At 38.0% G+C, this 72,089-nt stretch overlaps 3 protein-coding genes across 4 annotated transcripts; 1 reads left to right on the plus strand and 2 right to left on the minus strand.

The window, feature by feature from the left end:
• Positions 1-7,764: 7,764 nt before the first annotated feature.
• On the plus strand, positions 7,765-15,775 carry FGB (fibrinogen beta chain). The gene is made up of 9 exons (XM_046655711.1): positions 7,765-7,901; positions 8,131-8,151; positions 10,730-10,921; positions 11,395-11,578; positions 12,613-12,840; positions 13,388-13,501; positions 13,864-13,989; positions 14,209-14,494; positions 15,106-15,775. Exons 1-9 carry the CDS (start codon positions 7,797-7,799, stop codon positions 15,335-15,337), a joined length of 1,488 nt encoding a protein of 495 aa, XP_046511667.1. The 5' UTR covers positions 7,765-7,796; the 3' UTR covers positions 15,338-15,775.
• Positions 15,776-26,194: 10,419 nt separating this feature from the next.
• Positions 26,195-34,057, minus strand: FGA (fibrinogen alpha chain). 2 transcript variants are annotated; one of them, XM_046655589.1, is made up of 7 exons: positions 33,907-34,057; positions 31,856-31,978; positions 31,209-31,392; positions 29,984-30,129; positions 29,011-29,377; positions 27,838-28,815; positions 26,195-27,106 (listed from the first exon to the last, which is right to left on the minus strand). In XM_046655589.1, the coding sequence occupies exons 1-7, from the start codon at positions 33,958-33,960 to the stop codon at positions 26,337-26,339; spliced, it is 2,622 nt and encodes an 873-aa protein (XP_046511545.1). In that variant the 5' UTR covers positions 33,961-34,057; the 3' UTR covers positions 26,195-26,336. The 2 variants fall into 2 exon arrangements, with proteins under 2 accessions (XP_046511545.1, XP_046511544.1); XM_046655588.1 differs by having other exon boundaries at positions 27,838-29,377.
• Positions 34,058-43,771: 9,714 nt separating this feature from the next.
• Positions 43,772-51,945, minus strand: FGG (fibrinogen gamma chain). The gene is made up of 10 exons (XM_046655702.1): positions 51,829-51,945; positions 51,683-51,727; positions 51,305-51,488; positions 51,100-51,193; positions 49,443-49,573; positions 49,004-49,137; positions 47,890-48,074; positions 46,069-46,346; positions 44,519-44,688; positions 43,772-43,991 (listed from the first exon to the last, which is right to left on the minus strand). Exons 1-10 carry the CDS (start codon positions 51,904-51,906, stop codon positions 43,977-43,979), a joined length of 1,314 nt encoding a protein of 437 aa, XP_046511658.1. The 5' UTR covers positions 51,907-51,945; the 3' UTR covers positions 43,772-43,976.
• Positions 51,946-72,089: the final 20,144 nt, after the last annotated feature.

Genomic DNA, 72,089 nt, shown 5'->3' on the forward strand with positions numbered 1-72,089 from the left:
TGTTAGCTCAGGGCCAGTCTTCCTCCCAAAAAACATTAAAGAAAAGCTACCATTAAAAAAAAAAAGGATAGTGTTAGACATTTGCAAACTTGAATAAGACAAACATTTAATTGGCTCTGCTTGTTCCTTAACCATAATCAATTCAACTGGTCTTGTCTCCAGAGCATACTGCATATACTTCGAGAGGGGGAAAAATTTTATCAAAAATGTAGCAACATGAATTGATATTATTTAGAGATTTATTACTTTTTAATTCAATAAAAACTTTAAGATCATGTTTCTATTTGAAAATATAGTCATCTGTCAATTTGAGAGTGAGTTTGGCTTAAGAACTGATTTTCTATGTCAGTGGCCACTGATGATAGGCCTTGCAAGGAAATGCCATAATTATAAACTATATACTTGGGAAACTGAATCATATTATAACTTATCAATAGATAGTAATAATTATACAAAAGAACATGATTTTAAATAGCAATAAAATTATAGAAATGTAAGCAAGATTCTAATATATCTAAGGCAATAAAGTAACTATCTAGTTGGGTCTATAACTTGTTAGTTAATCCTGAAAAAACTTTATAAGCCCAAACTCATAAAAACATTGTAATAATTGAGGTAAATTGCACTCGATTATGCTCCTTTTAAAGAGCTCTTTTGAATCTACAGAACTATATTACCCACTTGAAAGTTTAGATAGGTAGATAGAACTCAGTGACCCTATTTAGCTCAGGGATCCATAAATCACCTATATTTACTTATATAAAAACCATATTTTTTTTCTGTTGAAAAGATCTACAGGTTTCTTTGGATTCATAAAAGAATCTGGAATCCAGAACAGGTTAAGAATCCGGGTTCTGGCTGACACCAGAGCTACCTTATTTGAGCAGTAGGGGTCACTGTTGCTCTTCATAACGGTAGTGGTATTGTTCCTAGAGCAGATATGGTGAATAATTTATTAGTGTAAATATTATTGTCTGTGTGAAAATCATAGTACAAATTTGACGGAAGCCCTCACTTCATTAGTTAAACTACTTTTTTTATTCATCACTACAGAAGATGTCTTTATTCTCTTCCAAATACTTGTGTCATTTGCCATTGAGTAGTGATAGGTCCCATGAATGAAGATTTCAGTGTCATTTTCATCGGCTTTTTATCAGCTTTTTTATAGGAAAAGTTTTCTGCTCATAAAAATGATGAATATTATTATGTCTTAAAGTTTCTCTCAGTTTAGAGGGCTAAATATATAATATTTTTTAGACACTACTCTCTTTATATACAATATTCTTTAGAGTTGTTTGGCTCAATATGTCCTTTTTCCCATGAATTTCAGATTTGTAACTCCTCACTAATTTAAGAGAGATGAATGGTGGAAGTTATTTCTTTTTGCATTCCTGAGGTCAGAACATGTGAAAAAGCATACTTGAACATTTCTTCCAGAAGTTTGGTCTCTAATTGTTTATCACAATGCTAAGAATGGGCCCCAATGCTGAGGTAGTGTTAGCAAGTGACTTTTGGTAACACAGTTGGGAGGAAAGCTTCTGGAACCACAGGAAACAGTGAGGGAGCTTTTATTTTATTTTTTTTCTTTTTTCTCCCCAAGGCTCCCCGGTACATAATTGTGTATTTTTAGTTGTGAGGCCTTCTAGTTGTGGCATGTGGGACACTGACTCAGCGTGGCCTGATGTGCGGTGCCGTGTTCACACCCAGGATTTGAACCAGCGAAACCCTGGGCTGCCCAAGCGAAGTGCGCGAACTTAACCACTCAGCCATGGGCCAGCCCTGGGAGCTATTCTTCCAGTTAATGCCTGGGAAGGCCTGGGACATAATTAGGCTGCACTGTAAGTTATGAACATCTTAGCAAGGTGTGTGTGTGTGACACAGAGAGAGAGGAAGGAAATGTTGCTTATCACGATTTTGCCTTCCTGTACTTTATGAAGTCTCATCCATGTCGCAAAAACAAGTGTCAAAATTGGACATGATCATGACTCATAAATTATCGTTATTTGTGTTTCTAGTTTGCAAAAATATGTCAGTGTTTATGTTGACAGAGAAAAAAATAGCAGGGTGACATTTTCAGTCTTCTTGGCTGAGTTCATAAACTACCATGTTCGATAGTAATATTTGTTTAATTATCTGTATTCCCTAATAGATGTATGAGTGAGTATTCTGTGATACTCAATATCATGCACCCAGCATCTAGTAGACTTGCAACAGGTAGGCTTTCAATATTTGTTGAATGATTGAATAAGTAAGGTGTCAAGTTAAATGTGGGGATGGAAGACATCAAGACCTTAATTTTGATGTGGGGTTACAGGTATTAAATCTGTAGGAAGAATATTGTGTGTCTGTATCTGTATGTTATGTGCTCACCCTTGAAAAGATGCTGCTGTTTCAGTGGCCATTAATTTAATCTTAACCCTTTCCTGTGTGTAAGGCAGAGAATTGCTTGTATGAGGACAGTCTGTCTTTCTGATCATTGTAAATTTTATGAAAATAAATTATTTTCATTATTTTTAGGTGAGTCCGTGCCCAATTTTATTTAGTTTATATAAAACTTTATTCTGACGTTGTTATAAGATACTAATTTAGTTGTAAAAATATATCATTTGTAAAAATGAGTTTAGTTGGCAGAAACACTTCTTGAAGGCAATAATTAAAAAGATTAAGGCATTTTGATTGCGTGAATATTTTACTATTATAATTTAGTCATTTTTAGGCTTTCTTTAAAAATATGCTACCAAAAGCCAGCATCATGTTTATAGATTAACATTAGAAACATTCTCATTAGTCAGCCACAAAACTAGAATTCCTGGTATCATCATTATTATTCACATTTATTTTTTTCTGAAAGTACTAGTCATGCAATTGGATGAGAGAAGATATAAGTGATGTAAAATAGGAAATAATCAAGCAAAGCTATATTTATTTGCAAACGTTATGATTATATGCCTGAAAAAAAAAGCAAGAAATCAACTGGAAAAACTATTAGAAACAATAAGAGAATTCACTAAGATACCTGGTGCAAAAATAATATTCAAAATTCAAGCTTTCATATATGCAGTTAAAAAATCTAATAGGGGAAGATCTTATTTATAACAGCAGTAGGTCAAAAACATGCAATACCTAGATGAAAAGAATTTAAGGGACAAAAAAAATTTGAATCAATGAAAATGCATACATTTTTCTTGGATAAGAAGACTCAAAATTATAAATATGTCTGTTATGCCATTAATCTAATCCTGAGCACATTTTACAGAAAATATTCTTAATTTAATTCAAGAAGTAATTATTAAATAGTGGAAGACTTTTTAAATGAATGTTACTAAAATACTCCAAAATAAAATCAAAGTTTTCATATTCTACAGAGTTTTACTGCTGGTGCTATATACTTAATGTATAAAAGCTTTCCATGATTTATTTCATTGTTTGGAAATACAGCTTCTCTTTGTAATGTGCAATTTATGCTTTAAAAAAAATAGTCAGTCTAATTCCTAAAATTTGATCTTAATTTTCTCTTTGGATTAGTTCAGCAAACCCAAGAAGCCATCTCAGCCTAATTTACCAAAAGATAACAAGGGAATGGGTGCTATTAGAAGAACATCAGGTGTCCCACATGTTTGACAGAAGAATAAAATAATCAAGTTTAGAAGTTTTGGTTATTTCTGCTCCAGGAGTTGGTAGACTTTCTCTCTAGAATGCTGCCATGAATATGACATGAGGCCAATTGACCTGATTCTCTGGTTATTTCCTTTGCAAACATTCAATTGGGGGAAAGAAGCTGATGGGGCTGGTTTGGGTAAGGGGTCTACCTGTAGCACAGTCACCTCTGGCTAGAGGGTCAGGGTATCACAATACTACCAGGACCACTGGAGTCCCACTTCTGTGTTTTAGGAGTCATTCCAGGAGAAAGGAGCAGCACTCCAACAGGTGTTCATTATGCCCTTTGTGGTTTTGAGTCTCAATGTGACAGAAGCAGAGGAGCATCTCTGTCTTTTCTCTAGCTCTTATGATCGTTAGGTTGAAAAAGAAATGTTCTATTTTTCCCTTATCTCTGGGCTCTGTATCAGCTCCTTTGAGAAAAGCTAACTGACATATTTCAAGTCAGTAGAGGGAGACTCTCCACAAGAGACAGAGCTGGGTCCTACTCTTCTTTCCTGCAAAATCTGCCTTCCCATTGCAGATGGCTAACCAATTATAGCATCTCCCCTTGGATAGTGGTTCTCAAACTGTAGCTCAGGATAAGACAAGAAAAATACACACAAAGGCTAATAATGATTTAGTATAGTTTCTCAAAAGCTATGCTTATTTAGGCAAAGAGAATCAGTATTTCATTTTATCCATTGAATCATTGACTCAGTCATACCTTCGTAAACTTGTTCAACAGATATTTATCAAATACCCATCATGTAGCAGGTATATGATATGAACCATACAGTCATTCAAATGACAAGTTTCAAGTCCAAAAGCGTTTTCCTTTCAACTCCCTTTTCCCTCTGTAGGAGATTAGATCTCTAAGTTACTGTTCCCAAAACCTCACCTTTCCCTGTCTTAGGCTTGGCACATCTTATTATAAGTAGTTTTCATTTTCTGTCTTCCTCTCTAGACACAAAGCTTCATGAGTATAGGGCACTTGTTTGTCTTGGTCACTAAAGTATCCTTGACCCCTGGCGCACTACCAGCCACAAAGTAGCTGCTTTAAATATTTGATGAACAAATTGCCTAGTGCTGGATGGACTGGGCCTGAAATGAATTGTAGAAGGATTGACAAGTGCATTGACGATCACTGCCCGCAAATCTGTTCTTCGTGCCAGAGAGCTGCTGGGCAGGACAGATTATCTCTGTTTCTCTGTCACTGATTTACTGCCCTGATTTATGTAACCGTATCGGCTAATACGAAGAGCACTGCACTCTTGACCTGAAAACATAGCTGAGCAAATAGCACTCCCTTCCTCCTCCACCAATAGCATCAACATTTTTAAAAATTTAAGCATTTTAGCAAGCAAAATCTCTGTGAATATATTTCTCCTCTTTGAAAACATGGTCATTTACTTTGTAATATTACACGCTTTAGAGTGTTACTAGCTACACTTTACTAGTGTTACTAGTTACACTTTAGAGTGTATACTAGCTGTATATAACTCTATAGGAAAAAATAACAAGGCCTAGAAATAAAGAAAATCATAGTTATTATCACTGCATCAGCCATGCCTCTCACACAGACTTGAATATCCATACGAACAACATATATGAGAGTCAAGCTAAGTGAAAATAAATGCTAAGAATGAGTGCGTCAGTCTGAGACACTATTGTCCCAAGACAATGGACTGGCCAAAACAACAACAACAACAACAACAAAAACAAACAGGTAAATTCTTTATAATATTTATATTTTGTTGGGTAATATGGTATAATGGGCACAGAGCATGGACTGTAGGGTCAGACAGACGTGTGTCAATCCCTGGTACCAGTACTCACAATCTGTACACCTTGGGTAGTTTACTTAAACTCTCAGAGCCTCAGTTTCATCATCTATGGAACTTAGTGGTTTCAAGAATCAAATCAGGTAGATGATTATCAGAGTTGGCATCTCAGCATGTTTCAATGAAGGCTAGTTCACTCGTTCATTCTGTATTTTTTAAATTGAATTCCTACTATGTCTATCTTGCTCACCAATGTATCCCCAGCACCTAGCACACTACCTGTCACATAGGAGGCTCTCAAGAACTATTTGTGGAATGAATATTAGGTCTCCCCTCTTATGAAATGTACATTCTAGTTGGTTCCTTGCACCTTCCTGCTGGTGGTGGCAAGAATACCAGTCAGAGTAGAAAAAATTGGGAATGTAAAGGAATTTTTGTTTTAATGTTGTACAAGATTCTATAATACGCTAGAAGAAAATAACAAACTTCTGGAAATTAAATAATGGTTCTATTCTTTATTTTTTTTCCTTTTTTTTTTGAGGAAGATTAGCCCTGAGCTAACTACTGCCAATCCTCCTCTTTCTGCTGAGGAAGACTGGCCCTAAGCTAACATACATGCCCATCTTCCTCTACTTTATATGTGGGATGCCTACCACAGCATGGCTTTTGCCAAGAGGTGCCATGTCTGCACCCGGGATCCAAACTGGCGAAACCCGGGCCACAGAAGTGGAACGTGCACGCTTAACTGCTGTGCCACTGGGCCAGCCCCTGGTTCTATTCTTAGTTGATGAAATGTCAGTGTTTGAAAACGAAGAAATATGATAATGTTACCTCAAAAGAAAAAAGTTATTTTAGTCTTTTTAACATAGTCAGTCTTTTTAAACCAGCAAGAATCTGACATCATTAAAATAAAACCCTCACTAGATTATTAAAATAAACTTTTCCTCAGTTACGTTTTGAAGGGAAGTGTTCTCTCATATTATTTTAATTAATACATACATATTTGGTTTTTCAGTCAGATGAGTATTTTTCTACGAAAAATTTAAACTAAACTAATCTTAAAGCACAGTATTTACTCAGTACTCGTAAATGGGACATAAATTTGGAAAAATCTAACAAGTATTTTACTTAATTTAAACTCAATACTTTGCTTCTATAAAGCTGAGTTAAAAGAATTTGGGAATGTAATCTATGCCACCAAGAGAAGAAAGAAATTTAGTGAGTCTCATACCATTATCAAGAGTCTGCTTCAAAGTGGTTTAAAATAAAACTCTCCTGATCCAAGCCTGGATAACCTGCTATCTTCTTAATAAAATCATTTAAAGAACTTAATGAGAATGTTTCATTTTCTGTACCAAAAGCCTCAGAAACTTCCATAAAGCAGCACACTTGCTGGAATTTGTGTTGTTGACTTTGGTTTCCCTATTGATTCTTGTAGGAGTTGTTAATCCTGATTGCAACAAACAAATGAAAAGATGAGAGAGGGGGATTTGGTGCTTATAGGAAATGACGAAAGGAAATAGGCCACATTTAGTGTCTGAGCATCTACTTGAAACAGATGTATGAAGGCTTCATTAATGTTAAAATAAGGTTTTTTTATAAACTATAAAATATACATATTATGTAAAAATAAAATGTTAAATATTCAATCACCATAATAATGATTTTTATAAAGAAATATGTAATCTACTCATCATTTTAATAAAGTTTAGAATTTGTTGAACATTTTAACATATTAATAAAGGACAAAATATGAAAGGGGTCAGAGCGAAAGAGCAAATATTTTCTTTTTGATGCTTGTCTGTCATAGCATACGCATGAATTGTAATTTTGTTATTCTGATTAATATCTAAAAGAGAGGACAAACACACAGTGATATAACATTATTCTTGATTTTAATGGCTTCTTTTAAAACTGAATTATGTGATTGCTTCAAAACATAAGCATTTACGGTATACCCTTAGTGAGCTCCCAATGTTAACAGATGCCTTGTGAGTAGGTCCAATTTTTTGAGCTTGGATTAAACATATTTTTTTCCTCATACATTCTTTGTGAGCCTGTGCAGCATCCACATTAATTTACAGGAAATGTGGTACACATCTCTGTTAGGAATGTCCTAATTTCCCATCATATTGTCCAATTAAATGAATTGAAGAACTTTGGTGTTTCTTAATTCCGCCAACAGAGAATAGCTGTATGACAGGTCAATAAGTCTTGCTGGGAAGATGTTGCTTAAGAGATAAAATGGTTCAGCCAACAAGTGAACCAAAAAATTAAATATTAACTAAGGAAGATAACCATTTCTAAAGTCATACTTAACGGAGGATTCAGGTATATAAGGGTTGGAGTTCTCTCAGTTAAGTCTACGAGCAAAGGATGGTTTCTTGGAACTTCCTAAAATTTAAAACCATGAAACTTCTATTTCTGTTACTACTGTGTGTTTCTGTAGTTAGGTCCCAAGCTCTTGACTATGATCATGAGGTGACTTTTTAAAAATTATTATATTATTACTAATATTATTAATATAAAATAAAACAATTGTAATCATATGTTAATGTTTATTTTAATGAAAGTAACACTGATTTGAGTTATGAAATTGAATTGTTAATTTCAGGGACCCATTTTATTTAAAGAATGTTAAATAGTATTTCTTTTATGAAAACAAAATAATAATTTCTTGTTTTCTGGTTTATCACCTTTATTTTCCCAGGAAGAAGATGGGAGAACTAAGGTAAGATAAATTTTTCTCACTTGTTGTTATACTGAGTACTATGATTTTCATTTAGTTCTAGAAATATGTTATTACAATTATGTGGACAAAAATCTGAAAATTTTGCACACTATAAAGTAATATAAAAGCAATATTTAAAAGAAAAAAGCTGTGCTAGATAGGTGACTCTTTGATGAAAGAGGGTAATGTATAGCTCCTGAAATTACTATTTATTAATGAAAATTATCAATGGAATCTAAGAGCAGAGTAGACCAAGTGCAGTGATAAAAAATGAAAAATTGTTTTTTTCAAATTAGAAAACTTAAATTGTAGGTAGTATTTATTATTAATGGTTATGAAGCAAATAGTTCAGTTTAATTTACTCATTTGTAGAACAGTTTTTCCTCAAGTACTGTGTTTGCTGATTTATTCCTTGGGTTTGAAAATATCAAAAATACAGAAGTGCATTTAGGGAAATGAAGATTTAAAGAACTTTAATTTTATTATGAAATGAATTGTGATCAAATTTCTGGTATATAATATAGTATCATCATACTAGAAATAGAAGTACACAATAATGCTTAGATGAAGTGATTCATTTTGGATCCTTTATTGAATTTGAGGGGAACCTAATTGTTCTAACTATCAAACTACACATATAAAAGGACAGTTGTCTGGTTAATTGCATTAAGTAAGAAAAATTTAAAGAATGTGTAAGAGTAAACTTTTGTAGATACTTGGCTAAGCACTTGTACATTCCTGCTCACCAAGCAATCCTTACAGAGACAGCGTACTGGTTTAGGCTTCAAAAGGGATTCCCTAGTTTTAGTTATTTCGAAAAGTGGTCTTCATAAACCTAAATACACATATAATTTCTTTTAACAGTTTTTATTCCCTTTTTTCTAGTAAAGCTAGACCGTCATGCTACCTCTCTAATGGGACTCTGAAATAAACAGAAAATATTTTTCTTAGGTTGTCCTTTGATTTGTAATAAATAGGTGAATCACATTTCATAAAATAAAATTCCTGTTAGAACAGGTCAGCTTTGACTGGGACCACATCTTCAACATGAAATATGTATATTTCCCCGGAATCTTTACATGTTATTATTTTTATTGCAATCACACATAACAGATACTATAGTTTAAGTTCAACGATTAAGCAGGGGAATCTGGAACTAAACTGCCTGGGGTTGAAGTCTAGCCTCTTCCCACTAAATGTTACATATTATGATAACTTAAGGAATAAATGACAGTAAAATCCAAATAGAGTCACTCCAGGACTTCTAGGCTCACAAAACAGCTAGAGAGCTTAGTCTCTGCTTCAAATTTAGTCATTTTATTTTGTAACTAAGCCCCAAAGGTGTAATTAGTGACAAAGACCATATGATAATGCAATTAATCCAAGCTGATACTTTTATATTGCATTGCATATTTTTCATTTCATTATCTTTTAATGCAATCTTTTTTAAGTTAGCAAATAATGTTCATCTTAATGCACATACCTTGAGAATTATTTTAAATGTGAGAAAATCAGGGTGCTTGATAAAGAAATCATGTGGGAAATTTCATGAAAATGGTTTAACAAATGATTTTGTTGACAAAAGATTAAGATTGGAGTAGTGGTGAAACCTCCTAAACAGCCATCCCTGGTGGTGCGGTGGTGAAATTCAGTGCTCTCACCCCCACGGCCTGTGTTCTCATTCTGGTCAGGAAACTATACCACCCATCTGTTGGTTGACATACTGTAGCAGCTGCGTGTTGCCCTGATGCTGATTCAAATACCAGCAGCGTGGTGGATAGGTTTCAGCAGAGCTTCCCTACTTTCCAAAAAATTGGCTATGAGAACTCTATGAAATGTAGACAGGGTTGCTAGGAGTTGGAATCAATTCAACAGCACTGACAACAAAAGCCTCTTAAATGATAGTATCTGTTATAAGTTTTTGTGACAAAAATAATGAGTATTTATTATGTGCCAGGTAGTCTTCTGAGAGTGTCCGATGCAACGGCATTTAATCCTCACAGTCATCTTCTAGTGCAGAGTACTACTTTACTCCTCTTCAAACATGTTAGGGTCAAAGGTTGTCCTATTACAAATCAATCCTAAGTCAATGTTACTTTTAATAAATCTGTATTGCCTCTTAAATATTATTATATAGTAGTTAGCCAAATTAATCACCAATTTGTAAAAATTGAAAGTTGGGAAATAATTAATAATTACCGGAATTTAGTTATTCAAGTGGTTTGAGAATATTTATTCTTCCTGACAGTATAGATTCCTTAATATATTGGGTGTTCCAATGTGTAAGTTTCAGGAATCTGAGGTCTTTATGATTCATAATCTGATGCAGCTTTATTTTAGAGCCTCTTTTAACAAACTACCTCAGGTACAATAGCTTTTTGTGCAGTTTTTCTTTCTATTGTTGCTGAAGAGACCTAAGCAACCTATTGATTTATGAATAACAACTAGCCGGTTGAAGGACTTTAAGCAAATTCATGAGTCATGTAATAAAAGAAATTATAAAATGAGGGTGTTGGAATACTTACATCTCAAATCTTCTATAACACTCTACATTTTATTTCTGCCTGATTCCTTGAAGGTCGCCTTTGATGCCCGGAGTCATCGACCCCTTGACAAGAAGAGGGAAGAGCCTCTCAGCCTGAAACCTGCCCCACCTCCCATCAGTGGACCTGGCTATCGGCCTCGTCCAGCCAAAGTAGCAGCCAACAAAAAGAAAGTGGAAAGAAAAGCCCCTGATGCTGGAGGCTGTGTTCATGCTGACCCAGACCTGGTAGGCGCACTGGCGTTTCTTGCAGGAGGGGATCTCCCATGCAGAGAAAGCCTGTATTCATGGTGACTTCCTAATGGTATATTGACATTGCCATCATTGTTACTTTGTTTAACTTGGAAACAAAATACAAAACATAAACTTATTGGGTCTTTGGTTAAGGGTTCCTTTCTAGTTTCCTTTGGTTTGGGCCCAAGCTTACAAATGACTACACGTAAGTGTTGCCTTTATCTTTGTATTTTGTTCAGGTGGTAAAATTTTCATAGCCTAATTATGTTTACTGTGTGGTAAGGACTATTTTTAATCTTCAAGGAATATAATGATGACTCTTGAATTTCTGCTCTTACATAAATAAAATCAAATTACAAACTTTTACATTGGCTAATGATACGGTTGGATTTTTGCTTTGTATTCTTTTCACAAATGTCCATAACCCACATCCTTCATCTCATGGCTGCTATTTTCTTTGTTTTCAGGGAGTGTTGTGTCCTACAGGATGTCAGTTGCAAGATACTTTGGTAAAACAGGAAAGATCAGTCAGAAACAGTGTAAATGAGTTAAGTCATAATGTGGAGTCTATTTCCCAGAGCTCTTCTAGCAACTTTCAGTATATAACTGCGCTAAGAGAGATGTGGAAAAAGAGGGAGAAGCAATTAAAAGGTAGATATCTTTGTGTTTTCTATTTAACTCATAAAACTTGGAACTTATAGACTGCATGGGAATGTATGATTATGAGAAGACTGGCATTTCTAGATTAGCCTAAGTAGCATCCATGCTGCTTTCAGGGTGAGCCTGACTATCCTTAGGTCCTCACGCAGGTACCTTCACTTGCAACTTATCAGATAAGTACTATCAACTCTTATTCCCAGTCTGGCATCACCAAGGATGATTTTCTATGAAAAATTTCACTGTGATTTATTTTTAGTCTATAAGAAACTTGTCTTGTAGCTTAGAAGACAATATTCACAGAGTAAAAATTTAGCATTTATAGATTTAACCTTTGAGAATTTGAATATCAGAATAGCCATGATATATTCAATTGTATTTGCAGTGAATGATACCTAACCTTTGAATCTTGAGATCTGAATGTGAAGTGTTATTGGCTTGGTGGTTAGGAATCAGCTAGTGAGTGAGCCTGGCATAGGCATCTCAGTGAGCAGCACACCCAACAATTTTCAAAGGAATTGAAAAATGAACATTTTTCATTGAACATTTCATTCATTGAACAATTAATTAATTCATTCATCCATTTCATTGAACATTTTCCAAAGGAATCATCACATCTTTCTTGTAAATTTCAAAGCTCTGCTGTACTTACGTGGGATGGATAAGTAAAGCAAATGTATCCACTCCACAAGATGTTAAACTTCTAAGATAGAAGGCCTAAATACTGCTTTCTCCTCTTTTCCTCACCAAAGAAATAAACAACCTATTGTATTTATTATTGGGCATAATTTTTAGCTTACAACTAAGGTAAATTACTAGTATATTAGCTAGACTATCTGTTAATTTATATATGCCATGGCCAAATAATTTCACTTAAGTAGAACTGTATATCATGACTGCCTGATGGTAGCTCAGTGTCTATTAGTTTATTCTCAGGAAATCAAAATAATAATTGTATAGTTGAATATATTGAGAATTTTTTATCCAGAGAAAATGCTAACTATTCCTACATAATTTTACTTTCCCAGATAATGAAAATGTAGTAGGTGAATACTCCTCAGAGCTGGAAAAGCACCAACTGTATATAGATGAGACTGTGAATAGTAATGTCCCAACTAACATTCGTGTGCTCCGTTCAATCCTGGAAAACTTGAGAAGCAAAATACAAAAATTAGAATCTGATGTCTCAGCGCAGATGGAATACTGCCGCAACCCATGCACTGTCAGTTGCAATATTCCTGTAGTGTCTGGCAGAGGTAACTAGTTAAACATATTTCTATAGGGTTCCAGAAGAACTCACACTCTCCAAAAATAAAAGAAGTAAATAAAGTCTGGTGGATTTTCCCTAACAGACCGTAATGACGTTACAGCACATCATGAAGTTATTTCTGGCATGCTGTGTTCTGACTTAGCCTAATGCATTTGCCAGTTTTTGATGCATGATGTAGTGTAATGATGGTGGTAGTCCCACCTGTTTAATATACACACACTTGCTTGAATAGATGGTAGAACCATGGATAGATGTAAGAGTTTCTCCATCCTATGTGGTTTGCAGTTTATGGGTATCCCAGGACACAAAAGGTGGTGAAGGACTTTTTTCATCCCTTTGGCAGATAGAAGTCCTCAAAACTAAGTGCGATTTTCAGAAAAACAAGATTCAATTTCTATAGTAGATTCTCAAATGTCTAAAATAAAACATTTCTCAGTAACTTATGCAATCAGTTATCTTATAAAATTAGTAACTAAAGACTGAGTAATTGTCTTGTAGGTCCCTGACTATAATATATTATCTTATGGTTGCAGAATGTGAGGAGGTTATCAGGAATGGAGGTGAAACATCTGAAATGTATCTCATTCAGCCTGACCGTTCTGCCAAACCATATAGAGTATACTGTGATATGACCACAGAGAGTGGAGGTAAGTATTTTAATAGTTGTCGAGCAATTATTCTGTAATTATTTTGATACCATAAAATGCCAGAAGATAAAATCTAGCTTTAGGAAAACTAACAATGAGCCATTTGATTTTGAATGTAATCTGATATTTTGAAAGTTATAAAATTTCTACGATTCACAATTTGCAGTAAGATAAAGCGCTTGCCGTTTCCAAAGATTTTAAGAGTTTTCCTCTCATATTTGTTTCCTTATTAGATCTATTTTGGAGCACTAAATATAGGCATGGATAAAATAATTAAGTGGACAAGGAATTCAGACATTATCCTCAAGTGCCATTATTTGTTGTTGGTTAATATGTGCTGTTTTTGTTTCTTTTAACCAAAGGATGGACGGTAATTCAGAACCGCCAGGATGGTAGTGTTGACTTTGGCAGGAAATGGGATCCATACAAACAAGGATTTGGAAATATTGCAACCAATGCAGATGGGAAAAAATACTGTGGCCTACCAGGTAAAAACTGGGAGTACAAAATAAAATCATTCTATTTAAAATGGGTTTTTTTTTTTCCCATTTAAAGAAGATAGTGGTGGGAGTCTGTTTTTACAACTTTTAGGAGGTTAAGAAGAGTTTACAAAAAGAATCTGAAAGCTAAAGATAAGCAAAGAAGGGCAGTTTTTAGTTTCCAAAGGTTTTATTTTTGGTGAGATTTTATTTTATTTTTTCCGTTAGGTGAGTATTGGCTTGGAAATGATAAAATTAGCCAACTTACAATGATGGGACCCACAGTACTTTTGATTGAAATGGAGGACTGGAGAGGAGATAAGGTGAAGGCACTCTACGAAGGATTCACTGTAAAGGGTGAGGGCGACAAATACCAACTCTCAGTGGGCAAATATAAGGGAACAGCTGGCAATGCCCTCGTGGACGGAGCTTCTCAACTGGTGGGAGAAAACAGAACCATGACCATTCACAACGGCATGTACTTCAGCACATACGACAGAGACAATGACGGCTGGTATGTGTTGTGTTCTTCACTCCTGCTTCAAAAGTCACTACTAATATTGTTCCTTGGAATCAGTAATGATAGCTAATGTTATTAACAACTGTCATTTCTTGGGTACTTACTGTGTGTGAGCCAGAGTACTAAGCTCCTTTTGTATCACTCTAGAGCATTTCAACTATAAAGTTGCCATTATTATTCTCATTTTACGGATGAAGTTTAGAGAGATTAAGTAACTTATCCAAAGTCATACAACTACAAAAGATAGAACTGGGAGTAGAGCACAGTTACTTTCTGAGTAGTGAGTGTTTAGATGAATTTCTCTATCTCTATATTCTAATGTGTATATTGAAACCTTCATTTTTCCTTCTGGGGTTCTCTAATACTAAGGTATCTGAAAGCTATCATTTCAGTATAAAGTCACTAATATAGATGAATTTGCCACTTAGGCCCAGTTCTCTCCCTTTCTTCCTATAAGGCAGAGAAGGCTTTGGTGTATTATAGTGACTTTACTTATAGAACCAGAGGGAAGGAGTACTGGACACAGCACTCCTCTATGGGTACTTTGCAAAGAATTAACTTGACAGCACTGCAGTTCTAATAACCCCAAACACCTTTCCTTTCAGGACAACTACAGATCCCAGAAAGCAGTGTTCTAAAGAGGATGGTGGTGGATGGTGGTATAATAGATGCCATGCAGCCAATCCAAACGGCAGATACTACTGGGGTGGGCAGTACAGCTGGGACATGGCAAAACATGGCACGGATGATGGAGTGGTATGGATGAACTGGAAGGGGTCCTGGTACTCCATGAAGAAAATTTCTATGAAGATCAGGCCCTATTTCCCACAGCAATAGTCCCCAAAACACAGATTTTTATTCTTCTATATGTAACAACATTTTTATATATTATGTCATTGGAATTTTCTTTCTCACATTCTATCCGTCTAACACTATCAAAAGGTTGCGAGTGTGACTTTTTGGAAAAAGTATTTAGGATAAATGACATTAAAAATAGCATGTGATTTTCTTTTGTATTCTTCATTTATGTTGCCCACCAAGAAGTAACTAAAATGATAATTGTGGACAGTCAGTGTTCGTAATTTCAATTGCAGTTGATTGTGAAAAGTTTTAAATTAGGAAGAGGAATTTTCCCTCCTTGTAGGAAAACTGTGAGGCAAACTAAAAACTTATAAAACTTATGTTTAAAAGTCCACTTTTAAAACTCTATTTATGTACAATGTGTAACAGAGAACTTTCAAAAAGATTTATTAATTAAAGCAGTCTCACAATAAATTAATGTTTTCTTATTTTGTAATCCACATGGACAATGGGTTAGACTTTGAAGTTGTAAGAAAAGAGAAGCATTTACAACCCTAAGTAGCTAATAAACTGGCACCGAATATTCGAAGATTCAAACTGTCGCTCTGCACCATAGACAAACCACTACTCTGACACTTCACTAGACTTTGGGATCAGAGATTCCCTGGAGAACAAATCTTTACCATTTGCTTTTTGAAGGAAATAATGAGATAGGAAGCAGCAGTCACCTACTGCCCCTGGGAATTAGGCCTATTGGCCTCAACTGGGTATTTTTTTACGTAGTCAGGCAGAGCTAAAGTAGAAGTGGATTTTCTGTTCTTTCCACTTCTCTCGAAGAAATGAATGTATGATCTCAACATTTCTTTTACTGTATATTCTCTCAGCACTTCACTCCAGCTGCCATGGGCAACCCCATGACCCCAGATCCTCCTTCCCTAATGTAACATCAATGCGACTGATTTTCACGGAAGTTTATTGTCCTGAAGTTTATCCTCTTAACCTTTGCGTCTAAGCAAAGGTTGTTAATTTCTATCTTGGAAATGCTCTCACTCTCTTAATTCCTCATCAAATCCAACTTGGACTTTTACCTGGTTTCTGTGCCATAAGTTCTGTTCCACCCTTACCTGCACTCCATCTATCTATTACTCTGCCATCACGTATATTGTGCTAAAAATGGAAAATTCTGGCTAACTTACTTTCTTGCTTAATGTCAGCTCCTTGTTATCTAAATGTTAAAATCAAAATTCCTTAGTTCTTATCACAATCTTATCATAGTGAATTTTTCACCTTTCCGAGGCAGGTCGAGCCCTTTTACATGGTGCTCCCATTGTTAACAGCATCTTCCCCCCAACACCATCTCTGACAAATTGCTGTTTATTTTCAACTGCAATTTGTCTGTTTTACATACCTTTCTCCTTCAGTAATAATGAACTCTTATTCATCTTTGATTCCAGAATCATCAGCCTGTCAGAAAAGCTTATTTTCATTAATTCATAAATTATGGATGATTAAATCCAATCATTACAAAGATCTTGGATATCCTTTTTTTATACAGAACCCATTTTCCAATAAAGACACACACAAACTCAATATGCAAAATACCTGAAAGTAGAAATTTTGCAGCAGGACTGAGTGTATCAAAAGCCCATTGAATCAAAGAAGGGGAGATGGCAGGAGCCTGATCCATGGGCAGTATCCCTCAGACCTTCACCCAACCCCCTTACACATTCACAGAGGATCTCCTGAATCCCTGGAGCTTAAAGTAAAGCCACAGGTTAAAAACCAGTAAAGTAGATAATCTGATAGTCAATTCTTAGTTAACCTACAAACTGCAGAAACACAGAGACCATGCCTGGGTAATATGTAATACGCAAGTCCATCTAGAAAGAAATAAGCTTTCTTAAGTTGTCATTTGATAAGAAATGCGACATATCTGACTTGCCCATTCAAGCATCACAATTTTGAATACAATAAGAAGGTAGTGTCCCCGAGTTAGAATATATAAAGCAGGATCTAAAAAGATTAACTCATGACTTTACAAAAATAATAAAAAAAATTAGTTGAAAATCATTAATCATACACTATGGCTGAGAACTATAATATAGTTTATTACACAATTATGACTGAAATTATGTAACAAACTATAAAGGATATACGCACTTGGGAAGTAAACTTCCACTTCCTCTGCATTTAGGACCCAAGGAAAACAGCTGACCAATGTAATTAAGGGATTGTCTTTTAAATTGAACACATTTCTCCACTTGGGGCAAAAATGTGGATGACGGGACACACTACCAGCTGAAGTAGCTTAGCTGACATTTCTGTTTAGCCATCACACACTAAATATCATGTACACTGGTCATTTAAACCTGAAGAGCTCATTTAAAATACAGATTTCCTGTTGTCAATCTAAGTTTATTATGACAGAGACTCTACATGGGAAGAGCCTAAGAGTCTGTATTTTTAAATAAATGTCCCCAGAGATTCTGGTCACTGCCTGGATTTTGGATAGACTGATACAGGCTACATTTGCATTTACCTAAGACTCACATCTTTCTTATTTGGCGCTTTTTCACTCAAATGGTGACTATGAGGCAATATTAGAGCAAGCTGTCATCTTGGAAACTACTGTTACTCGTAGGTGACCCTGCCTACGTTTAAGACTCCACCTGAGTTTATCAACATGGTCTCCAAACACCTGAAACCACTATTTCTATTCCCGGGCCTGTCAGTCTCAGGTGATTCTCCAGGTTAGACTTTTAGTTATTTTGAAGTGTAGAAACAAATTAAAGACGCTACCCACCATTTGTACATAGAGCTGAAACTGCAGTTTCTGAATTGCATCCCTCTCCCCACTGTGGCATGTTATTTGATGCTTCCTACTTGAGCTTCCACCGTTGCTCAATCCTGCACCAAGCCACCATGTGTTGGTACATAATTATGGCTAACCCTCACAAAAGGAATAGTTTCTGTGTATTTTAAAAACATAAATTGTGATTTTTAAATAATGAAAGTAGTACATATTATTTGAAAAAAAAGTAGAACCACTTATAATTTCAACGCTAACAGAAAAGCAGCTAATATCTTGGTTTACATTTTTCTTATTATCCTGTACATGCCTTAATACCTGAATTTTTCACATTGTGTCTTGGAAAATTTTCCATGTTACTTAATATTCTTCTGTAATATTATTCTCTATAATACATTTTTTAATGGCCATACAATATTTCATCATGTGAATATGTTCTAAGTCTTTTTAAGCAAGTCCCTGTCATTTAGATTTTTCCAACCTTTTTCTAATGAAGACAATATTGAAACTAGCATTTTTCTACATAAACTTTCTTTTCATATATATAATATATATTATATATAATATACATCATTATCTATATTCTTCTAGAATAAATTCTTAGAAGCAGAATATCTAGAGGTAATAAAAGGTTTTGGTATTCTAAAAGTTTTTAAAATATACGTATTGCCAAATAACTCTCCAGAAAGATTGTATCAGTTTACGTTTGAGGCACAGAATTACAGGTGTTTTTTGAAACTTTTCTTTTCCCTCACTATGCAGAATGCTGTGATTAAAATATTGACAATTACTTTAATTTTCATATCTTCAATTACGAGTGCAAGAAAGAGATTTTAAAACTTTTAATGACCGTTTGTCTATCTTCTTTTGAGAGTTACCTTTCGTGTCTTTCCCCCAATTTTCTATTAGCATAATCACCTTTTATACAAGTTCTTAATCATTCTTTATGTATGTAAGATAGTAAACAGGAACATTATATTACCCTCTATTTACTCAAATATTTTATTTCCTAAGTGATTAGAGTGGGAGAGTCATATGCTTTTGCAAATAGTCTTAAGTGGTACCAATATATTAATCACTGTATGCTTTCTCTCCTTCTCCCAACCAAGATGTGACCAACAGGCAATATGTTTTTGATTTTGTTTCTTGACTGAATTACATGTAATTCTCCAAAACCTTTTTATTTGGAAAAGTTTCAGTCCTACAGAGAAATTGCAAGAATAGTTTAATGACTACCTCTTTACCTTTCCCCTAAATTAACCAGTTTTTTGCTGCATTTGCTTTATCTCTCAAAAGGAGATACTTTTAATGCAGTTTTGCAACAGTTTACATAACCTTAAGGTCATAGACCTATTGTAGACAGAGTCAAAGGTGAATTTGGCAAATATTTTCCAGAGCGCTCTGTTGCAATCAACATCTAGTCACCTTCAGCAGTGAGATGATGAACAGGGAAATTACTGTATTATAGCTGAGCCTTCCTCAGCTCAAACATAGCAGGTCCTCTTAAATTTTCTTGCTTCTGTGGTTTTGAAGTGTAGCTTTTACTATGTGAAAATGGAAGATATAATGTCCAGCTCTTGTATAAGAGTTAATTTGAATCTATTCCCTAGGTGTAAATTCCTCACCATACTACTTCTTTCTGTCATGTTTAAGGCCTTTGCCACCCCCTCCCCCAATTAATTAAGGATTTTTCTCTATAAATGAGATTTATGAAGTACTTGGGATTCATTCAAAAAGAAGATATAAGTGAATTCATAAATGCATGAATAAATAAATAAAACATAATAACTCCAAAATGGTTTCTGTGTAAATTTCATTACAAATAAGGAACTTGTATAATATTCATGGCTACCCAAAATTTAAACATTGCTACTTCTCAAGCTGTTTTAGCAAATAGTAAATGCTGTATTACTTTGTTCAAGTATAACAAACATTTAGTTTATAATTTTTGCAACCTATATGTACTTATATTAATATGCTGTCAGTTTTTCCAGGCTTTTCTGGGCATGATTTGAGATTAATGAACTTGGCTGGATGGATCTTGTTCTGATTCACCAGCTGCACCCCTAGTGTCCACTAGTGAACTTGGAAAATGTATTTTGTTGGTTATAAGGGGAACCCATGACAGAGTATAATTGGATCAGTAATACCATTGGGAAAATAATTAAAATTAAATGCTATATACAATACTCTCACATTTATCTACAAATTACAGTAGAACTCATAATAAATGATGCATGAAACTTAGGTAGTTAGAGCCTCTAAGAACACTGTTGTGAGCTTCATCTCCAGATATGCTCTTTATTATCAGACTACTTAACATCCTTAAGCTACTATTTTCTCAACAAAAAAATCAATTTATAAAATGTTCTCATCTTTGTTAAAGAAACTCCAGTAATTATTGATTAAAAGCATTCCTATAATATTTTCTGGAAATGTAAGATTTTACACTAAAGGATTTCCAGAAATTGAAAGTAAATATGTAAACTGAACATATGAATTAAAATGTAAATAATTTCTTTTAATAAAAATGAAATATGGTATGTAGATGTAGAAGAGATTTAGGCATTTACAGAGAGGTTGAAATGGATGATCTTTAAAGTTTCTTTTAACACTTAGATTCTTTAATTCACAAATATTTTATTGGATCATTGCTATGTGCCAGCCCTTACGTGAAGTAGTGGAAATAAAACACAGTTCCTGCACTAAAGAATAGAGCAATTCCTTAAGAAGCTTTCCTCATGTACCATGGCATGCTGAAGGAGAGCATCAAGGACAACTACAGGCTAAAAGAGGAAACCAACATATCTAGACATAAAATTAAAATATAGCTGGATAGTTTTTACATTCCTCATCCAGGATCAGAATCTCTAATTCGGCATTTTCCTCTCTTGCATAAATGTTTAAAAACCATGTACATTCCTGGCAAAACTTTCAGGTTCATACCTATTTTATTGATTCATCCATTTATTTACTCATTCAACTAAGGGTTATTGTGAAATGGATAATCTAAATAGAACTTGCAGATTAAGAAGGTGGGGGGGTCAGGGGGGAAGAGTATCATGAGTAAGTGAGCAGAAGTTAAGGAAAGAGGAAACAAAAATACTTTAAAAGTAAATGAAAAATAAAAGTGGGTTTTAAAAAATTCATCAGCTGTTTATAAGAAAATCTTCTAAATTAATTGAGAAAGAAAGCTTGAAAATAAAGGAACAACACGTCAAGAGTTAAAAAAGGGAAGAGGCTGGCCCAGTGGTGCAGCAGTTAAGTTTGCATGGTCTGCTTTGTCAGGCTAGGGTTCACCGGTTCAGATCCTGGGTGCGGACATACGCACTGCCTGTAAAGCCATGCTGTAGCAGGCAACCCACATATAAAGTAGAGGAAGGTGGGCACGGATCTTAGCTCAGGGCCCATCTTCCTCAGCAAAAAAGGAAAGGTTGGTGGCAGATGTTAGCTGAGGGCTACTCTTCTCAAAAAAAAAAAAAAGTTAAGAAAAGGGAAAAAATTTAAAAGGAAATCTAAAATAAAATTGTGATATAAAAATCCATCTCCACCTATTATTTTGGGAAAGTCTTCTAAACAAAGTGATAAAAAATGTTAAAAATAAAATGACATGTAAAGATATGTAGGTAAATGCAAGGAAAAAATTGGGAGTGACGGTAATATTAATATTTGACAGGGTAGAATTCAATTACTAAAGGATGAAACAAGAAAAAGAGGGATATTATGTAATGATAAAAAGTACAATCCGTGGAGAAGATATAACAATCATAAACTTTCACATACTACATAAGGAAAGAGCCAATAACACAAAACAAAATTCCCAGAGTGCAGAGGTCACACACATACTCAAAACCACAGTGAGACTTCGTTACATACACACAGACACATACATGTGTGTGTATATAAATGTGTACATGTATAAACGTACAAATTTCAAAAAATGATAAATCAATTACAGAAAATAGGAAAAGATACAGAATATGTAAATAACACCATTAACAAGCGTGGTAATATAAAATTTTGTAACCTATAAATGCAAAAATATGCATTCTTCTTTTTGCCTATAAAACATTTACAAAAGTTAATCATGTACTTGTCCGCAAAGAAAACCTTAAAAATTCTAAAACAGAATAAAATAACTGGTTAAACTAGTTTATGAAATATTTGTAAATTAATAACTAAAAGAGGACTCACTTTAATCTCTAAAAAAGTAACTAATTGGAAATTAAGGAAGACTTTTCTAAGTACCTGATAGAACAAACAAAAGAAGTAAAAAATTGAAAGTATAATTTTTCTAGACTAAAAAGAAAAAGAAAAACATGGAGAGTAAGATGGAGACTATTTCATCCAAAATCTATACTTTAAAGATGAGCAAGGAGGTATGTAAGCACAGGAGAGAGTCTATGTACAGATCCAAAGAAATTTTATTCAACAAAATTGGCAATTCAGTTCCATGGGAAAAGAATGCTTTATTGAATAAATGATCCCAACATAACTGGTTATCCATCCACAAAAAAAACCAAAGTATATCTTCTTTATAACTTATTAAAATAATTTCTAGATTAATTAAATATTTAAATGAGAAAGGAAAAACAACAAAAATATTTAAAGAAACTTTGAAAACTTATTGGTATAGTCTTGGAGTAAGACATTCTTACATAGGGCAGGAAAGAGTACTTAAATGATCTTTGGCCTAAAAGAATTCACAGTCTAGTGCTGTAATCACAGAAACAAATATGTTAGGGATCTACTATGTTACTTTTGAGATATGATCAAGATCTAGGAGGGCCCAGAGAACAATTCAAAATTCTACGGTGGCCATTAGGGAAGGGTTTACAGAAGGAACATCACTGAGCTGTATTTTAAGGGAAGAATGAGAGGCTTCTGGGCAGTGTATGGAAAGGCACAAAATCATTAAAGGACCTGAAATTCCAATACTAGTGAGAAATTCAATGTAATTGAAGCGTAGGGGTGACTGTAGAGGTTGGAAAGAGACCAATTTGTGAAAGAGCTTATATGCAAAGCTAAGAAATTTTAACTCAACCTTAAAGCCTTAAGCAGGAGAAAGGCATGCTTGGATTCACTTTTTAAAAGATAACTTTGGAGAATGAGTGAGCAAAAGAAGGGTGGTAAAGTGAGAGATTAAGAGACTGTTAAACAGCCCAAATGGGAAAAAATTAACAGAAGATAACATGAAAGCATAAAAGTGCTATAAGAATGGCCATTTTTAGAGTGGAAGATAGTTTGGGAATGGATTAGATATGGGAATTAAAGGAAACATAGAAGCTAAGAAGGAGCCCAAGTTTTCTAGATTAGGAAACTGGAGGGCTAATGATGACTTTGACTAGGATAGGAAATATGGAAGATGCAATAGATGTTGATGGGAAGGTTCAATATTAGACAGATTAATGAGAAATATCTAACTGGATGTGTTCAGTATCAGCCGAAGATGAGGATCTGAAGGTCAGGGCTGAAGTTTTAGATTTGGCTATCATCAATCTATTGGTGGTCTTTGAATCTAAGGGGATAGTCAAATCAACCAAGCAGAAAAGAGACTCACTTGCAGAGTGAGAAAATATGCTCTAGCTAAGACTGTCAATTGCCTACCTCAACATCTATTCTCTCTCTCTTCCTTACTAACAGAATCCTAATTTTAATTAGGATAGCCTTATAACTAAGCTAAAAATCAAGGTGTCTCAGCCTCTCCTGCAGCTATGTATGTCTATGTGCCAAAGCTGTGGCTAATGAGATGTAAATAGAAATGCTATATGGAACATCCATTAAAGTTTCTAAAAAGAGAGAAGGTATTCCTTTCCACTTCTGTCTTTTCTCTTTCTCCCAGATTGTCACAGGACATGACGTTTGGACCCTGAGGTAAACTTGAAGATGGAAGCCGTTTATTAGGATGATGGCTTCCTGAAGACTTTTCTGTATTCCTATTGACTTTTCTGTGAACAAGAGGTAAATTTCTGTCTTGTTTAAGCCACATGTGTCAAACCTAATCCCAGCTGATAAAAATGAGTACTAATGTTATTGTAACGAGAAACTCCTACATTTAAGGAGTGGACTAAGAAGGAATTGCCAAGCAAAAAGGCTAAAAAGGTGAGGCAGGTGGGAGTGGTATACCAGAAATCAAGAGAAAAAAATATAGATTGAAGAGGTGGGATGGGACAATAGTATCAAATGTTTAAAAGAAGTCAAGCAGGAAGAAGCTGGAATGTAGGACACTAAATTTAGAACTACAACGTTTTTGTTGACTTTAAGGAAAGCAATTTCAAGAGAGTGGTAACCAAGTTAAAGTGGGTTTCAACGCGAATGAGTGTCAGCAAAACTGAAGTAATATTTAATTTCAGGAATAAGGGAAACAGAGCAATAGGTTAAAGATAAGGTAAAATGGAAAAGATGTGTTTGGTGTCTTTTCTCACAACCAAACTGTATCTCCAATTATCATGATTCTGCTAATATTGGTTATTTGTTTATTAAATTAAAAGAGGTTATCTATTCTTTGCAAATAAAGTCAAAGCCTTCAAAATAAATGTGAAATGAACGGCCCTTTACATTCAGTCACTTTCATCTGGGGACCTGATTCTGTCCCTAATAGTGTGATATTCTGGAAAATAAAATGCTTCCTACTCCCAATTCAAATTCTGTGGAGGCATATGTGTGAGGGTAAATGAGGTGGGCATAGAGATAACAGAACTCGGATATCTGAAATAAATGAAACTTCTTTTAATTCTGAAGAAGTTCTTATCCAATTATCCAAAGATGTGGAGCTGTATCACTTATTTGTATCAAGGATTTTCAATTGCACTTAAGGAAGTGCAAGAATCTTGGGGCTTCGTATGTGTGACTCATTTGCAAGCTCTTATGCTCACCTTCCCTCTGCTCCCCAGACTCTGGCCTCTAGCCCTAGCCTGCTTCCTTCTTTCCTTCCTTCCTTCTTTCCTTCCTTCTGTCTTCCCCTCCTAGGAGAAAGGATGCAGTTACATTGGCATAGAAACTTTGCAAGTGAGAGCACTATACTGGGATCTCAATGTACTTGGGATATTTTAATACATTTTCAGGGGTAAATGGCAAGTAGTTCTCACTAGAGGAAAATATGAGTTAGAAACTGGGGGCAAGAGCCAAGGCCAGTAAAATAAAAGATGAAACTTGGATCAAATAAAATATTGACCAATGTTTATGTTGAATTTATGAATATGGTATAGATCATATTTAGTGAGATGCTTTCAAACAAATGTCTTACTTTGATAACAGCTAATGTATCACAGAAGATACTTTATGATTGGTGGGAAAATGAAGTCAATGAGTACTGTGGGGATTGTTTATTAATACGTAAATTCAATCTGTTTTTGGACTATTTGTAAATATTTAAAAGATTTTAAATGCATTTTTCCATGTATTTTTGAAAGAAATTCGTTAGACTGTGGGGAAAAAACTAAATGTGTGCTATAGTCTTCATGGGAAGACTTAAAGAATAGATTTCTCTTTCTATTAGGAAAGAATGCTTCTGCCTTCCTGGGTTTGCTTGCTAGCAGAAGAGATGAACGTACTTTGTAATTTGTAAATTCCTCTACAAAGGCCAGCCCTTGTTCAACTCAGTGGTTTGTAACTTAAAATATTGGTTTAAAACCATTCAAATAGAGTGGATGAAATAGTTTTTTTTTTTTTGAGGAAGGTTAGCCCTGAGCTAACATCTGCTGCCAATCCTCCTCTTTTTGCTGAGGAAGACTGGTCCTGAGCTAACATCCATGCCCATCTTCTTCTACTTTCTATGTGGGACGCCTACCACCGCATGGCTTGCCAAGCAGTGTCATGCCCACACCCGGGATCAGAACCAGTGAACCCCGAGGCACTGAAGCGGAATGTGGGCACTTAACCGCTGTGCCACTGGGCCAGCCCCTGAAATAACTTTTTTACTTTACATCAGCCCTATGACTTTGGATGGTGTGAAAAGAGGGGAAGTTCTCAAAACAACACCCTTTAGGGTTGCAGAGAGGAGCTTTCATGTGACTCTCTCTTCCTGAGTACTGAAGGTCCCTTGGTGTATCCTTATAGAAATTTTAAAACCCACAGAGCTATTGTAAAGATTAAAAAACTCATAAAACTTTATTTTTTAAAGCACTAATATGTCTCAGTTACATTGAGCTACAGTACAAAGAATAGTAAAATAGCACCTGGGAATTTTTAAGTAGGTTATAAATAATCTTGACTCCTTCATCCTCCTTATTTTTTCTCCACTTCACTAAACAGAGAAAGCGGTGCTCTCACATCGCCTCTTTTAGCCTGTTCGTTCCCCAGGGGCCTGATTTTCATGCGAACAGCTCTGAGGGAATAATCGGCACCCCTGAAGGGGACCCAGACCACTCCATTCTCAATCTCATAAGGACTGTTGTTCCTCGGGTCATAGGAGCCCCCACGGTAGTAGATGCCATTGAGGTTGGCCGCTTGGCAGTTGTTGTACCACCAGCCTCCTCCGTAGACTTCCGCACAGTTCTCTTCCCACTTGTCTGCATCCCTGTCAAAGGTGCTGAACTCCATGCCGGCATGAGAAGTGTACTCTGCGCCTTCCTCTACAGAACCCTCAATCAGAGCATCGCCCGCCGTGCCCTCATATGAGGAGACTTGCAGGGCGTAGCCTTCGGCCTCAGAGCCTACCCGGAAGTGATATTCTGCATAAGTCCGGTTCCCAGCCCAGTCCTCTAATTCAACCCGAAGGACAGAGTCCCTCAGGGTTAGTAAATGGAGGTATTCATTGCCTAGCCAGAATTCTCCTTCCCCCTTGTCATTCAGGCTGCCGAAACCTCTCTTGTAGTCTTGCCAGGTCCGGTTAAAATTCAGTGATCCATCCATTCTTTGCTGGATCAAAAGCCATCCTCCCAAACCGGTCTCTTGATCGCAATAAACAGAAAAAATCTTACTGGATCCCGGTAGCTTGATATTGAAAATGCCACTTTGGGCACCTGAAGGATGTGTTTGGAGGACATCATCACAGTCTAAAAAAAAAATTAAGCTGGTTGGAAGAAATTACTGTCATTTAACTTTACAAAGATAGGCATGGCCCAGATTAAATGAAAGCAGATACCGGCTTTTTTCCCTTCGATCTTTCCTTCCTTGCTTCCTTCCTTCCTTCCTTCCTTCCTTCCATGGAGAAGGATGCACTTACATTGGGATGGAACTTATGCAAGTGAGGAGCATTTACACCAACAAATTGCAAAGGGGATTTTCCTCAATGGATTTGGAATTTTACTTGCACGTACTGATTAATAGCAAGTAACCAGCAAAAGTATCTAGGCATCATTTCATGTTCATATAACTCGTTTTTAGGCTGATCTCCATGTTAACTGAGTCACACATGAAAAATATGATTAGTAAATTGAGGAACAATTTGAACAGTGCACGTTTTGAATGGTGAAAGAATTTGGTTAAACAAACTCAAAATCGAGTTTCAGAGGGATTCATTCATTCATTCATTGAGCATGTGTTTATTGAGTGATGACTCTGCACTCTTAAGCATTTGGGAATACAGAGATCAACATGATAGACAAAGTCCCTGCCCCCATGGAACTTACAGTCTAACAAAAACAAACAAAAAAAGTGTAATTTCAATAAAGCGTGATAGAGGGCTAGGAAAGAAGTGCAAGGTGCTATTGGGAGCATATTGCAAGAATAATGAGCTTAGTCTACGGGATCAGGGAAGGTTTCCCCAAGGGAGAAGTGTGGATACCTCTTGCAGAGCGAACTTTAACATGGCTTCCCTTGGTGGCATATGCTCCTCTGGGGTCTTCAGGATCTGCTTCGCTTCCCGCCTCATCTGCCATTTTAAAGCTCTTACTTGTAGAGCCTCCTCTGTTGAACGTTGTGCTACTGGTCACAAATTGTTTGCTGTGACTTGAACTTTTACCACTTGAAGGATACTCAGGTACACCAAAGTGATGAGAGTCCGTGAAGCCGTCAGATCCTGAACCCATAGACTGGGTCTTACTGCTAAAGGAGTCAAAGAAAGCAGCGTCATCAGGGTGCCCATGAAATAAACCATCTAGGCTACCCTCGCCAGGGAAAGTACGGAACAAGTCTAACTCGACTGCATCACCACAGTCAGAACCATCTTCTGAGTTTACTACTTCTTTGGTAACTTCTTTGCGACCATCAGGACCTATAACAGTCTTAGTAACTGTTTTAGAGCATGAACGGCGAGTGGTGGTTGTACTGCCAGAGGTGACCTTCTCACCACCAATCAGAAGCTCTTTATCTCCTTTAGAAGTGACCAATTTACTTGTGTGGTACTCTTTCTTTGTACCTGGACTTACACTTCCTGACACCTCTTCAAATGTACCCCAGTCTGGGTTGATAGGCCTGGTGTTCCCATGCCCTGAGCTATCTGGCCTAACACGTGTAGGCTGAGAACTTCCAGAGCTCCAAATGCTACCACTTCCAGTTCCAGAGCTCCCAGCGATCCACTTGCTAGCACTTCCAGTTCCAGAGCTTCCAGCCTTCTGAAGGCCATCGCTACCAGGTTCAGAGCTCCCAGGGTGCCGAGTGCTAGCACTACCAGGTCCAGAGCTCCCAGAGATCCAAATGCTGGCACTTAGAGTTCCAGAGCTCCCAGGCTTCCGAGGGCCATCGCTACCAGGTTCAGAGCTCCCAGGGTTCCAAGTGCTAGCACTACCAGGTCCAGAGCTCCCAGAGGTCCAAATGCTGGCACTTAGAGTTCCAGAGCTCCCAGGCTTCCGAGGGCCATCGCTACCAGGTTCAGAGCTCCCGGGGTTCCAAGTGCTAGCACTACCAAGTCCAGAGCTCCCAGAGGTCCAAGGGCCACTGCTACCAGGTTGAGAGCTCCCAGGGTTCCAAGTGCTTGCACTACCAGGTCCATAGCTCCCAGAGGTCCAAGTGCTGGCACTGCCAGATCCAGGGTGCCTGGGGCTTTCAGGCACTGATCCTGTCCCATGAGGTACAGGGTCTACTTGGGGCTTCCCAACTCTACCAGCTGTCTCTAACTCCATTTTCATCTGCTGAATTTCCGTTAGTGCGGTCCATTCTGGAGGGGCCGTCTGTAGCTGACTCTTGAAATCTGCAGGAAACAAGTCTGGAAGCGGGCTCACTTTTAGCCGTGGTAAGTATTGCCTATCTTTAGAGGGAAGTAAGTCTCTGGCAATGACCTGTTCAAGTTGCTTCTGCTGATCTTCATAGTCCTTTAGATCTATCTGACGTGTTAAAGCCCTACTGCATGACCCTCGGCAAGAGCGGATCTTAATATCAATGTCCACCTAGAGAGAGGGAGGGAAACATAAGGAAAAATGGTAGATGTAAATAAATAAACTATGTCTATTGAGTTCTAGTAGTTAATTTATATTTTTGGAAACTGATTTTATTTCTTTGACTTGGAGATCTCCCAAACAGTACTCTATTTTTCATTTATGTAGTATCTTCAGTGGAAGAGATGTCGGGTATTGTCAGGCTAGTCAGGATAAGCAGTAGCAGCTATTTGGATTCATCAAGACTTAGAACAGATCAAGAGTAGGATGCTGTTCCATCTGAAAGGAAACACTAATGAAGTGATCCTCAATGAAACTGAGGCTGAAGACAGAGGCACAGCAGCATCAAGACTTTGGAATAGGACAAGCAGGGACTAAATATTTACTTTTGAAATTTTCTACCTATGTGTCCTTGGAAGATTTACTTAATATCACTGAGCTTTTTCTTCATCTGTAGAGTAGGGGAAATAACACGTACTTTCTAGGTTGCTAGTAGATATAACACTTTTCTCTACATATAGTAGGCATTCAATGAGTGGCTATTGCCCTTTTTTCCCCAGCTATTCCCTGCTATTCAAAAATGAGGAAATCTAGTGTCAGAGCCATATACTTGCTTACCTCCAGTTGTTTCATATCTATCAGCTGAGCCTTGACATTTTTCTGCAGAAGGTTGATATGCTGTACTTGTTCTATGACTTTGCGCTTCAGGATCTCAATTTTGCTTCGCAAATCTTTTGACACTTGGTTAAATGTATTATCTCTGTCTGAAATAGGAAATGTAGATATTGAAGTAGCTGCTGAGTAATTTGCTTATGACCGCCAGCCAAAGAAGGAAATTTGCAGGTAAATATACCCCATTTCATTTTGCTAATGTTCTTCTCTGGACATGTAATTTGTGAATTCCAAATCTATTGGGAATTTGATTTTTGGACAATGTTATGTCTTACAGTCATCCAGAAATGTCAGTTAAGATGCCCTACTGGGAACTAGAAATCCAAAGAAATGCAGAAGAAATCTCTTTGGAATTTTAAAGGTGTGATTAGGAGATAAAATAATCAGTTTAATCACGTCCTAATTATTTCATCATATCCTTAGTCAAGTGACTTGAACATATTCTTGGATTTTTTTTACTGAGAATCTTTTCTTCCTACCTGTAGACATGAAATTGTTCCTAAGCTTTTTTTAGGTCAACAGGATCATTCACTTGCCAGTTATTATTGCACAATTGACTTTAAAGTAGTCAAGTGTTTCTTAATGAATATAAAGAGTCAAATCAAGGTGTCAGGAGCTAGGGCCTCACTGAACTTGCTGCTCATGCCCAGAGAGAATTCAGTGATTTCCAAGTCCTACTGAGACCTAGTCCTAGTCTCGTAAGAAAGATATAATATGGCTCTATATTTTAAATTAAAAAAAATAACTACACATCAGCTTGCTGGAGTCTGTGGATTGAACTCCCAGCTCCATCGTATGATACCTTTGTGTCTGTGGGCAAGTTCCTTGCCCTCTTAGTTTCCTCTTCTGTAAGACAGAAACAAAAATATCTACTCAAAACGTTGGGTCCATCCTATTTTCAGTTTATACTCTTGAAAAGAACACACTTAAAGTCTTCAGTACAAAATTCTGACTTTCTTTGTGACTTCAAACAATTCTAAGCTAGTCTTTTTTTATGTAATAAAAATAACAAAAACAAGCCCATCTTTAAAATTAAGGAATATTGTAAAGACACATGTTTTTACACCAAGTACTTTGGAATAAAAATTGCAGTTGCTAAAGGAGACATCATAATTATTTAGGGTTTTTGTTGTGTGCTATAAAGTCAAGGCACTAAATGTGTGATACTTACTGCCAGCATCAGCAAAATCCCCTCTCAAAACTTCCATTATATTCCTGATCAATGAATTGGAGTCCTTATGGTGCTTCTGATAATCAAATAGTGAATTTTTGAGCTTATTTATTCTGTTTGTAAAATCTTGATTGACTTCATCAATCAACCCTTTCATCCTGCAGCCAGAAGGGCATTTATAGTTCTGAAAGTGCAGAGGAAAAATTACGTTAAGTGTCTATCTCTTGGATCCAGTACAATTTTGAAGGTTTCCATGCAGCCCCCATTGCTCCTCTCCCCCATCTCTTCAGAGCATCCATTTACTTAAAAGTACTTGAAGAGGACTAGTCAGAGATCATAGAGAAGTTCTGGAATGAGGGTTCACTTAACCCTAAATTAGGTCCCGTGAAATCTTGAGGCCATAGTACTCAGGTTCTTAGTATTTGCCGGAGCCTGCGACTAAAATCCAACCTGTTAATTCCACTAATGACCCAGAGTTTGGAAGGTAATTTAAATAGTGCTCTCAGGACGAGCTTCCTCTCATTTCTCTTCTTTAAGTTGATATTTGAGGAGCGACTAGATTATTCTCCGTGACCTAACTGGTCTGCCTGTGCGCACTTCCAACACCACAGGGAAGGATCCTCCCGCTCCAGATGCCCACTGCTCACCCAGTCTTCATCAGAGCAGAAGGGCCAGTCCGTCTCTTTGCAGGCAGATTGCTGTCTTTCCACAACTCGTGGGCCACGCACACCTGCTCCTTCACTTATAAATTCACCTTCCTCGGTCTTTGTCTTTTGTGATTGAATTTAAGAATTCATTCACACATACAGAAGACAGAAATGTTAGACAGATAAGGAGGAGACATTGGCATACCTGAAATCCCAAGGAAGAGACTGGCTCACAGAGATTAAGGGCACCAGCTCTGGGGCCTCTGCAAAGCTCAGGTCACTTCTGTTTCCAATGAAAGTCCTAATACCCGTTTTATGGAGTTGTTGTGAGAAGTCAAGGAGAAGAGGTGTACAAATTCCTTAACTGTGCTTGACACTAAACAAGCATTTAACAAATGCATCTATTATAAAAGGAAAATTATTTGAATCAACAAAATTAGTTAAAATTTACCTTTCCATTTTCATTAATGTCTGGAGATAGAAAGATAATTGAAAAATTCAAAGAGTTCTTTCTCCTTTCATTCCTATTTCAGTAGAAGAAACCCCACACTGTCTTAGCTTAACGTCTGTCTCTCCTTCATGTTTCTACTATGACCTTACGGGTCCATAATTTGAGCAAATATATACCAAGGACACATATGTAGCCAATACAGACTTGGAAATGCTTTTTAGATTACTCACTCATGTAATAATTTTTTTTTATTTGAAATGAAAAAAAGTAGACTGAAAGCAAAAATAATGGTCCATGACTGACAATATTTTTTGAATAATTTGTTATTAGAAATATAGATTTTTTAAAATTTCTACTGTGATCCTTGAGGTAAAATAGGATGTAAAAACCATCCTTCCCACATGACTTTATATCGTAATAAATCAATGTGGGTTTTAAGTTTTAGCCATTTTTATTTGGTACCGCCAACTTACAAGGATTTTTGGTTAACGTTTGCCATCTCAGTTTTATAAAGATACCCGAATAATGATAATACTAATTCAAGCAACCAAGAACAATTTATTTGAAGGAACAAGTACAATCTTTTTGTCTAAGAAATAAAATTATAAATTCAAACATACTTCAGAATAAAATGGCACAACAATGAAAACAGGCAAAAATTAAATATTTATGCCAATAAGGGAGAAATAACTGAAACTTATGCATTATCCAAAACACCACTTTAGCAAATGATGTTAGTTTTATTTCCCAGAAAAAAGTTTTACTTGTTATTTTACTATGAGGGAGAAAGTTAAGTTAGAAACGCTCTTTAGTTTTTTCTGCTCTGGCATTATGGTTCATGAGTGGTGAAAGGAAAGAAATAAATTGAAATAATTCACAACTGGGAAGTAAGTGAGTTTCTTGAGCATATTCATCATGTTTTTACAAGATTGAAGTGTCTTGAAGGCCTTGCTTTAAATGAAATTTCTCTTCTTTTCTATAGGTCTCTGGAGTCAAACTTTAGAAGCTATTGCAATATTTAGTAATTATCTTAAAAGAATACAATTGCTTCCAAAAAACCATATTGCCTTATCAATTAATCTCTTCTGACTTTGCTATGTAATATGTTTTCAAAGACAACTAATTTGCTTTTTATTTGTCTTAAAAGAAACGGAAAAGCAACCTTTCAGAAAACCTATATAAAATCACCCTTCTGCTTATTTATGGACAAACAGCAAGAAATTAATAATTAGATTTAAAAAACTCTTATCATAAGAATGTTCTGTTCTGTTAACCAGTGTTAACTATCCCGAGGCTTTATAGCAATAAAAATGGCAGAAATTTCTTGCCTTAAAAAAAAAAACTAATGTGAGGCTGAGTTAAAGATGCTAAATCTTCCCCTTTGAATTTACACACTTTGGTCCAGCTGAGTCTCCCTCATAGGGTCATATTAGCCTGTACCATTGAGGTGTCAGTTCCATCTAGGACCTTGCCTCCATGGCCTAGCTCTTATCAAGCTAACAGTGTGTGAGGATGTATATCAGGCTGACTCAGACCTGCACGCTCTTTGTAGAATAAACACCAGAGAGAAAGCAAGAAGAGAAAATAAAGAGGAACATACCCCAATTGTGCCCACCACACTCAGGACCAGGCAGAAGATTCTCATGGAAAACATCTTTTCTGAGGGTGAGACTGGCTCGTAGGAGCACTCCAGCTGAAAGAAAGGAGGATTGCCTCCACTCCTAGTTCCCTTCCCATTTAAATCTGCGAGAGGTTTGATTAATCATTATCTTTGTCCTATTTAGACAGTCAGCGTACACCCTACATCCTTGGTCCTTCTGTGAGGTTGGTGTCCCAGAAGTTCTTGCTCAATTCCCCCAAGCTTGTTTGCTTCCGATAAGCTGTTGCAAAGGCAGCAGCAGTTCGGGGAAGATCCCACATTCCGGGAACAGAGTGATTTTGGAAGGGCAAAGGGGAACACAGGAAGACATGCCTACACTTGCATACTTGAAGGAATATGGAGAGTGCTGAGGCCAGCTAGTTGTAGCCCACTGTGAAGCCGCGATTTGACAAATGGTCTTTCACTTTATGTAGGAATTACGGTTGCATGGTCTGACTTTTAAACAAATGACTGTGGTGGTAGGCTGACCCAGAAGGCCTTCTGGAAGCTTACCTTAAAGAGATTCTTTGCCGTTCTCCAAAATGGTTAAGACAGCAGCCCCTGGAGCCAAACATCCTAGCTTTGTAATCCCAGCCACACCATTTCCCAGCTCTGTGCTTTTGGAGAAATTACTTCACCTCTTTACACCTCAGATGGATAGTGACAACCTGTCACACGTGTTTTTATGAAGAATAAATGAGTTAATCCTTGTAATGCCCTCAGAGAAGTGATCACCACATAGTAAGTAATCAGTAAGCGTTAACTATTGGAGAACATAAAGTGCCATGAAAAATACCATTTCTTTCTGTTTCTATGTCTTGGGACATGCCAATTTACTTTCTCTGCTCTTCATCTCCATATTAAAATTTTCCTTGGCTGACAGTTACCAGATTTAGCAAATAAAAAACCAGGATGCCCAGTTAAATTTGAATTTCAGATGAACGACAAATACATTTTAGTATAAGTATGTCCGTTGCAACGTTTGGGACATACTTATACTAAAAATATTTTTGTGGTGCATGTGAAATGCATATTTAAGTGGACATCCTGTAATTTGCCTGGCAATCCTACCTTGCCTCAAATTCTGCTTCCCATGTGAAGCCAATCCTGATCATAGTAATAGCTAATATTTATTGAGTATTTACTAAGTGCCAGACATATTTCTAGACACTTTACATTACACCTGATTTCATCTCTCTAATTAAAAGCAATCTCTTGTTCTTCCATACTTTTTTAGACTATGTACCACCCATGGCATTTAGGATTATAAGAGTACTGTCCATGTCCTCCACTAGATCATAAACTTGAGAATTGATGTGTTTTATTGGCTTTTATATTCTCCACAAAAGGTGCGGGCCCTCATTGAGCAGGAAAGCATGAGTGGGTTCCACTGTTATGAAGTTGACCTATGGTCTCCTCAGGCTCTGTAGGCATGTGAAGCTGGCTATAACTGCATGAAAGCCCTGGCACAAGGCAGCACCCTCCTTCACTGCTTGCTCTGGAAGGTTCTTTGTCTGATTAAGTTCACTCCTGATGTGGCTTTCCTGCACTTCTAGAGGCAGCTGCAGAGCTCAGAGGGAGCACTAGAGCCCCATTCAGGTTTTGGAGGGCAATTATTTCATGGAAAGCTGGGTTACACTCGTCGACAGTGGCTGAACTGGCAAAATGGCAGGCACAGATAGGAAATTGAGGTTTGACGTTCTCAGTTGTTTTCCTCTGCCCAGAGGAAGTGTCCTTCTTGGGTGGCGAACATGGTGTATGGAGGCAGTTCCCAGAGAGTGGTCTGGTGGGCTTCTCGTGATTTAGTTGGACATAATCTGATTGCAAGTAGTTAACAGAAAATAGTTTGTTTGAATGCCACCGCTCTGGTTCCATGTCAGGGCATTTACAAAGTACCACATGAGGGCATTATCCTAGGTGTTCCGTGGTTCCCTCAAGTGTCTGTGCATCTCACTCTCTGACCTCATCCAGGGCTCTGCTCAGATGGCGCCTCCCCAGAGAGGCCGTCTTTGACCACCCTCCCTAAAGAGCAGCGGCCCTGACGTGCTGTTCCATTAACTTGGTTTTGTTTCTCTTCCTAGCACTTTATGCCTCCCAGGCAATATATATTTGGGAAGTTGTTTGTTTATTTTATGTCTCCCCTACACTAAGCCACATGAAGCCAAAGCACACTGCCTAGTACAATGCCAGGCACAGAGTAAATGCTAATAAGTATTTGCTGGAGGAATGGAAGGCTGTCACAGTGGTGGCACAGTATGGTCGAAGGATAACAGACTTTGCAGAGAGAGAGAGAGTCTGCGTTGTAGCTAAGTGACGTGGACAAACTAAATTCTCTGAGCCACTTTACTTATCTGTAACATGGGGATGACAATATTTATCTTGCGAGGTTGTGAGGATTATATAAAATGGTTTATGTAACATGTTGGATGTACGCATTACGAGGCCCAGAAGTGGTCACTTTTATCATGCCTAGAATGTCCCAATGTCCCCAAATAGAAAGTTTCTGTGTTCTCTCTCCAGTGCCAGAATTCCCTAACAGGCCCTTTGCAGGGCACTGTTTTGGCCTGGCTCTGCAGGGTTGAGCGCAAGGCCAGGCTCTCCACCCCGTGGACAAGCCGTCTTAGCAGCTATGGAGAAGTAGATTTTGTTTAGAAAGTCGTGCAGATGACTAGACAACAAAGAATACAAGGAGTATCATTTTTTACAAGCGTGTGACAAAAAGGATATCTTTACAAGTGTAAAAATGGAAAAAACATTGAGAAATTTCCAGTTTGTTAAACCATAATTGCCATATTGCGTTTTCCCAGAGATGACATCTTATATTCCTTAGTCCTAATGCAAGGGGTATTTCATTTATTGATCCCTTTGAAATTAATATAATATTCCACAAATTTTAAATATTTAAATGCAGGACTCACACATTTGTTATGTGGTCACATCTGGCAGGACTGGAAAAGTTTTTATTTGTATGGTGTATAACGTATAAAAAGAATAGAAATTATCTATAATTATATTTCAGTTTTAAACTACATCTATGCATCAGAACTTACCGCTGAAGAGTAGAATATATAGCCAGTCAACTAAATATTTGCCATTGTGTAGACATCACTTAAAAATACAAAAAGAAGAAACAAAACAAAAACTCAGCTTTCTTTTGAGTGGGTTGTTTGCCCTTCCCTGCGCTACATCCCAGGGAAGAAGGGGAGCATGCATTTCTTTACCAATTTATTTTAAATGTATTGAATTCTGAGAGCAGTTCACTTACTTATTCATTTGTTTCAATGTAACAACCATTTACTGTATGTTTTGTTTGTCAGTCCTGCATGCTGTGTGCTTGAGATAAAAAGGCAAAAATGTATAGTCCTCTACCTTCAAGTTGCTTACAGCTGGTGATCAAGTCAAATACATATGCAGCTAAGAATTAAGTTAGACCATATAAAACTGCCGTTTTTGTAGATCAAAATGATGAATGTCTGCAATTTCATATGGCTAAAACTAATACAAAACTTTGGAAAAAAATCTGTGAGGTATATTCAAAGTCCTGTTAGCACACAGTGCAGAGAGAGGGATAAATTATTTCTGAACTGCTTTCTGTTACATTTTGAGTAAAATATTCCTTAAAAGATCAGATTCAATTCAGGTCTTATGCTTGCATTTAGATGCTTCTGGAAAATGTTCCTTGTGTCTTCTAGCATAAAAATCTCTATGAATCTGTGCTTTTGTCATTGTCCTAAGAACAAGAAGATTACGGTAATTTGACAGGAAATATTTTGTTAAAGCAATGTGAAGTGCACAACTGAAAAGTATGAAAGTTTATTTCTAAATTTTGAAATTCCTGAATTCTAAGAATTTTGGAAATTCTGTCACTTATCCTACTCTTTCAGGGCCTCTGCCTCAGGTTTTCTAAGAGCGCCTGGTTTGCTCTAGAAAGGATTTACTGGAAAACTTTGGCAAGGCTATTTAGCTTTGTGTATCTTAGCACTCTCCTTCTCTCTGCATTTCAAGAGAGTTGCAAAAGTTTGTTTTTAACCAAGCTGCTTACTGTGAAGGTGAGTGAGCTGACACGCTGATCTATGCAGGAGTAAGTGATGGGACCTTTATTTTTAGGACTCATCGATACGCCACCTTCAGGCGGTTTCCCTGCAGTTACAGCTGTAGAGAGAAGATGGGAATTTCTTTAAATATGCAGAAATGATTCTGAACTGCACTTCTGAAAGAGAGGAAAGGAACAAATAGAGCTTTTCTTGATCTTGTTTGATTTTGTCACACCGAATTTCTCTTTAATCTCCTTATTGAGAAAAGAAGTCTACTTTATACCTTATAATTTAACTGTCCCCAAATTAATAGACATTTAACTGAATAATTTTTTAGCATTTTTAGAATTAACTTCTATAATGTTCCAATAATATAATAATCATTCTGTGATTCCTTTTGGAACCTATTTTCAATGGGCCATTCCATACTGAAACCAAGGCAATTTGAAGAAGGCATTTGAGTAAAATTTTGCTTAGAATTCAACAAAAAAACATTGAGAATAACAGCAGAGAACCAAAACTGAAGGACATTTTACAAAATAATTGACTAGTATGCCAGAATATACTTTTCTAAATAGTTGAGGTCATGAAAAACAAGGAAAGACTAAAAAATTGTTACCAAAGCTGACTAAGGAGAGGTAACAACTAAATGTAATGTGGTATCCTTGATGGCATCCTGAAACAGAAAAAGGACATTCGTGCAAAACTGGTGGAATCTGAATAAAGTATTAGGAAACACTTTATAAAGAAATTAGGAAATAGTCACTACTAGAGTTGGCTTCTTAGTTTTAACAAATGAACCACGGTAATGTAAGATGCTAACGTTAGAGGAAACCAGGTGATAGGTATAAAAAAAATCTCTGTTGTATTTTTATAACTTTTCTGTAAATAGAGAAATTATTCCAAAACAAAAAGATTATTAAAAAATAAAAGCAAAAAATATTAAAGTTTTAAAAGTATATTTCTAAACTTCACTGATGTTGGATTCAAATCCCAGGCAGCAATACCAATCTTAACAACAAAAAACAATTCGATTTTGTTTTTGCTTTGTATTTTTCTCTGGAGCAATTCCATATGTAATCTCATTTGACCCTTACCACAGCTTTTTGAAGTAAGGAGAGCAAATTAGGAGGGAAAACATTTCCAATCCAAGGTCTCAAATGTTAGGCCATATTTTTTTCAAGTCACACTTTAACTGTTTTTCCCTGAGGATTTGAAAGAGGTGTCTTTCATCACAGAGTGGAATCTGGCCTACTCTGTTTATTTAAGGAGAGTCAACATTCAGATTTGTTTGGGGAGGCTTCCCATCTATCTCAGGTCACTCTGTGCTTTTTAAGTTACCAGTAGAAGAAAATCGATGTGAAGACCTGGGAAATGGGAGCGAATACTGGATTTTGGATTTGGGAAACACATTTTTGCCCCAGTTGTAGACCCGATTAAATGTAATGATCCTGAATTTAACTGTTTGTACCTTCAAATATTTCCCAAGGAAACTGAGATGAGCAAGAGCCTGAAATTGTGCCAGCCAGCCTTCACCAAAGGCTTTCAAACCTGATACAGAGGGGTGCTCTCTAAGCCAGTGGTCTAATCTACCATCAGTGCTCCTAACAGGTCATGGCTACAGGGCCGTTTGGGCCAAAGCTCATGCTTATGAGGCCAATATCTATTTGTTTATCTTTAGTTTGTTCGTTTTCCTTCTTAAAGGAAAAAGTATTAATGGTCTTCTGGTATTTAGGTCATTATTGGAGGGTGATTATGATTATGTATGCTTTTATGCCTCTGCTAATTCTCTGATAATTCCTCTATCCCAAAATAATTTGTGAAATCTCTCTCTCTCAAGAATCAATATCACCAAGATTACATTCTCCAACCATAATGCAATAAATTTAGATAGTAATTAAAAATAGTTTTAAAAACCACAAGCTTTAGAACCAAATTATATTCACTTTAGAGCCCTTGGGTTCAAAGGAAATCAAGGGAAATTATACAATACTCAGATTGTGGACAGATGGTAAAGACACAGTGCTGAATGAAAAAAGTGATAAGTACAATGAAGACCTTAGCTGTGCTTCTTGGAGTATTTGTGATAAAGGACCAGTTTTATTAAATTTCTAAACAATCACAGACCTATTAGATTGTAAAATGAAGTAAAAACAATTACTAGAAAAATGAAATTTTAAAAAGTGAAGATATACAAAACATAGGCTTGAATTTTTATCATTAGATTCCAAAGACACAAAATTACCTTTTATGTAATTTAAATATAATCAGAGCAAACAAAACATAGGAAAAATGTTTCTACATGCTAATTCTCAATTATTTTTCTTGTCTTAACACAGGCCAGTAACAAAGAATTTGGGGGTCAGTATTCTGAGTAACATTGATTTATATGACAATGCCATTTATAAACTTTAAAAATATACAGAATAAAAGAACAATCCATGAATTATAAGAATACAACAAATAAAGAAACACACATCAAACCTATCGGCATGATTATTTATTAAGGGGACAAAGTTTGAGTAAATGAGAATCAACCAATCCAAAGAGTGACCCAGGGGGCAGCCTGTAGCGTAGTGGCTAAGTTCACATGCTCTGCTTCTGCAGCTGGGGGTTTGGAGGTTTGGATCCTGGGTGTAGACCTACACAACGCTCATCAAGCCATGCTGTAGTGGCATCCCACATACAAAACAGAGGAAGATTGGCACAGATATTAGCTCAGCGACAACCTTCCTCAAGCAAAAAGTGGAAGATTGGCAGTGGATGTTAGCTCAGGGCCAATCTTTCTCACCAAAAAAAAAAAAGTGACCCAGCACAGATGCGTAAGAATGGTGTCCAAGGAGCAGGAGGATGACTAACAACTTCTGCCTCTGGGGGACACATGCACACACACACAAACACCTCCCAAAATGGTATATGAGACAGTCTTTCTCACACTCTTAGTTTCCATCACCAACTTATTATTTTCTATCTACTTTAAGTCATTTTATTGTCATTAACCCTTTTTTCCTACTCTTTTTGAGCTGCATCAAACTGATAAGAAATCATCAGGTGTATATATTTTCGCCAGGATTAAGTGTGTACTTTTTTTTCACCCTTATCATTCAGAAAAACCAAAGATATCTCCTATTAATACCTTGGCTAGTTTATACTGGTTAGAATCAGGGCCAAGGAATTTTAGATCTTGTAAAGATCTCCAATATGTTGTCTGTACTTATGGTTCTTCATTTCCCACTCACTTTCAACCCACCCACAAATCTGAAACATAATCTTTAAAGTATAACTATTAAACATAAGGTGAATTGAAAAAAAGCTTTAGCACTGCAGAGGTATATTTTAAAATCTTAACATTTGTCCAATAAGTGATTACTCCGGTCTGCTAATTCAAGAACTCTGCTCTGTAGTTGCATGAGCTGAAGTCATGGGATCAGTGCATCTGTATCCACACCTTCCTTTTTGGAAGCTCCCCTGTGTAGGCTTTTCAAAGTGTGTGACCGTGCACATCTGGTTTGCAATTAGCCTCCCTATTTTGCAGTGACCTGCGTTTTTCTGTGCCCAGGAAAGTAAAGGGAAGGGTTGAGTAACAGTTATCTGTGATTTGAGCTGTGAAGAAAAATAATCTGTCTCTATGAGGCCCCAAACTCTTTGTTTCACTTAAAAGTAGATTTTTTAAAGTTGACTTATTAAGATTATCCTTTCGGTTTCTATTTTATTTGTGGAGACATGATCCAATTGAGACTGGAAATATATCTCATGCTTTATTTCTTAAACTGTAGCCCTTCAGTGTTCATCACTGAATATTAAAAACTAAACAAGTAAAATTTTGAAGTTCATCTGTTTTTTTCTACTTCATTGGGTTTTTAAATTAACTAAAAAATTAATATGGACTCATTGCAGCAAGTCAAACAGAAAAGATGTATACAGAGAGTTAGAAGCGCTTCCCTACCAAGCAAGGCTGGATTACTCAACATGCAGACCAAATATGTTCTTGGGATCCACAAAAACAGGGGGCTCCAAAATGTTTTTTGAAAGAACGTTCTAGTTGATATTTCAGAAGAAGCATTGGAAAAGTGATCATGGGAAAAATCAGAAACTTTTGGACTTTATATTTGCTTTGCGTTCAGTATTTTAATTAAATTTTAACATTACAGATTGGTTGGGGGAGAACAAATATGTACAAATAATGCATATATGGCAAAATTATATTTTGTCCAAAATGTAGACGCATATATAATTTCTATGTAATTATCATTGTAGAATTGTTTTTCGTCTTAAAATTTCACTGATTTTATAAGTATTTCCATGTTCAAAGAGAGAGATTATGCTTATTATGTAATCATTGTACTAATACCTTGCTTGTCCATTCTTCCACTGTTAAGTATTTTCTAAATTTCCCACTGTCAGTAAATTATGGCTACATTTATATTTTTGTTCATTGGCATTTTCTTTTTCAAAATGAATTTCTTGGGATAAATCACTGGAGTGAGATAAGTGCATCAAAACTTACAAATATTTATATAACTTTTCATATCTATGACCAAAGGCTCACCCAAAGGATTTTATAGATTCACAAAGTTGTAGACTGTATGCATTCTGATTTTAAACCAGTTTGGAGCATGATAAAGGTGGGTGCAGACAAGGCTGGAGGCAAGACAGAGGACAAGAAGGAGGAGAGTGCCATTATCCTGGCAGAAGATGTTGTATGTCCCAACTAGAATGTTAGCAGTGGGTATAGAGAAGGAAAGGAATATAATTCATATTTAGGAGGTGGATTTGACAGGCTTGATGATATGGGGAAGGAAGAATAAGGAAGATTGGGAGGACAAGTCACTGGCTTTTTGAAATTTGAGAACTGTATGGAATAGAATAGTTCTGGGAGAGAGGAGGATAGTACTATGTGCAATATCCACAATATCCAGCATAATAGCTAGACAACAAAGGCATTCAATAAATGTGAGTTGAATGAGTGTTCCAAGAATATATGAATGAATGAGTGCTGCAAAAAATGAATCAACATTCCTGTTCCCAAAGCCTCACAAGCATTTGGTTGTATACCTACAAGTTGATTTACTGTTTTAACTCCTTGACAGTATATTCAAAAATCAGGACTCATGAGAATAAGGAGGTGAGAGAATTAGGAAGGACATTTTGGAAAGGAAGAGAATCGAAAGCCAAAGCTCAGGACTTCAGAACAACCAGATCCTCCCCCCATAAGACTAGTCAATTATTTACATGGTCAACCTTCCACCAATTTATATAGACTTAGCTATTCCTTAGAGAAAGTGGCCTATCCCTATCTCTGGATGCTAAAAACTCAATATTCTTGGATTCAGAATGAAGCAATGGCTTCATTCCCTTCACTTCATTCTTCACCAGTGAGGGACTGAGCAGATTTTTCATAAAGCTCTCTCCTCTGAGTTGCGGTCCTCTCCCAGTGCCCACATCTGGCCATAAGAGTTTGGAGCTGAAAGGTTTTTGTGGGAGAATCTCTAAACAGTCTTCTATCTCCGGCTGTACTTTGGGCACCATGAACCTTAGTTATGTGATTGTGACTTGTGTTTATGTTCTTACATCAAATTTTGTCACTTTGGGTTACCGTATTTTCCTATATTTGTCTTATATGCCCTGGAGGGCAAAAGCCACGATTTCTATTTCCTTCATAGCTCCCCAAGGATCAGATATAATAGTTAGCATCAAGTGAGGACTCAGAAGCTACTGACGATGACCGAAGCGTAATTACTAAATTGAAGAAAAGTGGTGTTTTTTAATGGTCAATAAAGGTACCAGGTATCTAGTCTTAGGAAACAAAATGTTTATTGAAATGGCATGTAGATAAATTATTACCAGCATAAAACTGTTAGTGGAGTTTTCGATAAGGGTTCTTTTTACTCTTAAAATGAAGTGAGGCTTTGCAAGTCCATTGTCCCATAGGAAAATATTATATTTCTCTGCTCAGATAAAGTCCTTTTAAAAAGGTCTACCATTTGAAGTTGTCTTCTAAACGTCTCCAGCCTATGACCAAACAGAAAATATATTAAAAAGATAAAATTCTCCCCATTTAAAAAGAAGCATTAAATATGTATGATTTAGAGGGAATAAATATGGAAAAAATAGGCATTTGAAACACTAGAATTTACTCCTATTTTATTAGTATATACTGAAATATTTAAGAAATAACTTTAAAAATCACCAAGATAAAATGACATGTTAAAATAAAAGATATGGCAATAACTTTATTTTATATCTAGGAGATAAGCTAAAATGTTATCTCATCAAATAAACAAATTTTAAATAACTCTGAGCTTAGTAATTTGCGTCAACAGTCCAAAGTGAGTTTTAATTTCCATTTAAGGCTAAATATCCTTAATAAAAGACTTAAAATTAATAAGTATAGTAAGAGAAACCGAGAAGAAACTTTCAGAAAAGTTTCTGAAACTTTGTGGGTTAATAGAAATGAACATTTAATTCTCAGTGTAAAATCACTCGTCATATTCTGTGTCATATTCATGTTCTATTTTGCCACGGTGTTCTGGTCCAACCTGTTTGGCTGCCCCAAGGTGGAACTGCTGTCCTTCTCCAATGGCGATTCTGTTGAATGGGATTATCTTCATGGTGGTTTTCTTCATGGAATACCACCGGCTTTTCCAAGTGGCCCAAATTATGCCATTATCATAACCATTAAGCGTAGATGATTTTGAGTAAGTGCCACCTAAAACAAGTTGGAGATGTACGTATTATTGCTCTTGAATTTCCTTACCTCAAAAAATCTGTAAAGAAGTCTGTTATGAAGTCCACTGTCACATCAAATCTATAGTGTTATCTACTAACTGAAAATATCCTTAAAGATTCCCAAAATCTTGATTTACAATTGAAATAAGTTTATTATTAAACAATTCCTTACATCTGTGTTGTGCTTCCTGGTCATATTCATACTCTAAATGTACCCACTACTAACAGGGCTAGAATCCCCAATTTCCCCAACTGGTCTCTCTGCCTGAGCTTAGCCATCGTGGACTCAGCTGTTATGGACCATCTTCCTGCAAGCAGGTTAGAAAGGCGGGAGTCATAATTCCTGATCAGATGGTCTCAGGTCATCTGAAACACAATTTTATTGGAAAGTATGAGGGACTTTAGAAAACAGTTCTGGAATGTTATGTTACATCTCCATTATAAAGTGGAGACTAGGTTGATTTGCTTTCTTTTTGTCCCAGGGCACCGGATCTCATGTAATTTTGTAAGGGATTGTCTGAGCCCAATACTGGAGTGTACCGCAGACTATGAACATGGCTATTCTGGGTCACATGGATCAAGCACCTTCCCTGAGAGTTTCTTATAATTGTATGGTTTGTAGATGCAAGGATAAGTTAGGTTTCTAAAACAGAAATGTGAAAACTAAAAGGTAAATTTAAATATTTTTTAAGAAGAAGACAAGTAACCTATTGGCTAGGTCAGCCCTAAGAAGGAAAGATTGCTCATCTTAATGGATCTTTTAGCATCAGGAGGGCTTCCCCAGATGTAACTGTCAGGTAGTAGCAATAGTTTGTCAGTAAGTAAAACCGGTGTTCAGAACTACTCCAGCCTTAGAGAAAACTCTGACTTGCCCTGCCCCCATTCTAAAATAAGGGCCTACTCTCCTCAGATGGACTCCTCTCCTCTCTGGCTTTCATGGACCCCTGCCCTTACCAGTATGTCCCTGCTCTCTACTCTCCTCCCCCAGATACCTGTTCATTGCTCACTGGTTTTATCTGACACATAGGTCATGGGCAGCTGAGCCAGTTGAATGTGTTAACAAGCATAAATACAGTAATTAGTCCATCCAGATCATATGCAGGGTTAGTCTAGAGGAGATACCATAACTCAAAGTGTCAACTCTGATAGTGGTAGTTTCCGGCATAATGGCAAGCCACCGGATATTTTGCAGCAGGTGGATTTCTTGTAGAGGGGCCAATTTGAGGTATAAGCTTAGTATTATCCAATTCAGGTTTAAAATACAGAACTATACAATAAATCCCCCAATATCTTTACTAATTATTTCTCATTTCCTTATATCTATTTATTACCTTTTATTAAAATATAGACTAAAGCATACCTTGGTAATAAACTCCATTGAGGTGGCCAGCATGACACTTGTTCATCCACCAACCCGATCCATCCTGTTCAGCACAGTTGCCTTCAAATCTATCGTTGTCATTGTCCCAGGTACTGAACTGCATGCCATTGTGGGATGTGAAAACCTTGTCACTAGGATCATCACCAAAATCAAAGCCATCAAAGGCATCTCCGGCCTCTCCACCCATGAAGTAGGCATATGTCAAGCGGTATTTGTCATTTTCAGGTCCCACCCTGAACGTGGAATAGTCTGCAGTGCTACAATAAAGGGAATACAGATATCATATCTGAGCCCCGCTAGGGATGTCAGAAGTTCACTCTTTCACAGGACAATTGTTTAGAACTTTTAACTTTGCTTCTTAAGTCTGAAATATGCTCACTGCATAGTTTTCTGCAAGTCTGGCAAGAGGCAATGGATGTCTGAACCAGTTCAGAGCTGATCAGCACCACCCAAAATGAGTCTAGAAATCTTCAGGGCATCCGAGTGAAAACTAAAAACTGCAGCCATTTGAATGGCTATAGGATCCTAACAGGAAACATACATGTGTGGATGAATCTGACTGATTTCATATTTTCCACTTTTGTCTAAGTGTTTAGCATTGTGCACAAAGTTATCATAAACCACAGGAATCATCTGGTAGTGAGTGACCATTAGTTAAAGCACCAAACTTGAAGAAGCTACAGCTTCATTAGCCACTTCTACCATCTAAAAGGTGAGATCCTAAAGGGGTTTTTCTTTACCAAAGCATTGTGATAGTGGCAAGAAGGAGGGCTTCCTAGAGCATCGCATAAAAGAAGTGGTCCCTGTGTGGCCCACAAAACATGAGCTATAGGATAAGAGTGAGATTCCTCCCCAGAAAAAATTGTGAGGTTCAGGGAAGAATGGGCCTTGGTGCACAAAAAGAGATTTCCAGAAAATATTTATCTTCTTCCCCGATCTCCAGTAGTTGGAAAATGGGAGATGTTCTCACAGAAGGTCTACTGACTATGGTGTTTTCTGGGTAAAAATTAAAAAAATAAAAATAGTGTTTGGATACAGAATATATTTCATTATTTCATAGACACAACAAGAGGGTTGAATATTTTTCTCAATTCTAATTAGGGACACAATGCTCAAGGCCTCCAGATATCTCTGAGCACAGAAGGGGCTTTAGGGGCCGGCCCAGTGGTGCAGTGGTTAAATGTGCACGTTCTGCTTCGGCGGCCCGGGGTCCGTCGGTTCAGATCCGGGGTGCGTACATGGCACCGCTTGGCATGCCATGCTGTGGTAGGCATCCATATATAAAGTAGAGGAAGATGGGCATGGATGTTAGCTCAGGGCCAGTCGTCTTCCTCAGTGAAAGGAGGAGGATTGGCAACAGTTAGCTCAGGGCTAATCTTCCTCAAAAAAAAAAAAAAAAGAAGGTGCTTTATCTCACCAAAGGAGCTGGCTGATTTGATTTTAAGATAGCTCTAGATTTTGACTGAATGAATGGTCATTAAAGCACAGGGAAATCTGAAGAGGCTGGATTCACTTTTCAACTAGCATATTTGTTAAGAGGACAGGCTGTAGAGTCAAACTACCTGAGTTCAGATCCAACCTTTACCATGTACCAGCACTGTGAACTTAGGAAAGTTCATCTGTAAAGTGGGATTAATAATAGTAACTGCCTCATGAAATAGTTATTTGTAATAAATTATAATTTCATGCTCAATTTCTGGTACATATTCAACTCTTAGTAAATATTGACTATTATGATGGTTGGAAAGTGCACATTCCAGACGGTCTCTATGACAAAAAGAAGTCCTTTCTAAACAGTACCTGGTTTTGCCATTCCAGTCCTCCAGCTGCACTCTTAGTACATATGGGATGGTAGTCTGTGTGCTTATCAAATGAATCTTCTCATTTCCCAGCCAAAATTCTGTGGTGCCAGTAGGAGATAGATATCCAAACCCTTCTTTATATTGAATCCAGTTTTTCTTGAAATCCACACTGCCATCGAGCCTCTAATTACACAATTACATGGGCAAAAGGAGAGAATAGATTATCAGTGCACATGAAGAACACATTATAAACATCTTGTCTAAAATATGGAGGGTATGATTCCATCATTTACTAACTAAGTGAACTTGGGCAAGCTGCCTCAGTTTCCTCATCTGTCAAATAGGAATAATGATGCTTACTTCTCGGGGTTATTGCAGGGATTACACAACAGAATGTAAGAGAAGTACTTAAAGAGTGCCTGGCACATTATAAATTCTAAATTAGTGATAGTTTTAAAAAAACACCTAAAGGATTTCAGAACTCCACCTTGATATTGCTGATTCTAGTACTGATGGTGGAAAGGTCAACCCATTGCTCAATCTTTGTCTACCTACCAGCACATCTATCAGTCACTCCCTCTGAGCGCCCCCTGCAGGAGTAGTTGTAATAGCGGTCCAAGGTAAACAAAAGGTAAAAGGATCCACAGTGGGCGCCAGGCACTGGCAGAGGCAGCAGAGGGCCATTGTCTTGGAGCAGCCCAACTGTATCCTCTGTGGGACTTCATCTTCTTGTGATGGGCAGTCTTAGGTCTTGATCTACCTGATGAAAGAGGTCTTTTCTAGTTCTTCATCACTATGATACTGTGATTACTTGCTATCATGAATCTACAACAGCAGTGCCAGCATAGTAGTGAGTCAAAGCACAGCCTCTGAAACCAGATCACCTGGGTTCAAGTCCTGACTCTGTTACTTAAGAGTTATGTGACCTTGGGCAAGTTACTTAACCTCTCATGCCTAAGTTTTCTCCTCTGTGAATAGAGGTAATAGTTGCAGCAACCTCATAGAGAAGTTGTGAGGATTGAGTTAATGTTCGTTAATGTTCACGAAGTGTTTAGAAAAGCATATGGCATATGGCAGGGGTTTATTAAATGTACATGGGGAGGAAAACATACCTTCTGAAGCACAGTCCACCCATTTCCAGTTGCATCGATTTCACAGTAGACTAAGAACTGCTGCTTAGCTTTCAGAGGTTTGATAAAGTAAAGCCCACTCTCTTTGGCTCCCTTATTGGCAATGTCTTGACAATCTGAAGAAGAAGACATTTTTACTGTGGTTTGAAATCCAGGTAAGACTGTTCCAGTCTTGAAAATGAGCTTTTAACATGTTGCAAACCACTGTGTTCATTTCCCAAGAAGCATTTTCTTACTTCTCTCATCATCATTCCTTTCAGACTATTTTTAGCTACTCAAGAAAAGTCTAAGCAATCGGACACGTTAGATTTAATGAGTAGACACTTTCCAAATTATTCCTATATATTCTAATTTGTAAAATCTCCTTCACTTTATATATTCACTTTAATGGACATAATCCCAATATAAACCTTTCACTTACCTTTCCCAGTGGTATCTTGTATGTGTACTGTGTCTCTGCAAGGTTCCTGACACTTTGCTTCAAGCTGGGCTACTTTCTGTTTCAGATTAATGATCTTTTGATTATTTGAATTATATATATCCTGCAAAAATCTGCAAGCAGAAGAATAAGATAACAGAATATTCTTTCAGAGGAGTAATTTTGTGTTTTCTTTTAAAAATACTACCTTATTTTCTCAGGAATGGCTTCTTGATAAATTACTCCATTTTGGAAAAATTAAATTATGTTGCTAATTTGAGATGAATTCAAATTCTAAGCTTTTTAGAAAAGAAAATAACAAAGCCCTTGTCAATAAACAAAGTCATTGTAAATGGTCATTCTGATTTTTACCTTCTGCATAAAGGGCAGCAGATAACAAGCTATGTGAGTGATGAGCCTGGTTAATAGGAAAACCATCTGATAATTATTCTTAGGATAGAGTTTTCTTAGGCAAGGAAGAGCTCTGATTAGTAATTCACATATGTTGAAGCATTATTCCTTTTCACTTGTGGAACTTCTGAGGATTTATTTATGGATGTCAATCTTTAACTTACATGGGAAAACTATCTGGGGCATTATCTTGCATAAAATAAAGCAGACACTTTCCCTTTTTCCTTAATGTTCATATTTACATAGCTTTGGAAAAAGGCTAGGGCAAGTAATGACCCCACTTTTGTTGTTTCTCACAGGCTTGCTTCTACATATTCAAAAATGACAGAAAACTATCTACAATGAATAGACTGTTGTGTCTTCCTTTGAAGTAAAGAAGGATAGACAAACTATTCGACTACTTCTTTTTCTCTACTGCGCCTTAGAAAATTATTGCACCATAGTCTCCTTCAGCTTCAATGATGAGCAATAATTATACAAATTTTAATGCTAATAATAATCACAGCAATAAAAACAATGGCCTTCTGATACCAAAAAAGTGGAGAAACCCCTCCTTGGCCACTTTTCCTCAGCCACTGTTTAGCTCAATTTCTTATGCTGCTTTGAGAACAATTTGCAAAAGAAATTGAGATAGAAACTAAAACTGATATCTGAGACCCCATGTTCAGAAAGTTCATGAGTCCCTAAGAAGTTGTTAACAGAGACATTTTACTCTCAAGTGAAAGGAGGAAAACCCATTTTTGCAGGTTCATTTTGCCACGATCAACACATAGCTTCATAATGTGTGTTACACTTAGTCTCTTAAAACACATTTTTTTCTGCTCTAACTTCAATATAATTTACTTTTATAGCTAAGATCCTTCTTATGTCTCTGCTTGCAAATTCCTCATCACTGATTTATTGACAATCTTATAAAATAATCTTATTTTCAACACCCAAATTCTCATCAGTTTGAATTTATATTGTAAGACAAATGGGGGTGCGGGGGTGGGGGAGGGCGGAACATTCTGACCATTGCATTTGAAGACAACTACACACCTTTCTCCCACACGATTACTAAAAAGCTATTATAACCCAATAGAATTCATTGCACTAAAAATTCCTATCTCCACTGTGTTCAAGATGGTCAGGCATAATGCCAATTGGATAAGTGGGAAAAAAAAATAAAAAGATTATTTCCATGGAAGCTTGGAATATTGAATAAACACTAAATCAGTCTTGGAGAGTAAATTAAAACAAAAATGCTTACCGAATAGTTGATTCATGTGTTACAACCAATGCTTCATATTTCACAATTTCTTCCATCATTTTCTTGGACTCTCTAGTAGCAGCATCTATTCTGCCTGTAATATGGGATCAGAGACATAAACTTGCTTAGACAAATACAACAACTAAAACAACAGCAAAAGAAATCCACAAATTATTTTCTCCGTCGGTGGTATTCCGTTTCTCACCTGTCTTTGGTGGTTCATCAGGATTATAGCTGGTTCGGATTGCTTGGATCAGTTGTTCGGCTTCTGAGGTTTGATTTTCAGCTCGATGTAAGATGTCTTCAAAATCCTGTAGATCCTTGTCCACACTGTTTTGGTAATTCGACAGGAAATCTGCAATTCCACAGGTAGTCGGACAATAACTGCCCTGGAAATACAAGAGAGTGATTAGAAATCTTGATGAAAGCTATACTTAAAATCTATCAATAAAAATAGCTAAAATGTAGACTATGTTAAAAAAAAAAAGAGTTTAAAACGCTAAATGATATTTATGAGAGAATTCCTTTCATTCCTCTGCCCCTTTCCAGTTCAAACACAGCGAGAAACATAAAAATTACTTACAAATCTTTCATCTAAGATGCAGCAGTTGTCTCTGGTAGCAACATACTAGAGGAGAAAAATACAGAAATTTCACTGGTTTATCATATATTTTCTTATTTTTTAGCTTTCTGTTTAAAACAAATATGTCTTGTGAACAGCACACTTACTGCCAGGCATGTTGAAGAGAGCAAAAAAAGAGTGTAGAAGTACAGAATTAAATTCCGGGGGTACAAGGACCAACTCATGATGTCAGGGGTCCTCTGTGCTCCCAGCCCTGAAAGTGTTCACACTGTGGTCTCTCAGGTTCCAATTGTCCCTTTATGTAAGCTCCAGGAATGGCCAAGAGTGCCAGTGGCTGGAGCTGATCACGAGGTATTCTGACCTAGAAGGTGGGGACATCTTTCCCGTCTCTTTTTCTTCATCCTGGCCCCCAACCTGTGCCGGGTCGGGTTCCCAGATTTTGCACACAGGTTTAAGCTCCTCCTTTGTGACCCAGCTCAACCTTTCTCCCCTGAAGCAGATCCATCTGCAAAGGCTAGTGAAGCATTAGCCATTGCGATGAGGAGGGCGGGGAGCCTGGGAGGCTGCGTGATGCAACCTCTTCCAGTACAGGGCCAAGAGAGCAAACACAGAGTGCTGACCTCGACCAGAACAAACTCTGCCAGCTGACCTCGACCAGAACAACCCAGCCCAACTTTAAGATGGAACCTGGTGCCATAACCCAATTTACCGAAAGTTCTTTCTTAGCCCAGGGATGAGATAACAATTATTTGTAACCTGTGACTATGGCCACAGGACACTGCTTTCCACCTGTTCCCAATCTTCCAGTACTTTCAGGAACAAATGACACCGGAAATACATTCCTGTTCGTTTGGGTTGACCATTTTCTTAATTTTCTTCTTCCTTTTTAAAAAATTGAGATATAATTGACATATAACATTAAATTAGTTTCAGGTGTACAACATATTGATTCGATATTTGTATATATTGCAAAATGATCATTACAATGTCTCATTAACATCCATCACTACATAGTTACAAATTTCTTTTTCTTGTGATGAGAACTGTTAACATCTACTTTCTTAGAAACTTTTAAATACACACTACAGTATTACTAACTATAGTCCCCATGCTGTACATTATATCTCCAGGACTTATTTATTTTATAACTGGAAGTTTGTACTTTTGACCCTCCTCACCAATAAGTTGACTATTTCCTAGGCTCTGGGTTCACAGTGAGCTTTCGAGCTCAGTTCTTCTCTTGGTCTTGAAGAACTGGCTGATGAGGCAACGCATGTGGCACAGAGGGGAAACCAGTCAGGAGCTTACTTTGTTTTTCCTGAGGTTCCATCTAGATACCTCAGAGGAAAGCCTGGACAGAGGAGGCAGCAGCTAGAAAATCCACCTCCCATAAGTGACTAGAAGCATAGCTGGAGGAAAAGGGCTAAAATGAGACATTAGGGCAGGGCTGTCCTTTTTTTTTTTTTTTAAGGAACATTAGCCCTGAGCTAACATCTGCTACTAATCTTTTTGCTGAGGAAGACTGGCCCTGAGCTAACATCTGTGCCCATCTTCCTCTACTTTATATGTGGGACGCCTACCATAGCATGGCTTGACAAGGGATGCATAGGTCTGCACTTTGGATCTAAACCTGCGAACCCTGGGCCCCTGAAGTGGAAAGTGTGAACTTAAATGCTGTGCCATTGGGCCAGCCCCAGGGCTGTCCCTTTTGCTCTGCCCCTAGATCTTCCTGGTATATTGGGAAAACACATTTATTATCATCTCCTGTCGATAATTTACGATTGTGCATTATCACTATTATTAAATTCCTATTTTGGGTTATCCCTCATTTCCTCCTCTGAAACTAAGCTTACTGCAAACTTTGATTAAATACATGAGTGAGAAAAATGCATCTAGATTGAAAGAAATCCTGATGCTTTAATGTTTAGTCCTAAGTCTTTATAAAGGAATATTTATGTTTTGACTTGAAACAAAGGTAAATATTCCTACTCAGTCAGTAATAATTATTATAACAAAGTGAATATATCAAAACCAGACTTGCCTTTTCTCTCCTCCTTAATAGTTCCCCTTAATAGTATTGTCAGTTAGTGCCAATCACAACACCTTGACCACCAGCCAATTAAAGTTTCACAGTCTTCCTCATCCTCCTTATCTATCCACCTAATCAGCTGTCAGAGCTTGTGGTTAAAACTGTTTTTACGCTGTCACTTCTATTCTATTCCTACTTTCTATTTCCACCGCTGACATCCCAGAGTAGGCCCTCTTATTTCTTGTCTAGACTGCTTGTCTAGACTGCCTGCCAATTGATCTCCCTTCCTCCACTCCACTCACTTCCTGCTCCTAACTGTTTGTCACTCTGCTGACAGATTCTTCTTCCTATAATGTAGCTCTGATTATGACATCCACCTGCTTAAAAACCTTCTATGACTCTCTATCCCCCATCACAGTGAATATAAACATAATAAATGTCCCTCCTACCTTTGCTGTTTTTCTCCCTTGATTCTATTTCCTACACCCTCTCGTCTAACCAAATTGAATCAGTAGCATCCCCTTAATGTGCACCTTATAGTCTTATCTCTCAGACTGTGTTTTTCTTTTTATATGTAGCTCCCTCTGCCTGGATTGCCTTCATACTCACCCCTGCATCTCTGGCTGTCGAAATCCTATACAACTTTAAGATCCTGTTTCATGATTCCTACTTCTCCCTAAAACAAAACCCAAAACTCTGGAGGCCAGCTCTACGTTTTTCATAGGATTTATAGCAACCTTGTATTGTATATATTTGTGCCATATCTACCTCATTAGACTGTAAACATTTTTATGGCTACTGCACCTACCATAGCAATATTTAATACTCAATAATGATTTGATGGCATAGAATTGAATTGGGCTGGAAGTAAGCCTTTATAGTTTACATTTCTAATATCTCTCAAAACTTCCAAATTGCAAAAATAAAGCACTTTGGTAAGGGCAACCACGTAAAGTAAATGAATGACAATCAGAAAGTAGCTATTGATAAAGTGGGTATGTAAAAGTTACTAATCAGAAATCAATAACCATCTGATTAGTGATAAAAACACCACCAAGTTAGAATACGTAATGGAAGAAGAAAATTGCACTTATAATTTCAACCACAAACACACAACTAGATAAAATATCCAAGGAAAAATTTAACAAGAAATAGGCAGCATTGATATTACTAAAAATTCTAAACAATACCTTGGAGGTGTAAATTAAGAACTGGAAAAGGTGAAATCATGTTCTATTTCTAAATTTAAAAAATCAATAAGAATGTCAATGATTTCCGTAATTTAGAACTGTATTGATATTCCAATAAAACTATGAACAAGATATTTTCCTCTTCTTTTCTTTCTTTTTATAAGAATTAGTTGAACTATTACTAAACTTCAAATTAAAAATAAAAATAAAATTATCCTGGAAAATTCTAAACAAGAGGAAGAATAATGAGGACAAAAACATGTCCCAAATATTAAAACATATGATAATCCATAATTTTTTAAACAATGATACTGAGCCATTGTAGGTAGATAAGTATTGTCAAGATAATAGGCTTAGACTTATTTTGATGTTTAGTATGATAAAGTCGACATTACAATATCAGTGAAGACAAAAAGATTATTCAATATTGCATACTGTATACTGTATACAAAATACAAAAAGACAACCGAATGAATATACATACATGTTAGCATACACATTGAATATCATTTCTAGATTACACACTAGAGTTGACCAGTGTTCACATGGAGGGGTGTGGGGCAGGAGAATGAAGGACAAACTTGGAAAAAAGGCTTCATTTTCTCTATATACTCTCTATATTTAGAATTTTGAATATATGCACATATTACCTTCCCCAAAAGTATGTATAATTAAAATATGCCATTATTGATGATTCACAATGATTTATTTGTTGTACTAGTAATTATTTCTTGATTATTTTTTATTTCAATGTAAAAGGTGACTAAGGCATTGCCTTTTAAGGGAAGTATAGCCCAATGGAGGAGAATATGCCCAAGCAGTTGTTACGAGCTCTGGAGTCCGTCTTCCTGAGTCTGAATCCCATTTCTACAACTTACTAGCTGTGTCACTCAGGACAAGTGACTTAACCACTCTAAGTTTCAGAATCTGTGTTGGTAAAATAGAAATAATATTTATAATATAATACTGCATAGGACTGTTACAAGGATTCAATGAAATAATGTGCTGAGCACATTGCCTAATTCACAGAAAACACTAAACAAATGTTTATAAGGTTTATGAATTACCAAATGTTTTACAGTGACAATTGGAATTTGTATAAATAGGCATTTAATTTCACAAAATTGTAAGAGGGACCATTATTGGTAGATTTGGTTCATGGGGACCAAGCTTTGTTGTTCCAGCTATAGAAAGTTCTCTTTAATAAATGATCTGTTGCAACTAACTACAGGTTGATTCTGTAATGCTCCCAAGAGAAGAAAGCATCTAGTTGTCTAATTTAAGAAGAAATTCCACCTAAATTAATTGCACCAATCAAAGATGAAATAGTAAGAGAGCTAGAGTGCATGCCTTGTGAGAAGGTATACTTCCTGTCAGTAAAAGAGTTCAAGCAAAGCATGTCCGACCAAGCATGTTGCCATTGTGGTTCTTTTTGCTGAGGATCATAAATCATAGGTTTGTGGAATTTAAGGTAACAATTCATAATTTTGTATTAAAACTTATGTATCTATTATATATGATGTATTATATGTAATCTCATACACACAAAGTTGATAAGCATAAATTGAGGAAATTGAATATTCTATCATCCAATTTTAGAAGTATAGTACTTGTATTCCTGGCTTTTTGTTGACTTGCATTAGAATCTGAGATGTGTTATCACAATTTTAGAGAAAAGACTTGCTTTTTACCACAATCTCAAGTCCTAAATCAGAATCCTATTAGACAAGATGCTCTCTGAAAGAAAATAACCAACATTGATTTAGACGCCTACACTGGTCCTGCATTCAGTCACTTAGGTTTATTAAATTTTAACTAGCTGCTCTTGTCCATATTTGGGCAAATTTTTTCTCTGGTAAACTATAAATGATTAACGAATTCCAGGAAAAAAGAATATTTCTTAAATCAAATTTCCTCTACTTCCAGGTTTGTTTTCTGAGAAAATAGCATAGGTAGTTTTTAAGCCAAAGTAATTATTTTATTTAATTCAGAGATCAATGGGCTTGTTTATTGAAATAATAATTTCCCAAACTGCCTATTGACCAACTCTCTGTATTCTGATTTGAAAATATAATATCAACGGCTAATGGTTGTCATGTATATTGATAATTCACTCTGTGAACACCTTGTCTGTTTTGTTCATCTCTGCTCCAAAATTGCTTGCTAAATTTGAATTGGATTATGTAGAGTTAATTTAGGACTTCCTGACTTGGCCACACATGATATAGGCCTGAAGGAATAATAAATGAGCCACTGATTTTGAGCATCTTCTTTATGTTCCATGTCATGTGATAGTTCAGTTGTTGCTGTTTTGTGTATTCTCTCATTTAATCCTCACAAAAAGCTTAGGAGGTAGATATGATTATCTGCATCTTATAAATGAAGAATGAGAGCCTTGGGGAGGTTATGGTGATGTATGCAAAGTCACCGTGCCAGAACATGGATTCAGACCCATGGACGCAAAGCCTGCACTCTTAACCATGACTCTAAACAAAATCGTGAAGCACTTCTTAAGCTAAGATGATACACAGATACAAGATGTTATTACAAGAATCAAAGTTATTCACTGATGGAATGGATTCCTAGAGGAGTTGATGACTTTAAAAATATAACATGTGTGTGTGTGTGTGTGTGTGTATGTGTATATATATGTATATAAGCTTGTGTGTGTGATTGTCTAATCTGCATATCTTCTCTGGGTTAGAAACAAGATTGGCTAGATGGTCTTTTACAGTCTTTCTCAAACCTGGATTTTTATTGTTTTATAATGCTTGTATTTTCAGCCAATTTTAGATGGAAGCAGCTTTTCAATGCTGACCTCATGGTTCAAGTTCAATAGGACTTGATGAATTGAATTCTTTCAGTAACTTAAAGGAAAATACATCCATTGGGCGGTCCTAGGAAGCTCAGATTAATGCTGACAATGATATGTCTATTTTTGCAATAAGTAAATCATTTATAGACCTAAGCTAAATTTATAGCCTGACTCCTCAACACTGGATTTCCTCAAAATAGGCAGAATGAACATGACCTGTTGGTTGGCTTGTCAAAAGTCATTCCAATCTAATAGGAAAAATATCTCACTAAGGGAAACAAAGTTGTCTGTTAGAACGTTTACTTTGTTTATAAACAAAAATAGCCCAGGGAAAGTGAAAAAGAAAATGCTCCCCGGATAGCCTATGAACAATGTGCTTTTAGTTTCACTATGTAAATCAAAGAGAGAAAAACAACATGGGGCACGTAATATGGAGTTCTCGCTGGGGGCAGGACAGCAGCCACAGGTTGGGTTCTGAGCTTCTTCATTTCATAAAACTTCCCTGGATGTATCAATTGGAGCATCTGGCCAAGTGGCAGGGATGTTCAAAAAGTGCTATGTATAGGATTTAGAAAATAAAGCAACCAAGGGCCTAGAAAATGAAGAATTATCCAAATTGGAATTAATCCAGAGCCAAAAATGGCTGGAGATGAAGGAATGTTCTGAGGGTGCCCTGGATTAAGAGAAATTGGAATGGAGACGTTAGATTTAAGTGTTTGCTGTGCCAAATTGGTCTATTAATTGAGTTTCTAGTTCATTCGTTTGTTTCTATCTTCACGTAACTTACAATTTGAGATTTTTTTCACCCTATGAAAGAATTTTCACCCTACATGAGATCAGTAGAAGATTTACAAGAGCAAGAGAGTGTGGTAAAAACAAAACAAAACAAAGGGGCCAAGTTACATTGACAAGTTACATTTCCCTGTTTAAGGAAAACTCTGGTTACTTTGTCAAATAAATTATTTATGGAGAAAAAAATATATATTTCCAAAGAAGGAAGGAAGGTAGGAAAAATACAAAATGCTATTAGATCAACAAAACAATTCATCTTATCTTACTTAATGTCCATATTTTCTTTAAACTTCAATCTTGAATGAGGGCAAATAAATTATCTATAAGTTTTATATCTTTGTTTAAAATTCTAACCTCTTGGGTTAGTTTACTCCCTTACTATGATTGCGCTATGGTCCTTTCAACTCAAATTTAAATCCATAAAGAATACACTGTGTATGAAATACTGTGTATGTGTATTTTTAATTGAAATTTGAAGGACTTGGCTTCATGCATGAAAGGTGACAAACCTTGCCCTTCCTCAAAGGTAGATTGCTGAGTATGCTGTACCTTCAGTGGTGAAGCAGTGACCTCTGTTTGGTAAACAAAGATACGATTTGTAAAACCCCAAATATTTACTGAATGTTTTGCAAGGAACACCGCAGTGTAAACCACACTCTTGGTTGGTAACTACTGTGCCAGTAGATTACTGAAAAACGTCCTGTCTGCAGGACTATCTAGGACAAGCTCATCCGTAAAGAAACAAAGTAAGTAAAAATTCAGAACACTGTGTTTCACTGTTTATAAACAACACAGAGGAAATTCTGTTTAAGAAGATCCAGGAAACCAATTGCTCAATCATGCATCCCTCTGGATCAGAAAACTACCTGATATTCTCATATCAGCAATTCCTGTGGATCTCACCCAATATGTTTTATTAGGTTAATTTCCCCATTAGCACTTCATCCATATTTAATACTGCATCATCTCATTATGGTTGTGGAAGACCCCTTCTTCTCATCCCTACTCATAGCTTCCTGATATGGCAAACTGCCTCTAGCTCTGACACAGAAACTTATAAAATTATCCCAGGAAAATTCCTGAAATAATGCTTAATCAAATACACACCCTAAAACTTTGTTAAAGGGTCCCATGATGTTCCTCCAGGAGATGCTTGGACCAGATGTTTATTGAGCATGTACTATTTGCCAGGACCTCCTCATCCAATGTAAAGAGCAAAATAAAGTCCCTGTGGTCAAGTTTACACTCTACCAGAGAGACAGAGGCAATAGATGACATATTATATAATGTCAATTGGTGACAAAGGCTGTGAGCAAAAGTACAGAAGAGTTAAGGGAATGAAACACTCTGGCCAGTACTCGCTGAGCTATGGCAGTCTTGGAGGGACTCTGTGATAAGGTGCTGCTTGCTGGGTTTGTAGTGGTGATAGCCACAAAGCTCACGGCTGGCTCACCATTGCCACCTGCAGGCCCCCATATATTTGGAAGGTGGGTGGTTCAAAGCAAACCTATGTATTTTTTTTTGATTTGGGGCTGTCAGAGATTTGACAAGCCCAGGTAAGTGACCTAGTGAGAATGAAAGAGAGGAAGCTTCTGAAAGTTAGCCTGAAAACACCATGAAGTCCATCTACACACTACAGTCATGTCCAGTCTCCTATGAGGGAGCTCTAATGACATCATTCTCCTCACCAAAAATCTCCAAGGACTCCCTATCTCCTATCCAATTAAATACAAACTTCTCCACCTTATATTTAAGCTTCTCCACCAAAATATGCCCAATATAACTTATTAGCCAGATCTTCTAAGTTAAATTGAGGGATTGGAATCCCATACAATTTTAAGATATTATTTTAATAATATAATAATTAATTAAATAAATTTTATGTAAGCCCCATGAAGGCAAGGATTTTTATGTGTTGTTACCTGCAGCGTTTAAAACAAGCACTCAGGGCCAGCCCTGATGGCCTGGTGGTTAAGATCAGTGCCTTCTGCTTTGGTGGCCTGGGTTCCGTTCCTGGGTGTGGACCCGCACTGCTTATCTATTGGTGGCTGTGTTGCGGCAGTGGTTCACATACAAAAAGAGGAAGATTGGCAATATGTGTTAGCTCAGGGCCAATCTTCCTCAGAAAAACACACACGAAAACAAAAAAACCCAGTGCACTCAATAAATACTTGTGGAATGAATAAAGTATATTTTACTAAATATTACTAAATGCTAAATATTACTCAAAACTGAAATAAAATGTTAAAATTCAGTTTGAAGCAGAGCACATGACCACAAAAGGGCGTACAAAATCAGTCAAGGAAAGAAAAGACAAAGTACACCAGCCTCGAAAGCATCTGTCTCAGAGCAAAGTCTGTTCACAGATGTAGCAAGTCCATCAGATGCCGCAGGGCGGGTCAGCTGTGAAACTGGTGCAGAGCAGCTGCCCATAGATAGACCCCGGTGATTCTTCTATGACTCCATTTGTGTGCCCTCAGGAGGGGAGAGAGATGTTCAACATGACTTTTTGACGGAAGGGCACCTCGCAAGTGTTTAATTTTTGGAAAACAAAAGCAAAACTATATGGCACTTTAAAAGAAATCCAAGTTGAATGATGTCAATAAAATAGGCTGGTCAAGTCCCAGAAAACCACGACCCTAGGAAGAATTTCATGAGCCGCTGCTCACCATTTCTCCTGATCCATTGTATGAAGTGTAAGGAGAGAAGAGTATACACTGGATTCTGGGCTTCTTCCACTTGCCTGGAACAAGGGAGCTATAACCAAACTGTACAACCTTAACAAATTTAAATCAAACACTAGAAGAGGGGGAAATGAGGGAATTTATATAGCATTGTGTGTTGGAGCTCTGACAGGTAGTTGCACTAATGTAAGAAAAATGTCTAGAAGGGCCGGCCCAGTGGTGCAGCGGTTAAGTTCACACATTCTGCTTCAGTGGCCTGGGGTTTGCCGGTTAGGATCCTGGGTGCGGACAGGGCACTGCTTGGCAAGCCATGCTGTGGCAGGCATCCCACATATAAAGTAGAGGAAGATGGGCATGGATGTTAGCTCAGGGCCAGTTTTCCTCAGCAAACAGAGGAGGATTGGCAACAGTTAGCTCAGGGCTAATCTTCCTCAAAATAAAAGAAAGAAAGAAAGAAAGAAAATGTCTAGAGCACACAGGACTAGGGTTAGTGTGTATGGTAAAGAAAGCCTAATGACTTTACCCTGTTCTTTCCCGAGGCTTGTCTGTGCTGGTCCCATGCTTTAGCTCAGCTCACTCAACTACGCTCCAAGCCAGCATCAACAAGAATGGTGATGGCCCGCCTTTGGGAAGTTCTTACAGGGTCTTGGGTTCCCCACTCCACTTCTCTGATCAACTAGAATTTGTAACTGAGCTCCAGACTGCCACACCTCTGCTGTAAGAAAATATACTAGCGCCTCCCAGCCTGGCCCCAGCACCCTAACCTCTTTGGTTGTATTGTGCTACCTTCTTTCCCCTTTCAGGAATCCCTGCCTACTTCTTGCTCTCCCAAGAACAGGTCTGATAAACTCATATATGGTAAGGCATGAATGACTGATCTGGTCTAAGGTGTTACTTCTTCCAAGACTGAAATTCAAACTTGAGATAAAACTGGAAACCAAAGTTACAAGCTTTTAAAGATAGAATTTTAGGAAACAGCTACTGGGAGAGAAACACAGGATCAAATTACACAACTTACGTGATTAAATTAAGAGTAGTTGTATAAGCAATTTAATGATATAAGGACAATCTTTAATTTCTGTATTAAGTATTTAGACTTCTTTTCTTCATGACTATTTCTTAAAAATACTCCTTAGAAATTTGTTTTGTTTAAAATGCAGATTCCTTCACTCCTTTCCAAGTATACTGATTCAGAGTATCTGGGTGTGGGCTCCAGGAATCTGCATTTTATTAACAAGCTTCCCCACATGATTACTGCACACGGGAAGGCAGGAGACCCCCTGCCTCACTCAGAGCTGAGAGTCACCACACCTCCTTGACATAAGGAGGCTTGAGTCCTACTCAGCAATTCCAAAGCTCACATAATTGCTCTTATGTTTCTACTGATGGTGCACTGAAATCATTTCTTGTTTCAAAAAGAATAAAAAAATAAACTGTAGTCAGTTCCTTCTATTTAAGTCACAAAGTAGATTTTTGGTAATTCAATTTATAGATATGTATTGCTTCATTTGTGAGTATCGCTTCAATGCTGCCAAAAGTACAAAAAGTAGACTGGCACCAAGCCCAATGCCTTAACACGTTGCAGAAGCCCTTGTGCATAGTAGGTGTTCAAGAAATAGTTTGGAGAGATTCAAGCACTTTACAGAAATACACTAAAAAGGACGTAGGGAAGGACTGATTTGGGAAGAAGAGGAGAGGAGAAAGGGGTGAAAGACAAGAACTCTGAGGAACAGAAGAGACGGGGACCATCAACATAAATAGGAAAAACAGAAGGAGGAACTGGTTTAGGGGAGAGAGAAAATGAGGCCAGTTTCCGACATTTTAAGTTTGAGCGGTAGTGCGATCTCTAACAGGTGATGGCATTGGAATGCTGGAGACAGAGCTTTGGGAATGAGAATTGATGTTGAGTAAATGGGACACAATGACAGTTTCCCAGAAGAAAATATGGTGTGAAAATAAAGGAGCCTGAGGACAGAAATTGGACCTGAATTTAAAGCCAACAGGACAGAGAGGGAATGAAAGAATGGTTGTATCCCCACCTCATGCCTCCATCCTGCAGACTTGCTGTGGACTTTCAGATCTCCAAAATGAAATCCCTCGGACTTGAGGTCACCTATTTATCTGGGCCTTTGGAAGGCTTTCAAATTAAAGAATAATGAGATATAGAGAGAGAACCTTTGCTGTTGTAGAATATGTTCAATAATACAGAATGAGTAGTGGAGTAGTCATTTTACTTATTTCATGTTCTATGGAGCCGGAAGCAGGTAGAGTGTCTAATAAGTAGATATAGTTAGTATATTCTGTGAAACAAAACTCCTATTTGTGCTGAGTTTCCTGAAGGGCTTGGAGGAATCTGCTGGAGTGCACAGTGAATGGGTTTGACGTAGTACATGTCATTGTAGATGTGTTTGATTACACAGGGCTTACTCGAGCTAGTCACCAGAATAGAAGGAATTTAGCAGTCTGCTTTAAGACCCTGTTGGAAGACACGAGCCCTCTCTGATAAGTAATGTAATAGCGCCACCTCCTGGTGAAGTTATTTCACTACTAGACAACAGCAGGCACAGCTGCGGACACTTAACCTCGCCACTCAAAATGCCTCTTAGATTCTTATGGGTAAAACATCCTCCTATCCATTCCTCTTGTATGTAGCTAATTTATTGTCTGAATGTTAGATTTCTCTGCTTTTGTGCTGATGAAGGGATGGTAATGTAGGAATCAATTATCAGCCAGTATTGACCACTGGCATTCAAAGTGGGTCCTCAGGTCAGAACCCGGAACTCAGAATTTGAGTGTGCAACACGCCTAGGAGAGACTAGGGCATCAGACTGGGCCTGGTGGAGCTGTGGATTCTGGGTGTGTTTGGCTGTACTTCTTACTGGGTCTTAGGATGTTACATAAATAAGCCAAAGATGGCCTCAGTATTTTAGTCCCTAGGTTGTTGCTTTGTTCACAACAGGCTGGGACCCATGAACTCAAAAGCCTGTGGGCACCAAAGCTAAATTCTCATACTTAAAACATGTTCGATTGTTTTCAACACAGCCTAAAATAAGCAGATTTTTAGCAATTTAGAACCAGCCGCATTTGCACACTGCATTCAACATCGGCTAGCCATGGATAAGATAAACTTTGTAGCTATTAAAGACCCCACCCTGCGGCTGTCCTTTGGAGCTCACTGACCCACAGCTGCCCAGAGGGGCTGCTGAGCCACCTCACTCGGACATGTGTCTCCTCTCCCATCCCCTTCTCCGCCAGAAGTTCCCTTGTCCTCCTACCCTTCTGGGTGGTGGCCCTGCTGCCACAGCCTCTGGATGGACCCATGCTGTGTGGGACTGACTCCCCTCCCCACCTGTTGCTTGCAAACCTGTCAAAGTGTTGCCCAAATAAAGCTTGTTGTATGCTACTCCCATCTCATAGTCATCTCTCTTTCCTTGATCAGCCCCAGAATCCCTTGAACTCACTACATGGGGCAAGATAAGCCTTGCCTCTGCAGAGAGAAACAGGTGAACTTCGTGAACTGAGATGACGCAAGCTGTTCACATGGCCATGTCTTCCATAACTCTGTGCCTCCTCTTTGATTGTTCTTGTTCCCCTTCAGAAAGCAACACTGTTTCCCAGATAGGGGCAAAGGGCTTGGTGGTACTAGTGTCCCTGGTGTCCCTTACCAAAGTACCCTGGAGGTCTGGCCACAAAAGGGATGAAAGCTCCCAGTGTGTAGCTGCTTTGACATGCTATTCCCTCCTCAGGGAGGAGTTATCCCATCTGTAGGCAAAATTAGTGGACCTTGCCTGGCTCTGAATTTGGTCAAGGGCCCCTTACGTTCTTGGCATCCCTAGTGAACTGCAGGAATGGTGGAGCTACCTGGAGAGACAGTCCAGCCCAGCACGAAGCCTAAGAAAGGGCACTGAGGACTGAGTCTGAAGCCCAGGGGCTCAGTATTTGAAGGTTATGAAAGCTCCACACGCTTTCCAGGAAATTCCTCCTCCCTCTGTACCATTGAATGTATGAAAATAGCGTCTCCCTTCCCACGATTGCTAAAGGATCAGACTGACTGTTCCAGTCTTGCCTGCACCCCCAGTTACTAGTTGCATGATCCTGGACAGTTATTCAGCCTCTCTGTGCCTAAGTTTCCTTGTCTGTAAAATGGAGACAATAACAGTGTCCACCTTGTAGGTTTGTTGTGAGGATTAAATGGGATCGTAGTTAATTTTTTTCTAACTAAGGCAGTAGAACATGAGAGCTGAGAGTCTGGACACTAGACCCAGAGTGCCTGGGTTCAGATCCCAGCTTTCTAACTTACTTCTAGCTGTGCGGCCTTGGGAAAGGCACTTACTTGGGAAAGAGCCCAGTTTCCTCAACTGTAAAATGGGGATAATGATATTATCCACCTCAGAGGATTGTTTTATTTAATGTATTAACAAATGTAAAAAATTTCAAGCATCTTATAACCGCTTATTTTTGCTAGTTTTATAAATAAAGCTCTTGAGAACGGTTTCTGGTCAATAGTAAGAACTCAGTAAATGTTAACTATTTTATTATTAGTCACATACTTGCTCAGATAATCCATAAACTTGATTAACCATCCTATAAAAGTGGAAGGCTTGGTTTCTGTTTTCTTCCTTTTATTCTAAAATTTTTTCTTCTAACAAACTCTTGCCTTGCTAAATTCAGTCTAGGAAAAGAGTCAGTGCCCTCTGGGACTTGAAAGAAAGATAAGCGCGTAAATGGAAACAAAAATGACTCAAATACTAAGTGTAAAAAAAGGAGACTAGCTCTCCTTTCTTTGTCAACTAATAATTCACGAGACTGTAAACTGCCCGCGCGTTCTTCCGCATCCGTCTCAGTACCTAGGAGAGAATATTTGCAGTGACCCTCAGATTCCCCAGCACACCTTGCTCGGATGGTATTTATTACTATAGGAAAACCAGTTTCTTCACGGACCTGGCTGGAGAAACAGAGCTGGCCTAGGATACAACTCTCAAGCTCCTTGGAGGAGAATTTGGAGGAGAATACTCTTTATCTTGCTGATTTTTCCTTCTTAAACTCAGAATTTGGAAGGGAACAGGGAGTGCGGGGAGGTCTCTTTAAATCTTTGGCGCAAACTCCAAAATCAGAGGAAAGAAGCTGAGCCGGCAGCCCTAAACCACGTCTCCTGGTCATGTTTGTTGAAATCAGAGGAACGCAGGGCGGCGGGGACTGGGGACCTCAGACCCGGGCTCGGCGCGCAGGTGGGGTCTGGCCAGCAGGAGGCGCGCGGGGCACCAACCGCGCGCAGAGGCGCCGAGGCGCGCGGGGCTCCTGGGCTCTCCGCCTCCCGCGCGCTGCACCTGCTGCGGGGGACTCTCCGGCTCCCGCCGGCGGCCGCCTCGGCGCAGGGCCCCGGACAGGGGCCCCCGAGCCGGGGACGGCGGGGATGGCCGTCCGGTGTTGGAGGGCTGCGCCTCCGCCTTCTGGGGAGACAGGGCGGTATCAGGTAAGCCAGCAGCTGCCTGCGCCCCGCCCTCACCCCCACGGAGCCCCGCACCTCGTCCACCCCGCGCCCCTTTCTGCCCGGGGTCCCGGGAAGGGAGGCACGAGGAGTTAGCTGCAGCTCTGGAGGGAGACACCAGGTATGGGGCTGGAGTCCGAGCGATGGCACTTGGATTCTGGAAAGTTTAGAGCCCACAGCTGAGCTCTTCTCCGCCACGCGTCCCAGCTTGGCACCGACATTTCCCCTCACCAGAGGGCGAGTTGGCCGTGTGCCGGCCCTCGCTCAACCTCTCCCACGAGAAGTGCCTGCCTTCTTCCCTTTCCCTGCCCCGTGGCAGTCAGTCCCTCCTTCCCCGCCCGGTGCTGAGTAACTTTATTGTTCTGAGCCTTGTGCATCTCCTTTTCATCCATCCTCAGCTCTTCTTCCTTTTGGAGATCTTCACTTTCTATTCTACAAAATCGTTCAGCAGACGTTGGCAACAGAGTGAATTTCTTAAAGGATTGAGCCTCTTTGGTTGTGGGTTTGAAGGGACGAGTAGGGTCTGTTAAAAGTGTAGCTTTTATATCTGAATGGTTTGGGGCTTTCTTATGCCTTTGGCCCAAAATTTGTTTGATTTAGTAAAATCTAAAGGAAAAATATATCCTCCCTCTCCCCCTTTTTGGGCACTTTGATAAAGAAACCAAGTGAAGGAAAGGAGATCATCATAATTTAAGCCCTGACTCTTAGTAATAGTAGCAATGTGTGGTAATCAGGCCTGGGGGTATTTATCTGTTTACATGGAAATCATTTAGTGAAATACAGTGAACAGATTTTGAGGCGATGTAAACATTTCTTTGTATTGAAGTGTATTTTGACACCTGGCTGGGCTGCCCTGGTTGCAGTGTGTGCCTATTTCATTTGATTTGAGGGCTATTGTCTCTGTCATGAAACACGAAACCGTTGTCTGACTGTCATTGTGCCCCGAAATTCTGCTACTGATGTTTATTCCTTTTTGTATACAGTCCTAATGTTCTTTTAGAGTCTCCCTGATAAATCACAGTTACCATGGGAAGGATGACATCACAGTACGTTATTGAAGAGCCTGGTCTGGGATTCAAGAAACGTGGCTAACTTCTGAAGGCCCGTATTCAGTGTTTGGTTCTAGGCCCAGTTCTGCAGCTAATTGGCTATGTGACCTTGGTTCAATTTATTTAATCGCTAAGAACCTTGATTTTTCTCCTTTCAGTGAAGCTGGGACTAATAACCTCCATCTGTTGGCCAATGACTTCTAAAGTCAGTGGTCAATCTTGGTCCTCATCTTTAGCTATCTTTTACTATGATTTATCATAGTGTTGGACCAAACTGACTACTCTCTCCTTAAAATGCTTTCTTCTTGAAGTCTTTTGAAGTTTTCCTCCTTCCTCCTTGCTTGCTCCTTCTCAGTTATCCTTGACTGATTCCCCCTCATCTCTAAACAGTAAAGTTTGGAGTGTCCCAGGCCTCTTCTCTGACTCACTCTTTGGGTGCTTTCATTTATGATATTCAATATCAGTGCCTTGATGTTGACTCCTGCAGTTATGCCTCCAATGTGGAATTGGCCTCCTCTAAAATCTACATTCAGGTATCCAGCTGCCTTCTGGACATCTGTGAAGGCATCTCAGAAGTAACATGTTTAAAACTGATGTCTGATCTTCACCCCCAAATCTGCTTCTCCCCATCTTGCCCGTCTCAGTAAATGGCAACCCTATCTTTCCATGCTCAGGCCAAAACCCTTGTGGTCAAACTTGTCTTGTCTTCCACCATCACCCTCGTCTAAAGCACGGTCTCTTTAATTGGACTATAGGAATAGCCTCCTACCTAGTCTTCCTGGCTTTTCCTTTGCCCTTCTGTAGTTTATTCTTCTCGCAGCTGCAAGAGTAATCATGCAAATCAGTCATGTCCTGCATTGAATGAAAACTGTCCAGTGGTTTATCTCATTCAGAGTAAAATCTGAAGTCCTTACAGTGACCTAAAATTTTTGAGATTTAATCTCAGCTTCCTTTCTGGCCTCATCTCTTTCTTGTCCCGCTTTGCTCACTAGCACTGCTGGCACGTTGACCATTGGAGCTAACACTCCAATATGCCAAACACATCCTTGTCTTGGGGACTCTGCACTTACTAGTCCCTCCATCTGGAACACTCTTTCCCTGGACAACCCATGGCTGGCTCCTTCACTTGCTTCAGGTTTCTGCTCATTCAAATATTATCAAGATGCATGCCTTGACCACTCCATATCCAAAGCTACAATTCTACCCCATCTATCTTGGTACCTCCTAACTCCTTATCTTGCTTTATATTTTCCTACAGCACTTGCCAGCTGACAATACTTGTTAGGCTTTTTTTCCCCTTCCCACCCCCTCCCAAGAATGTAAACTCCAAAGAGGGCAGAGATGTTGAGTTTTGATTGCTGCTGTGTCTCCAGTGCCTAGAAGAGTGCTTGCCATGTGTCTTAGTCCCTTTGGGCTGCTACCCCAAAATCCAAGAGACTGTGTGTCATACAAACAACAGAAATTTATTTCTCACAGTTCTGAAGGCTGGAAGTCTGAGATCCGGGTGCTGGCATGATCAGATGAGGACCCTCTTCCAGGTCGCAGACTTTTTGTTGTATCCTCACAATTTGGAAGGGGACCAGGGAGCTTGCGGTGGTCGTGGTGGTAGGGTGTCTCTTTTATAAAGGCACTAATCTCATCCATGACCCCTTCCAAAGGCCCCACCTGCTAATACCATACATTTGGCGTTAGGATTTCAACATGAATTTTGCTGGAGACACATTTGGACCATCAGCATGTAAGCTTATCAACACATCTTTATTGAATGAAACAGTTTGTAAAGTGATATTTGTAGTGTTTCTATCACAAGGCTGAAGTGAAGATCACATTGTGAGACCACTTTGGATACTAGAAAGAACCCTGGCTTTACAATTAGATAAACCTGGTTTTGAATCCTGGTTACAGTCTCACTAGTAGTGTCAACTCTCAGAATGTCCATTTTCCATATTTGTGGGATGGGCATAATATAATACCTTGAAGGTTTATTGTGAGTATAAGATGAGACATAACTGTACATAAAGCATTTAGGTATGAGGAGGCCAAAAGATGAGCAGCTTTGATAATTTATGCGTGAATGTGCTTTGTAAGCTATAAAGTCACACATATACATATAGCACTAATATTACTGAGGACTATTGTATGCAATGTACTGTACTAAATATTTCAGGGTGAATGGTTTCAGTGCACAGAGCATAGTGCAATTGAAAAAATGAATAATTAGTGGCATCTATGCCTCATATCTATGGAACCGATGTCTGACATCCCATTATTCCTGCATAATTTTCCCTTATCTTTTGGCCCTGCTATGCCCACAAAGAAGTTAGTATATATTCTTATTATCTGAGTCTCTCACAAAAAAAATTTGTGCACAAATTCAGCCAGTTAACTCGCTCACAGGTAACTCAGGTAATTTGCTGGTGAACAGCTGTCAGTTGCCATTTCTTCAGCTTGGTCCTGCTGGGTGAGTATTATTTATTTTAGTGCAGCACACAGTGCTCGGCTCTAGAGATTCAAAGGGGAATGTGACATGTCCTTATCCTCAGGAAACTCATCATCTCTTGCTATAGTCTAGGCCAATTTTACAAGGTGAATACAATACAGGCTATTAGAGGACAAGAGGGAAGTCAGCTCCTGCTGCAGTTTGAAGACAGCAAGAAGCCAGACAGATAGCATACTGTATTTTTTTCATCTTGAATTAGTGTTTTCTTGCAACTCCAAGGTGTAGGCCATGTTCTTGAGACTCTGTTTTATCTTCGAAGCCTCTAGGGCACTGAGGGTTCTGAGGTGGCGAGGCCCTGAGACTCAAGCCCAGTTCTGTGTTCTTATGGGTGGAGATTTAAACATTATAGACTACAGGACTGCTAGATAAATGGAGGCAGCTTCAGAACCTCCCTGTGGGCTCCCAAGCAGTTCTGCTTTGACTTTGAGGTACTTTTCCCTGGGTTGCAACGTGCTCTTTAGTAATCATGCAGGCTCAAAATAACTTTAAGAACTGGCAGCCCCGCCTCCCGGCAGCCCCCCCTCCCGGCAGCCCCGCCTCCCACGCCACCTGAACAAGGCTGGATTCCGGAGCCAAAAAGCCGAGGGCACCAGACAGCGGTGAGGAGATGATCCTGATGTGTGAGGGCTCCACTGGGATAGAGTTGTCCTAGACCTGGAGAAGAGAAAGGTGTGCATGACGTGGGACGTTACACTTGAAGAAGGGACTTCAATAAAGAAGTTGGCCCTGGCCAGTAAATGCCTTTATTTCCCAATAAAGTAGACCAGCCTTGAAAGCACTCATAGAATTGGGACCAGGTTTTATTCATCCTTCTGGCACAGTGCCTCTCACACATAGTACACCAGTTACTTATCAATTGTACGTAGGTTTATTCTTCAGGGATATCTACTAGTCTTATATTTATTGATCTGGAATTCTGGAAAAGCTATGTAATTTGAATTGTTTCAGTTTAACATTTACTTGTCAATAAATATTTCTTGGGAGCTGTAATGGGCTATACAAAACAGAATACAACCTATTTCCTGAACCCAAGGTAGTTTCTATTGATCTTTCTTTGTTTTAACTCCAGATTTACACCAAAGTCAACACATTGTTTACCTTTCAAAAATCCAGGGCTCTCGACAAGGAATAAGAACTTTTTGTAAATATAAACCATGGAGAAATACTTTAAATGGTTATTTCTATCTTCTCATCTCTATTTACTTTTTGAAAAGTTCTGATTAACACAGTGTAACAAGCAAGTTTGTTCAATTAATTCTTCAATATCCTTCAGCCCCACGGTTAGAGTGGGATAAAGTCAGATCAAACTCTGACTCTTGGGCTCTATCCCCATAGAGGGTGACTTCAGTGAGGGAGCCCTACAGCCCTCGGGAGAGGGTCTAGCCAGACGTCTGCTGCTTCTGTATCCTTGCACCTTCCCTTTGGGCCGCTTGCAGGTTCCCATACACTGAAGGGAAAGCAGACTGACAGCTAGTTCTGCTCCCTCTTGAAATTTCCACTGTGTCTTATACTTGTTCAGATAGTTTTTCTCAAGAATGCACATTTCATGAACCACTCCATTTGCTTCTGGACCATTGGAACATTGGCTGATACGATTTAAGAATCTGAACAAGGAAACATTTAAAAATACATTAAACTAATTTGCAATGCAGTTTACATCCCTCTCTTGGATTTTACATTGTCTGTGAAGCCTATGGTGGTCATTTGAATGATCCATCAGCCACAAAGCGGGCTTTGTCTGATTTTTGTGGCATCCATTTGTTCTTGTCTTCTTTTCCTCCCTTCCCACAATATTCCCATGTTTGCAGACACAATCACTTGTTGTACCCTGTTTGAATTTTGCACTTTTACTAAACATCT

Source organism: Equus quagga, chromosome 3 (genome assembly GCF_021613505.1).
Source record: "Equus quagga isolate Etosha38 chromosome 3, UCLA_HA_Equagga_1.0, whole genome shotgun sequence".
Lineage (NCBI taxonomy): Eukaryota > Metazoa > Chordata > Mammalia > Perissodactyla > Equidae > Equus > Equus quagga.

What these genes read in the sequence shown, in the direction of transcription:
- FGB (XM_046655711.1), top strand. Translation starts at nt 7,797, where the DNA reads ATGGTTTCTTGGAACTTCCTAAAATTTAAAACCATGAAACTTCTATTT. An exon ending in TATGACCACAGAGAGTGGAG is followed by an intron (nt 13,502 to 13,863) that starts GTAAGTATTTTA and finishes TTTTAACCAAAG; the next exon opens with GATGGACGGTAATTCAGAAC. An exon ending in AAAATACTGTGGCCTACCAG is followed by an intron (nt 13,990 to 14,208) that starts GTAAAAACTGGG and finishes TTTTTCCGTTAG; the next exon opens with GTGAGTATTGGCTTGGAAAT.
- FGA (XM_046655588.1), bottom strand. Translation starts at nt 33,960, where the DNA reads ATGTTTTCCATGAGAATCTTCTGCCTGGTCCTGAGTGTGGTGGGCACA. An exon ending in GGATTTTGCTGATGCTGGCA is followed by an intron (nt 30,130 to 31,208) that starts GTAAGTATCACA and finishes TTCCTATTTCAG; the next exon opens with ACAGAGATAATACATTTAAC. An exon ending in TAAAGTTCGCTCTGCAAGAG is followed by an intron (nt 27,107 to 27,837) that starts GTATCCACACTT and finishes TTTTTTTTTTAG; the next exon opens with ACTGTGATGATGTCCTCCAA.
- FGG (XM_046655702.1), bottom strand. Translation starts at nt 51,906, where the DNA reads ATGAGTTGGTCCTTGTACCCCCGGAATTTAATTCTGTACTTCTACACT. An exon ending in GCATCTTAGATGAAAGATTT is followed by an intron (nt 51,489 to 51,682) that starts GTAAGTAATTTT and finishes TTGTATTTCCAG; the next exon opens with GGCAGTTATTGTCCGACTAC. An exon ending in CAATGGAGTTTATTACCAAG is followed by an intron (nt 44,689 to 46,068) that starts GTATGCTTTAGT and finishes AACTTGTTTTAG; the next exon opens with GTGGCACTTACTCAAAATCA.